The sequence below is a fragment of the Ciconia boyciana genome, chromosome 10 (assembly GCF_034638445.1).
Source record: "Ciconia boyciana chromosome 10, ASM3463844v1, whole genome shotgun sequence".
Lineage (NCBI taxonomy): Eukaryota > Metazoa > Chordata > Aves > Ciconiiformes > Ciconiidae > Ciconia > Ciconia boyciana.
The window spans coordinates 25,286,838-25,358,926 of record NC_132943.1 but is presented as its reverse complement, the minus strand read 5'-3'; the positions used below and the strand labels follow the sequence as shown (position 1 = coordinate 25,358,926).

At 37.5% G+C, this 72,089-nt stretch overlaps 2 protein-coding genes across 8 annotated transcripts; both read left to right on the top strand.

Moving 5' to 3' along the window:
* Window positions 1-7,489: 7,489 nt before the first annotated feature.
* On the top strand, window positions 7,490-11,046 carry ATP5MC3 (ATP synthase membrane subunit c locus 3). The gene is made up of 5 exons (XM_072873933.1): window positions 7,490-7,637; window positions 7,716-7,793; window positions 8,784-8,861; window positions 9,233-9,426; window positions 10,800-11,046. The coding sequence occupies exons 2-5, from the start codon at window positions 7,755-7,757 to the stop codon at window positions 10,912-10,914; spliced, it is 426 nt and encodes a 141-aa protein (XP_072730034.1). The 5' UTR covers window positions 7,490-7,637; window positions 7,716-7,754; the 3' UTR covers window positions 10,915-11,046.
* A 4,186-nt stretch (window positions 11,047-15,232) lies between these two features.
* ATF2 (activating transcription factor 2) lies at window positions 15,233-66,592 on the top strand. 7 transcript variants are annotated; one of them, XM_072873929.1, is made up of 15 exons: window positions 15,244-15,335; window positions 19,019-19,054; window positions 22,803-22,912; window positions 24,920-24,988; window positions 25,632-25,701; window positions 28,106-28,202; window positions 29,988-30,106; window positions 32,198-32,326; window positions 38,373-38,551; window positions 38,877-38,991; window positions 39,170-39,256; window positions 48,792-48,941; window positions 51,012-51,218; window positions 57,004-57,109; window positions 63,905-66,591. In XM_072873929.1, the coding sequence occupies exons 5-15, from the start codon at window positions 25,654-25,656 to the stop codon at window positions 64,129-64,131; spliced, it is 1,464 nt and encodes a 487-aa protein (XP_072730030.1). In that variant the 5' UTR covers window positions 15,244-15,335; window positions 19,019-19,054; window positions 22,803-22,912; window positions 24,920-24,988; window positions 25,632-25,653; the 3' UTR covers window positions 64,132-66,591. The 7 variants fall into 7 exon arrangements, with proteins under 7 accessions (XP_072730033.1, XP_072730032.1, XP_072730026.1 ...); XM_072873927.1 differs by lacking the exon at window positions 22,803-22,912 and adding an exon at window positions 18,446-18,485 and having other exon boundaries at window positions 15,306-15,335; XM_072873930.1 differs by lacking the exon at window positions 15,244-15,335 and adding an exon at window positions 15,446-15,611.
* The last annotated feature ends 5,497 nt before the right edge of the window (window positions 66,593-72,089 follow it).

Below are 72,089 nucleotides of genomic sequence, written 5' to 3'. Positions count from 1 at the left end.
TCTTTCCTAAACCATTTCCACCCTTACACAGTACAGAGTAATTCTGCTAACACAAGTAATCTGTTCAGTGGGGCAAAACAGGAGTCAAGTGCAGCTATAATATATTAATACGATACTAATGCTATACGTATAATATATTATTATAATATTTATGTATCTTATATAGAGCATTGTATAGAATACTAAGTTTAATAAGCAGTATTAATTTTGTTGTACATATATGCCACTTTACAACTGGGTGGGGGCAGAATATGCCTTATACACAAACCTGTTCAGAATCTGGAAAGGCAGAAGCTGTGGTGCAAGAAGGCAATGCTCTGTCATTCTCTCCTCAGAATATACCATAGACACAAAGCAATCAAGGGCCACCTGAAAAAGCAGTGCAGCTCTGGTAAACTTCTGCAGTTTGTTGCCCCAGCTTTGATGCAGAAACCTGTTAAGACTGCTCGGAGCATATAACAGCCTACGGCTCTCTCCTGTTAACAAGGTGCAGAGCATTCATTCTCCACATGCAAAATTCCAAGTACTGAGCCAAACTGAAAGAGAAATACAGTAGACATTTGTTGATTTTTTTTATCATGCCCACAAGCATCTACAGATGTGATCCCATGTAATGAAGCATGTGGCCTTAAGCTGGAATTATTTGCAAACAGCAGGATCTCCTGGCAAAAGAGATGGCACTTGCTGTGTTATGAAAGCTGTCCCTCTAAAACCATGTTTGGTTAGCACCTATGCCCTGTTGAAATTGGCATAGATAATTCCGAGTGGGAACAACGCCAGCACGACAGATGGGAGTGAATGCAGGCATGCCAGAGAACCGGTATGTTCATCAAGTCTGACTATTAGGGACAGAGTCCTTTCCAAGAATTTAGAAACGGCAGGCTGTCCGGAGTTTCTGTACTTTAGGTACGGAATATAGGAATATACAATCTCTTTTGTAACTATGAGTAAAATTAATTATAGTAATTTAAAAATAGCTCATCTGAGCCACGCAAAGCATGACAGTAGTCAGCTGAATTAGAACAACTGTTTCTCTGGATGCAGAGTGGCACCAGGTCCTAGAGGGCAGAACCTGTGCACCGGAGTCAAAATGATTCCACAGGTTTTCTGCTAAGTGGCTCAGACTGAAGAGCTTTCAGATGATAATGAATATTCTTCATTTATACAGTGCCTTTCAGGCAGTGATCCCAAAGCAATTTGCAAGTGTATGAGAATTTAAACTCATAGTTGGAAGGTATGTCATTTACAATTAAGCAAATGAATCTTGCACGTATTAATGGGCTATAGTCCCATCCCCCCTCCCACCAGGGATTATAAATGGGAACTATACTCTCTGCGGAGAGGGTGGAGGAAGAAAAAAAATCCTTCTGCCACAATCCTGGCAGATACATGTGTAGCCGGCTTTTGCTCTTTACATGGCACAAACAGCCATAACAGATCATTTATCCAAAACACTAATTTAATCTCCAAACAGGAATTAGTAATTCCTATGGTTTTTGAGCACTTGACAGCTACCTTTCCTATTTCTCATTTCAGATTGTGAACAGCCAAAATATATTGCCCAAAAAGACTTGCCTAGGATCATTTACATGATTCTGAGAAACAGGAAGAACAAAAAAACTAACAAAAATAGCTTAGGTACTATTGTTTAAAGCTAAGAATCTGGTGTTGCAATTCCCCCTGCACAAAAAGCCTGTACTTTCAGAAGAGCCCGCTAACAAAATATCCCTCCATTTTCGGTTTCTTCAACTTCAGCAACCAAAATTTATGGATACTTTTGGAAACACGGGCTCTAATATGGCCAAAGTCTTGGCTGTCTGTGCTGTTCTCTGCATCTGTGTTTTATCAGAAAGTATGTAACATATGAAGGGTGTTATAATTGGGTTGCCGACGTTGTGTTCTAACCAGTGCAGCTAATAGTGTCAACTCACAGCTGAATTTTGTTTTCTGTTAAAAAGTTGTTTAATACTATTAGTAGGAATAAAAAGCATTGCTGAATTGATTTTCATTTAATCCAGTGATATTCTGTAAACTAGAAATCTGTGTGTGTGTTATCCAGTCAACTGACTGGCCATTTCAGGTATCAGCTGTTTTTTGCAACATAGCAAAGAGGAAGCCTGAACCAGCCTTGGGAAATACGCGAGTCATCTGAGCCAGACACCTTAGTTAAGGGAGTTTATGTTCTAAAGTAATACATGAAGAGGTACTTTCATCCCAAAGGTTCTGAATTTTCTGTATACTTATAATAATTACTTTGATTAACATCAGTGTATTGTTTTATTACTGCTTTTTCTCAAAAATCAATTTCCAAAAAATACCAGGTAGATACATAATAATGATTTTTAAATACGTGAAAGCTCATCCTGAAGGTGGCGATCCTGACACACACGGTGTAACAGAAATGAAGCATAAAGTTAAACTGTTCATGAACATAACATTTCCTTTCACTTTGAGTTACACTGCAAATATAAATAAATATTACATTAAAATATGGAATCAGAATTTTTAGACAACTTATAATTTTTGCTGACATATAAAATGAATTTTAAAAATACAGGATCATCTTCCATCTTGTGACATGCTGGGTTTTACAAAAGGGTGGCTGTATTTTTACATATTTACACTGTTGTACAGCATCCTGAAGCTAACCAGCAGAACCTGAATGCTGAACAATAGGGCTTGTTGTCCAGAGTGAGAGCAGCTCTACCAGTCTTTTCTGGCTAGGCTGCCTTGGAGCCTTGGTCTCACTTTCCACCAGAATCCAGTAGCTAGGATGAAGATGAGAACACTTCTTTTCCATGCTGAATTTCTGCTGTAGCAGAATGGTTTTCCTCTTGACAACATCCCATTTAGACGTATAATGGCTATGGTAATAGTAGACCCTACATATATAATCATTGTGCCATTTAAAGCAGATCTTAGAGACCCAAAAATGACATGACAACGATTATCATGATTTTCGATTCAAATTGCATCAATGGTCTCAACAGTATTAGCATACTGTCAGAATCTCGCCAAGTAGGAACATGGTATGATGTTTGTGGCTAATGCCATCCGTTTCTAGGACTGAGGTGTTAAAATAATGAATGGACTGTTGAGCAGAATGCTCTACAGCCTAAATTAGCCCTACTTTGTCAATTGCCTTCAGCTCTCTACTAGAAGGAGCTGTTAAGACTAAAAGAAAACTAATTTTAGCAAAAAATAGCTTGGGTAAGTACTCTGGGGGACAAAGATCGCTCAAGAAACAGATTCTCCCTTTCCCCTGTAAAGGAGAAGTTTACAATGATGAGAAAAAACTTTTATCATCTGCTTTCCTATAAAACATCACTTCCAATCCAGACAACTCAGCAATTAAAACTCCCAGCATTACTTGTGTCAAGATTTGCCAACTACTAATAATCAGTAAGGTAAAGAGGTAGTAAGAGTGTGTTACCAAGAGAATTTCTACTTAAAGCAGAGCCATCTAATAATGGTTTCACTCCTTCTTCCCAGAGCTAGATTGGTTTAAATATTCTGAAGCGTATTACTTCTGCTCCATATACCTTCTTTCCACAAGCCATTGCTCCAGTTATCTGAGAGGACTTATGCAGTCCTGAATGGGAAGATTCAGCCACACAACTGTGAATGGAAGAGGCAGGAGTGCAAGACACTCTCCAGACTGAAACATGGCCCAGGCTTTGAAAAACACTGAAAAACTCTGACTTTGTAAATCAATATCAATCAATGCCCTGCAAAGTACACCATAAATCTGGAAGTTCCAGAGAGCTAACCCTGAGGTAATAACACCATTTCACTTTTTAAAACATTTCACAAACATTAGGACAATCTCAGGAGGCCTTTGATCTGATTTCATCCTTTGGGGCTCTTCCAACAATTAAGGGTTATTGCAATCTATTGGTTTTCCAGACACATCTCCTCTTCAAAACAGATTTTTAAAACACAGACTACTGTGAGTGTGTGACATGCTTTGAGGTAATAATCCTCTGCTGGGAGATAAAATTTAACCTGAAGGAATAGGTTTCGATCTAGAAGAACTTTTTATTTAGGCTTTGGACAATGGGATTTCTCCTGACTAGCCAAGATTTCTCCTTCAGCAAATACAGAACAAGTAAGTTATTAATAATAAATGTTGAATTCTGATGGACCCTTTGGTGCAAAGCACTCTGGACATACTAATTTATTCAACATTGTACAGTATTTTGCTTGTTCAGTTGAACCAATCTGCAATTGCCAAAATTCAACTCTACCTGGAGGAAAACCAGCCCATATATACCAGGCAGACATGCCAGTTTATGGGTACTGTGCCCAGTTCCCTTATCACCCAATTTCTGGATGGAAAACTGAACAGGTATAAAGGCTTGATAGATCTCTTTAAGTCGTCACCGGAACAGTGCCATTTGTACGCAATGTCTGTTCTGCCGATACTCATGTGTTGTAACAATCAGACTCCGGTATGTGTAGATACCAATTCGTTTCAGGGTTGCAAAGTGAAACTGCATGTCACTGTAGGACTGATCCATTAGACGATGTACCTAGGAAATGCGCTGCTCGGCAGTGAAGATGAAATAGACTGTTACTTTTCTAAAAATAAGGACAAAATGACTGGGAGAATTTTTATGGTTTCAGGGGAAGTCTTCAGAAGGCTCAGGAAATCTGGGATGATCTTTCTCTTTCCTTTCTGGGAAAGGAGAAGGCCACGCTAGTGAACCACAGCTAGTGGTTACTTGCTGTTCTTACTGCCCTGGCATAAACCTGGCTCAGCAGCAGGGAGCTGTGGGACAGAAGCGGAGCAGCTCTTGAGGCACCATGTACTCCTCAAACAGCTGCACTGTATCTTCTTTGCCAGAGGCAAAATGGGGAGGAAGCCTCTGGCAGCCTTGGCTACTGCCCACATGCATAACTGGTCCCGTCTGGGAGAGACAGTTGGAAAACTGGGAATCTCTTAGAAGAGATTTTCGGAGTTTAAGACAAAATCCCCAGTAGAATAGACCTTCAGAAATGTGGTGAGCAATTAGAAATTACACCGCCCTTTACTGCACTGATGCAATTCCTTGGGGACCTAGCAGCAGGTCGACCAGATAGGAAACAGCGTGAGATTAACAGAAGTCTTTTTTTATGAAGATCTGCTTGAATTAAACTGAACAAGGTCCCCAGAGAGCAATAACTGCTCTTCTAACTCCTCCTGAAAGCAACAGCTTAGTTGCATGTAAAATGCAACATCAGCTGCTATGCTTTAAAAGCAACAATAAACAAGTGTTTAATGGTGGTTTTGACGTTGTTCAGATCAAACAGCTTGTGAATGCATTTTTTGCAAAACATTCCAGGGTGGGAATCATGACAGAAGAGGATGCTTTCTTCATGAAAGAAGAGGGTTTCCATTTAACACTTTTTTGAATCCATGTGACTTCGCGCTGTGCGTACACAGGAGCGTAACGTCCACTTTCTTCTCCATTCAGGAGAGCTGTGGGAAGATCCGTTTCATGCCTGGAGGTCCACACCACTAGGTTCCCAAGAAGAAAACATCTCTAACTGCTGTGCTTCCTTCCATGAACAAGCAAATTTCTTTGTTGCAAATGGCCTGCTCGCTGCTACACTTCTTAAGGGAAGTACGCTCCTTCATAAATGGTGTACTTTGTATGTTAGTGTACAGCAACATGTTACATTTCAGTCATTCCACCAGTACAGCATCCACATTTGCTTTATGGTTTTATTCATAGTGCTAGAAGTATTTGTTACCACAACAGCACATAGATTGAAAATTTTTTTAAAGTGAAAAGTTCTGCCTAAACATTACAGGTTTTTGCCATTGGTACTTATTCCTTACTTAGCATTTGTGTATGGAAGAACCACTCGACAGGCACTGCAGATCTGCCCCTTCACCTCAGTTCCCAAACAATGGGTGTAAGATGTGAAAAGAAAAAAAGAAAATTAAAAAATTGGCAAGTTATAACCTCTTTTGCTGGCCTTCATAGACTCCCTTCTTGCTGTTCTATTACCAAGACCCTGGAAGGACCCTGGAACCAAACCAAGCTTGCTGTTGGGATCGAGGCAGAGAGGAGAAAGCTGGGAAATTCAAACCATGCCGTTGTCTCTCACCTTAGGACCTACAATTGAGTACAACTCCCCTGTACCTAAGGATCAGAAGACACTGCACTGTAGGTTATAAGAGCAACATTATCATTAACATTAGTACACAGCTGTTGAAAGTGCCTATTGATCATGTTTGTTGGTGGGTGCTCAAGTTGCTGATATGGACTACGTCTCAGCTGCATGCCACCTGTGGTTTAATCGGTGACAGCAACATCCATAGCCCACCTAAGTTTGCAGGAGGCCAGCAGCTAACTCCTAAGACACTATGCTATGTTCCCATCCCTAAACGTAATGTACATATCCTCTTCCTCGTCCCTTTGGAGACAGTTTGTAGCACAGAGACTATTTTAGAATTTAAATGTATTGTTATGGCACAGATTGTATCAACATAAAAACTTTGCAACAATATATGTGTTTTAAGTGTTTTACTTAAATAAGTGTTTTACCCAAAATGTGGATTGTTCTGCATTTTTCCTAGTTGGGACCAATACTACTAACAGTGGTAAATGACCGTTAAAATAACGATCCCCCATATGAAGTGAAAAACATGAAAGAACATGTAAGTGGTTAAAGCGGGAATCTCGGGAACACATGCTCAGCTCAGTAATGATAGTCTTATTTTGATTAAACCTGACTAAAAAGGATTTTTTCTTTACTTGGGTATGATCCCGCTCATCATGCAAAAACGACTAATTGAATAGCAGGGACTTTATGACACTTCAGGGGTTCTCGCACGCGCCCTCTTTTTCTGTCCGTGCATCTTGCCCCGGTGGGACCCGAGGCGTCCCGGGTACGTTTCTGCAGTTTGTGACCGTCCCTCACGCTGACAGAAGCGGCAGTTCCAGTCTGGCACTAACGCTCCCGACACCGGGCTTTGCTCTGCCTTTCTTCTGCAGGCCGGGGCGGCCTCCCCGCGCCGGCTGCTCCCCGCCAATTACACGCTGCGGCGGCGCCACGCCTCCTTCCCCTCAGCGGAAGACGCCGCAGCTCTCTAATGCTCTCCCCATTAACGGGCCTTCTGCACACCGCGAATCGCTGCCCCGCCGGGGCGAAGCGCCCTCACCCACCCCGCTCCCCTTCCGCAGGCCCGCAGGCTGCCAGCCCGCGCCGCCTCCAAACGCGGGGCTACAGCGGCAGCGAGGCCGCCGGGCTGGGTCTACTGTGTGGTGCGCAGCCCTGCCTAACGGCCCTAACTGTCACATCAACGGCCCTAACTGCCAGGCTCGCGGCCTCGCTCCCGGCCGGCGCCGCCACCGCGTCACCACCGCCGCGTCACCGCCGAGGCCTGCAGCGCTCGCCCCGCCTCCCGGCTGCGTCGCCGCGGCGAGGCGGGTCCAGCGCGATTACGGCTGCGCAGGGGCGGGGCGGAGCGAGGCGCCGCGCGCTGTGCGCCGCCCGCCGCTGCCAATAGAGTCGGTACAAAGTGACCTTGGCGCCGCGCCCCGCCCCCTTCCGCCGCGCTGCATCCGGGCGCTCGCCGCCCGCCCCGCCGCGCCTGCGCAGAGACGCCCCAGCCCGTCGGCTCTGAGGTGCGGCAGCCGGAGCGGGTGAGTGGCGGCGCCGCGCCATCCGCCCCCATCGCCGCCCCCGCCCGCCGCCCCCTCACCCTCTCCCTCTCTCCACAGAGACACGGGATTGTGGCCCCCGGGACGCCGCCCGCTAAGATGTTCGCCTGCGCCAAGCTCGCCACCTCGCCCTCCCTGGTGAGTGGGGGCGCCCGGGCCCGCGGGGGGCGCCTGGGCCTCCTCGCCGGCCGCGTGCCGGGCTGCAGCGGGGGCGGCGGCGGTCGCGGGGCGCCTGGGGGTCGGGCGGGCCTCTGAGCCCCGGACAGGCCCCTAGGACGAGCCCGTGCGTAGGGCTGTCCGCCCGAGTGGGAAGGGTGAGGAGGGGGGGCGAGCTGCGGCAGGGCCGGGTTCTCCTTCCCGCCTCCTTGGCGGAGGCCAGGGCCCTTTGCCAAGGCGAGGGGCCTTCCCATACGAGCGGTGAAGGGGGAGGGCAGCGCAGCGCAGCGAAAAGCTCTTGGGCCTGGTGCGCTCAGCTCCTTGCTGTAGGTCAAACTCCAGCCTGTTGCTTGTCCTATGCAAGGCCGGGATTTTTTGCCCTTGCAAGAGACAAGGCACTGTCCTCCTTCAGAATGTCCTTTCTAGCCTGCAGAACGTCTCGTTTTGCATGGTGCAGGCACAGGTTTCCCCTGCAGGAAGAGCTTTGTGCAAGAGCTGATATGACCTTAGACTGCTGGAAGCCCAAGGACACATGCAGGCCGCTTGTGGAAGAGGATTCATTCATTTATGCCTCGCTAGATTTAAAAGTCTAGGTTATGTCTGTGCATGTAACAACTTTGGAATTCATTTTGATCGGTTTCATTTTTTCATTTCAAAATGCATCTCACTGCCTGCTGGTCTATCTGGCTTTTTTTGTTGCTGTTTTGCTACGTTTTCTGTCAGTATAACCCATGTGCAGGTTCATTGAATGATGTACCTATTCGCAATAACATCTCCTGAAAACAGTGCTATCAAATTGCATGGCAGTGTTTGCTTATGTATCGTTTACTGTATATGCAGCTATGCAAAGATTGCTGTCTTTCAAGACAAATGGCTTAGTAGATAATAGCCTTACAATCTTACAGACTATTGTACGGGAACAGCTGTGATCAAATGTTTCTTTTTTTAATAGCTTTTTTCCTCCTCTTTCAGATCCGTGCTGGATCAAGAGTCTTGTACAGACCAATTTCGGCATCTGTGTTGTCTAGGCCAGAGGTCAAGACTGGAGAGGTACCTTATAAACAAAATTCTGTATCTTCCTAAATTACCTGGTGAGCCTAAATGTCCTCAACCTAGAGTTCACTTGTACTAACTCAAATATCTATAGTGTGAAACTTGCTTTAAGTCAAACACCTAATAATACTTGTTGCTGTCTTGCTGTTTCCCCTGAGAAGTCTTTTACATTTAAAGTTAATTGCTTTCAGGTGGAACAGCTAACATTCTGAAGTTTTTAACTCTTAGTTATAGTCTTATCACTTGTAAGAGAAACTAGATATTGGATCTAACACAGCTTTTAAAACTGCAGAATAACGCTATCAAAGTGGTCAGAGAAAATGGTCTGTGTCTGAATTATAATGCTTTTTCATGTTTTGTTTTCTTAGGGCAACTCAACACTTAATGGGGCCCAAAATACTGTCTCCCGACTAGCACTTAGAGAATTCCAGACTAGTGCTATCAGCAGGGACATTGACACTGCTGCCAAATTTATTGGTGCTGGTGCTGCCACAGTAGGTGTGGCTGGTTCTGGTGCTGGTATTGGAACAGTCTTCGGTAGTCTAATCATTGGTTATGCCAGGTAATCAATCTCTCTTACAAAACTCTCGAATTGCATGCAAATGTATTTTGAGACAGCATCCCCAGATAAGCCAAGTTGTAGTAAGGATGATGGCACTGTAATAAATTCTGTTAATGATTACTATTAATCATAAACATGGCTAAATAGAATGATATGAAACTGTAGTATATTCATCAGGATGGCTGTATTGTTAAATTCAGAACTTTGTACACTCTACCTGGAGAAGAGACATGAAAGAAATAAGATCATTAGACTTGGTCAGTGTTTCGGTCACTGAAGTCCAATGTTTTGGCATTCAGTTCCAGAACTGAATTAAAAATCTAGCCTGGCTCTTTTCCCATGTGAGAGGGGAGAAGTCCTAAAGAGAAAGTACATGAAAATGGATAATAAGTAATGTGAGCTTGTATGCTTTAGACTTAGTAGTTAGGGTTGTTCTTTAGAACTGGATGCTTAATGCATTTTTCTAACATGTTCAGCTTTGCATCTCAGAATATGTAATTATCGAATGAGTAATCATTCCTTGTAGAAATCTGAAGGGGGTGAGGGTGGGGATTTTGTAGTAGGGATGAACTTCTTCCAGATAAGTTTACAATGTTCCTGTAGTGGGAATAGTTCACATGGTATCATGGAAGAGCAGAACTGATACAGGCATAAAAAAGCTTTACTGAAGGTTTCATGTTCTTTGTTACTCTTTCAGCCAGTTAAGACTTAATTTTTTAAGCCCTGTTGAAGACAAGGAAGTTCACTTTCCACTTGAAGAAACATAAGTGTTTTCACTACAAAACTAATGTCTCCTTTTTTGAATTTGGCATGATCATGCCAATAGAGATTGTAGAACATTAATTCATAGTGTTATGTTGAAGATTTTTTTTTCTCTCCCACACACTTCTTGGAGGGATAATTCCTTGCATTTTTGCAACAAACTGCTCTGTATTTCTTTTTTTGCTCTAGGTGGTTTCAGTTCCTGTATTTGTCTGAGAGCTACTTATGTTATACATAAACTTTCTTGGAATATAGTTATAATGTCACAGGTGTGAAGTAAACTTATGAAGCATAGTAGTGATAGTTCCTGCATGGGAGGATGTAGAGAAGCCAAATTCAAAAGCATATATGAATGTAGTCACAAAAAACTCTGCTCATTTGGAAAAGCCATATACAATCTGCAGAACCTGAATCTAGTCTTAATTGCCAAGTCGTTTGTCTTCAGTGAAATCCCTACTAAAAATTACTTCTGCTTGGATTTATTGGATTTTCCTGTCATGGAATCTATAGCATGGAAGTATGAGGTTCTGAATCTGTCAGATGCATTAAACTGTATGAAAAACATCTTAATTGTAAAGATACAAAGGTCTTACACCTTTGCTTTCTTTTAGAAATCCTTCTCTGAAGCAGCAGCTGTTCTCATATGCTATCCTGGGATTCGCCCTGTCTGAAGCTATGGGTCTCTTCTGTCTGATGGTTGCTTTCTTGATCCTATTTGCCATGTGAAAGGAGATCTGCCTGTAATACTGGCATTGGAATGTAACTCTGCATTTTATGGGACTCCCAAAATGTTGGTGTCATGGAAATTGATGCTATTTCCAAAGTCATTTCATTAAAGATAACACCTTTAACTGTCAACCTGTTGCCTGCATTTATTATCTTTCTCACTAGGATATCTGGAAGACAGCATCTTGTCATTCAGTCACCATGCATTTCTCCTGATAATTACATATCATGTAGGACCCTTCAAACAAGGACTTCAAGTCAAACATTTTATTTATTAATCTATACAGGAGTGTCACTTGTTTGTTAAAATTAATGTGGCATATCTCTGAGAGATCAAAGGATACACAGATTAAATGTGGAAGGCTATATGGCTGGCCTTGTTCCTTCACTTGTGTCAAACTTACCCAGAGCTGTTTCTGTGCACAGTTTGGTTTTTTTTTTCCCTCAGTCTAGCTGGCACATAAGGTGTTCTGGCACCTCTTGACAGAAGGAGCTAAACACAAAGCCATGAACGGTGATAGGAAAGTTATCTTTGCATCAGTTTTCAGCTATACTATAAATTTTGATCACTGTGGTAAAAATTTTCCACTTGGTTCTGAGCAGTGTCCCAGCTGAACTAAACTAACTACTGCTTTAGATTGGTCCAAGGCATTTAATTGTGGCACATTGGTATTATACACTTAGTTACTGCATTCTTGGCATCACCTAATTAAAAGGGAGGGCTTCCAGCTTCCTAATTATATAAAGTCAGCCTTGCATTATCTCCCAAATTCTTTTAAGAGCAGTAGGATCAAAGCATTTTTAATAACAAAATATCTGCAGTATCAAGCTTTGCTTCTCACAGTATCTGTCTTTTAACAATCTAAATGCATTTACAGTGTTGTCAACACTTACAGCAGCATACTCTGTGCTACTATATACTAATCTGGTGGGGGGGTTGATAGCATCTCAAACTTTATTCAGCATTTTAAGTAATAGATCTGATCATTCAACAAATATAAGCTGAACTTTGGAAAAAGGTGAGCAAGGTTGTTACAAGCTCTGTCATCTTGCTGTTAAATGGGTAATTAACTGAATTAAATCTAGAAACTTTACTGTAAGCTGCCTATCCCTAGGGAAATGGAGAAATGACTAGTGGCTCTCAGATCAGTGCAAGGTGCAGGTAAGACACTGCTTTTGTCTGAATTCAAATACTGAATCAGTGTTTATGTAGTCTAACTTGGACCTAGCATGAGAGGCTACTTTCCCCATATGGTCTTAGAAGAAAATGGTCATCTTCCTAAAAGGATTAAAAGTTGCCATGTAAACCCTTTTATATATCTGAGGTTTAGGAGTGTAGAATATGCAGCATCTTTAAATATTTATCTCTAACACAGTATTAGTGCCTTATATGACTAGGTCTGGAAGTGGAGTTTTTGGGGGGTGAGGGAGGGGTAGGAGGTGAAGCATGTTGCAGCAATCTTCCGTGTAGTCTATGCTCACACTGGGTTTTTCTATGAACTTGGTACTGTCCATTCTCGTAAGCTATTCTGTTAGAGAGTTGACATACAATGCATTAGCCCTGGATGACAGCAGAAAATGATTACTAGAATTCTAGGCTAAAGCTTATCTGTGTACTGCTGTCCTTCTGGTGGGTGATGAACTTTGTTCTGTTCTTTCAGTACTGTACAGATCTGTGCAGGCATCCAAGGTGGCAATCCATATTTCCTAATATTGTGGACTAGTCTAGTGGACTAGCTTAATTCAAGCTTCAGATTTCCATTCCACTGGGATTTGGCTAAACAAGGATCTTCAAACTTGTCTTAGTCAAGCCTGGCTCGAGCTCCGTTAATCATACTTACCAATTTGTTCACGTATAAAATGGTTTTGCTGAGTTATAATTGTGTGTTTGGTGTAGAGAGAAGTTCTGGCTAAGCTATTGCTCTCTAACCTCAATAAGAAAGCCACCCAAGTCGCCATGAGCTACTTGAATCAGCTTTGAATAACGATTTCTGGATTTACATCCCATCTTTTCCGATGTCATTCACCCTGTCAACATGTACCCTTTTCCCTATGATCAGCCTTGTCTGAAGGGCAGCAGACATCTCAGGTGACCTGTATATAGATGTAAAGCCTGCCTATTTTAGTAGTAGCATCTCCCCAAGCTTGTTACCTTTCGACTCGCTCTTAGACTGGTGAACATGGGCCAAACCCAAGCAAAATTGCTATTAGGTTATGCCAGTCTTGAAAGAATTGGATCTCAGTGTTACAGGTAAAGACTAATCAAGGTCTTTCAAAACATGGCAACAAAGCTTCACGAAGGGGATTATCCTCCTAGACAGTAAGGGGCTTATGAGTGATGGGCAGATTTTCACATCTGAATGATCACAGGGCACATTGACTCGCTTTCTCTGTTGCTCTGTTTTTGATGCTCTTGAGAAATGGAGCTTGGTTTCAGTGGTTACTTGAGCACTTCAACAGCTCAGTCAATTTGAGTGGTCTTACAAAAAATTCAGTTTTCCTAAAATGCCAACAAAAGAAACAACTGTAGTTGTGTAAAAGATGAAACGTTGGGATTTTTTTAAATAATTCTTTGCAGTGATAGGGCGGCAGCAAGCTATCTAAAAGGACTCTTGATCTTCTGTATAAGAGTTTACATCAAGAAATCTTTTTCATAGGTCAGAGAAACCAGATACAAAGTTCCATGAGGTGATACTGTAGGCTTCGCTTTCCTGAAACCTCTGTCAGTTTTTCTGACATGGACTGTGCTGACCATAGAGACTGTCAACTCGGGAAGATTAATGTTGTAGATTTCTCCAGACCCAAAGACTGTGTTCATGTTTCAGTGTTGAAGATGGAGCCAACTGGAGCAGAGATCTCCCAACATCATTCCACCTGTGACGGTGAGGTACACAACTGTGTTGTCCTCGTGTATAATGAAGGAAATGTTTATGTTACCAATTATGCTCTTAAATTATTGCTGCAGGTAAAAATGATTCATCTTTTCCATCCTGCTGCTTCCCCCGTTTATGTTTTTTTGCACCAGTTTCAGACTAAGGAAAGGCAAAGAATTTGCAGTTCAGTTCTCTGTTCAGGACTGATGCTGCCATGTGATGGTAGATCTAAACCACTGAAAAATGCTTGTTTCCGATAGAGTGCTTAGTTGCTCTGTAAAGAAGGAAGTAAAATCTCTGTTCCTCTCCTCTCTTTGTACTATCTCACATTTGAGCCCTTCGCAACGTGCTTAAAGAATAATTCCACCTCTAAGTAAATTGTACTTCTATGAAGTGTGTTTTATCCCACCTTATCTCAAAGAACTGTGCAAAAGTGCTGTGCAGTGCCCACCCAAACAATTTACAAGAAATGAAACAGACCATATTGTCTTTTGCGAGTTCAGGGAAACAGACGTAACGTAATTTACTGGAACTAATACTTCTTTTTTAGAAGTATTCTTTTGGTATTCATAGTCTCATACTCTCAGGTCAGTCTCAGAACAAGACAAATGATACACAGGCACAGAATTAAGACTTCATCTGTGATTTAGAGCACATACTAGCTAAACTGCGTTGCCGTATATGATTAGGATATTTTTTAACTCATCCAAAATTGTAATTACTTCTGTGTTAAATTTAGGTAAAGATACAGTGCCGCAGCATTTTTGATACAATGTTAAATAGGGTGAACGTTGAGCAGAAGTATGACTTCAGGCGCGCACCCGGTTCCCGCCATAAGGGATGTGGTGCGTCGGCAGACTGGGAAGCCGAAGGAATGCGGCCCGTACGCCGTTTTGGAGGGCCGATGATTCCAAAACTTCGATGCGACAAGCTCGTCGAGCGCTGTCACTGAGCAAGGCCTTGCAGTGGTTTAGTCTCTGCCCGCTTTCTGCTGCCTTCCCCCCTGCAGACCCATCAGCAGCGTCTTCGGCCCCCCGCGGCACGGCTCCGCGCCACCGGCAGCAGCTTTTCCCAGCACGCGGGGTCGCGCACGGACACCGTCAGGCTGGGCTGCCGTGGCAGGCGTGCTGCCCAGGTGCGGTCCCCGGCAGGAGCAGGCGGGGGCTTTACTGCTCGGAGCGTCGCGTAGCCCTTTAGCGCGACTGGCGGAGCCCCGAGGCGCGAGCGCTGCCCTTGGCGCCGTACGCGGGCCACTCGGGAACCGGCGCCTCGGTCGCCCCTCCGGGCGGCGGCCCGAGCGGCCCCTGCTTAGCCACAGCCGTGTCGCGGCCCCGCTCCGCCACACCCAGGCACTTGGCGCTTCCGGCCGCCGCCGCCCCGCCGACGTCGCCCAATCAGCGGCGCGCGCCGGCCGCCGCCCCGCCCCTCTCCGCCACGTGACCGCGCCTCCCCGCTGCCCGCGGAGATGTCAGCGGAGCTATCGCGAGAAGTGACGGAAGCCTGTAGGGGACTCGGCCTTTAATGTGCGGTCCGGCCCGCGTTCCCGGGGTGAGTTTGTAAACACGAGCGCGGCGCGGCGCGGCCCGGCGGCGGCTCCTCCCTCCGCGCTGCGGCGGCGCCCGGGCGGGCGAGCGCACCGGGGGCGGAGGGGAGGGAGCGGCCCCGCTCGGCAGTAGGCGGGGGATACCCGGGAGGCAGTAACATGGCGCCGCCGCTCCTCTCCACGGCAGCCCCCTCCCCCACCGCGGCCTGCGGCTCCCGCCGCCCCTAGAGCCGGGGCGGGGCGGCCCGGCCGGCGCCGCGGAGACCGTTACCCGCCCGGAGGTAGGGGTCCCGGCGGGCGCCCCGAGGGAGCGGGGCGGGGCGGGGAGGCCAGTGGGTGAAGGGGGCTGCAGCTGCCCGCGCCCCGCATCCGGAAGCCGGCTGCCCCGCGGGGGCATCGCTGGTACCTTGCCCCGGGCCCGGCCCGCGGCGGGGGGTGAAAGGCAGGGGGGAGGGCGGGAGAGGGGGCAGCCGGGCCCGGCCTTTCCGCCTCAGCTCAGCTCCAAGGAGGCCTCTCCCTGCATCCATCTTCTGCTCCGAGGGGAGGTCTTGGTCCGTACCCGGTGCTGGTGGGGAGGGTGCCGAGATGGGTACGGCGGGGGGGGGGATGTTGGGGGGAGGGTAAGATCAGCTTTCCTGCACTACAGGGAGGTGTTGGCCTGCCTGGGATCTGGCCATGGACGTGGATCTTCTGGACCAGCTGCCCCATTGACTTTGCTTGTTACTGTGCATTATGCCTCTCGAGTTGTCTTAATAAAAGGTCTCTGAAGCTTTCAAGTGAAAAAACCCATCACAGCCCCTTAAGCAATGATGGCTGTACGATGTTTTAGGCACAAATGTTTTACGCCACAGTGCAACTTGATGTTTGGAGTCGGGGATGTGTGTGCTGCCATGTTGCTTCTGCAGTCTCATTCATTCTACAGGCTTTTTGCATCCCTGTTCTTGGAGTGAGATCCATGAGTGTGTTTCCATGTCCCATCCATGCGCTCTGTGTCACTCATTTGCTTTTCATTATGTTGCTTTCTCCCAGAGATGTTTACCTTCAAATACTGATAGTCACCTGTTTCCTTGCACTAGAATGACAAATTCTAATAAAGCTGGAAATTCTGAATCATCTGCCTCTTTCCAAATAGTGACCCTGAATATGGCCAAGGTGTATTTTCTTTTCCACCTTTTAAAATAACGTTTTTGTTTTCTTCTTGTCATATTTTACTCATGGCAGTGAATGTCATGTTCCAAGCTCTTGCTGAGTGTAAAGCTAGATAGAGTTAATAAAACCAAATGTTCCTGAAGTTAAGGTCATAATACTGCTAGGTCTGTGTAGATGCTAAATTCAGCTCTAGCTGATAGGATGAGGAGGACCCTTCCTTGGGGTCCTAGTCTTCCGTAAGTGTTCTAGATGTGATTTCTTCAGCCTTCCACTGAAACATAAGTTACTGTCTATTAATGGACATCCAGTTGCAGACATAATTTCAGAGGGACAAACTATAATCAAGTTAGGCGTTCACTTGAATTCTTTTAGTGTTTATAGTTCTGCATTCCAGAATCAAAATCGGAAAATTGTCATACTAAAAAACAAAATTATAACTTTGTCAGGGACTGCTTGTTATGTAGTGCATCAAAAGAAATGTGAAATAATAAAAAAAGTTAACTTGTACATGGAGTGAAGCAGCATCTAACGTAAGATGCTTTCAGGTCTAATGATCATACATAATTTTATAAATAATTTTGGTTTTTGTGCTACTTCTGTTTTGTGACAATGTGTTGAGCAGCCTGAACTATGGTATTCTTTTGAATCTTGTTTAATTAAATTTTGGGTGTATCTAGTGCCTAAAATTCCTTTTCTGGCATCAGCTATTCTTTTTTTTCCTTCCACTATTAATTAGTTCAAACTTAAAAATGCACGTTTTTAGCTCTGAGAAGCTTTACTAACTTTAAAAGTTTCTATGCTATTTCTAACCTCAAACTTTTTTTTAAGGTTTCATGAAATAATTTTGAATTTCTGTGTAAAAATAATGCATTAACCGTTTTCAAAGGAACAAACATGACCCAATACTGTTAACTTATTTTTTGGAATAATGAATAGATTTCAAATTATCATTGTCCTCCGGCATAACTTAACTGCGTTTGTTTCATATCAATAATGTGCACTCTAAGGAGGCATTGGATATAGTTAGTGATAGAATTATGGTCAATATTTAATAATTATGCGATAATTTTTTTTTTTTCAAGTTTATGCTATACTGTTTCCAACTTTGCTCTGTGTCAGTTTCAGTTCAGCCTGAGAATGTTTCCATTAGCTTCAGTTCAGATAGGAGCTTCTCTTCAGTAACTTATTCCAAGCAATGTAATACGTTTCCCTTTCTAGGTAAATGCCAATGGTCTTTCATATTATTGCTTACAGGAAAGAAAAAGATAATTCTGTTTTAATGAGCAGTGGGAGTCCTATAGTGGGGTATTTATGATATATTTAATTTTTTTTTTTTTAATTCTTAATTATCGTATTCAATTTTATACTTCGGGGATGCAATCTGGAAAAATGTAAAAATGAAGTAACTTTTTGTTAAGCTTTTTTTTTTTTAATTCGTTGAAAGTAATGTAGCAAAAGGAGATTGGATTTCTAATGTTTGTTAGGTTGATGAGCAATATTAAGACCTTTAAGCCTAGATAAATGAGCTGGGGAAGGTAAGTCTTGATATCTCTCTAAGCAAATTGTGAAAAGATCCATGGAATATCAACAGCTGTATATTTCTTCTCTGAGGTACACTGGCCTTTCACTTATCTACAAGAGCTGTATTCACACAGCATGAATTTCCAGTAAGTCAAAGAAAGATCAAGGCGCCTCTGAAAAATACTTAAGCCAGGGGGTTGTCTTGGGAGCTGCCATATTCAGCCAACAGGAAGCGTTAGGCCTAAGGACCTTTCTTTATTCCATTAGTGCTCTCCGTTTACCAGAAGTGTACCTTCATATGCGAAAAGTCTGCTCCTTCAGCAAAACTGAAGTAACTTAATTGCTTTGTTTCTGTACATGTGACTGTCTGTCCAACTGGCTTTCTTGTTCTTATTCGAACTTAAGTCAATTGTCCTCACTTCTTGCATCTTTTCTTCTTGTCCAGATGCTCTCCCCTTTATGGAATCTTAGACAAACCATGGAAGGTATGGAATTAACTTTAGACATCAGTTACAAGCAGTTAACTAATAACATCAGCAAAAAGTGCCCAACATTTGACTTTTTTAAAGAAAAAATCTGAGCATTATGCTACAGGCGTTACATTCTTCCTAATTCTTCCTCATTCTTCCTCAGAACTCTCTGAAACAGATCATGTGTCTTCTAGGAAATAGCACAACTATTCTGTTAAGCAGAGAAGTGTGAAGAAGGAGCTCCTGTTTTCCTGTTTGCCAGTTTTTGAGGTTTACAACCTTTAAATATTCTGGACTATGGCTTATAGTTTTCTTGCAGAATCTACTGAGCTACTTTCTGGTGATCCCACTTCCTTTATGAGGAGGAATGTTTTTATTTTTCAAATTTTTTCTCCTCCATTCTCTTTATTGTTCAGGTTTTTTTTTTAGGAATGCTAAATTCTACGGCATTACACAAATACAGTCAGTCAGAACACTTGAAAGTGGACTGTAATGGTCAAGTATTAATTACACCACTTTTGCTTCATCTTTCTTCTTTTGCTTTATAGGAAACTGAAAAAAACCAGCTGTTCCAGTCCCTCCAGGTAAGTGGAACAATGATTTTTTTTCCTTTAAAATACAAATTTTGATTTTATTTATTTATGTTACTTCTTATTAAGTGGTGTATTCTACATACTAACTTCTGATTTTTACTGAAAGCAAAACTTGCAAGTATAGAAAATTGTGGAAATAAAGATAGGCTCAAATGTGGGAGGTGATTAAAATTTATGCTGTGCAATGCTGTATGCAAGTATTGAAGGTATAAAAGGTGCCCTTTTCATTTTGATTTGCATTGATTGGTTTGGTTGCATGAGAAACCCATCTCTTTTAATTTTGAAGTGTTTAAATTTGGAGAACAAAAATAGCTACTTTTTTTTTCTCATCTAAAGAAACATGTCTGTTAAAATGCTTGTATGGAGCCAAGCAAAACAATAAATTCAGCTCTTCAGGTAACCATTAAGAGAATGTTATTCTTTACTGTGGCAAATATATTCAGTCCACTTTACTTTGAAAAAGTATTCACCTCAAGTAGAACTCTTAAAGTTGATAAAGACTTTGAGAAATTTTGACCTTGCCCTTTTATGCTTCAGTTTCCTATTGTAAAATGAAGCTTTAAAGTAAAATCTTAAAAATCTTATACTACCTAAAGCAATTACACACTATGATGAGATCTACAAGAAAAGCTTACTAAGAGTTAATAATTCTGTATACAGCAAGGGTTTGTATCTTGCAGTAAAAAGGAGCACAATCCCAGATCAAATGTAAAGAATAAAAGGAAATGTTGAATAGGCATGATCGGTCTTGAGGAAATGCAAACATCTGTAGGAAAATACATCACTGATACTGTAACTTAAGTACTTTGTAATGTATAAACCCAGGGGAGACTTGATGCTGACGGACTACTATAATTCTGATTTGTCTCAGTGGCCTAATACAGTTTTTGTCCAACTTTTTTTTTTTTTTCAAACCAGAATATACAGATGTTTCTTGCGCTGGAGCCACATGTGAGTGGTCAGTCTAGCTGCAAAACTTGGGTTTACATCACATCTAAGCAGTAGTAGATAAGTCAGCTACTACTGTAGCTAGCAGACTGTCAGATTGTCCTCTATGGACTGTCCAGTTTAGGGGGGTGACACACTTGTGAGAATGTGCATCTCTTCTTGCTTGCTGGCCAGTAAAGGAATGCTGACATTGAAAAGTTTTAAGGTTTCCTTTTTTTTTTTTTTGTATGTTTATAGTTGTCTGTCTTTTCTGTGTTCAGTTCAGGCTGTTTTCTTCCATGCTGTTTGTGTCAGGAGGGCAGTCTCTGTATTGCTGCAGTGCTTAGAATAAGTAATTACACTGTAAGACTGCACAGCCCCTGAGCAGGTTGGTGCCTAGAGGTCTTTTGGCATACAGCATGCTTTATACAGATAAAGTGTTCAGGGGCTTTAGCTACAAGTCTGATGAATCTTTACTAGGTATGTGTGGAGAATTATTTTTCTCAGCAAATTTGGAGAGGTTTTTGCAAGGATTGTCAGCATGTGTACATTTTTAAACAGCTATTTAAATGTTTAATACAAAAAAAATTTGAAGCTAGGTGTCAGTTGTGTTTACCATACTCCTGTATGTAGGGAATTAAGAGAAAAGAGAAGAACCTTTACCAGTAAAATAAGCCAACAAGACATTGCTTAAGTCAGTGTATGATTCTATTGTTTTACAAATTGTCTACAGGAAGGTATTTTAGAAGCAAGCCTCAGAGTATGTAGTAATAGTTTCCAGAAAGTGTACCTAAGATGTTTAATTAAACTCTTATAAAAATACACAAATAATTGTTGAAGCTATTTTTGTAGCACCTTTAGATAAACAATAGTGTGACGTTTTATAGAAACATCTTTATTTTTAAAATAAGCATACTGTCCTAAATATTAGTAAATTGCTTGCAATTTTATTTCTCTGTATTATATATATTTTAAATGTGTATATATACTTACTTATATATTTTGCTGTACTGTTTGCTTTCCAAAAGTGATAAAAGAGGCTTATGACATTTTAAATAGGCATGATGTGGAAGTATTTTACCTTTGCATAGAAAGTATGGAACAAACACCAAAAAAATGAGATTACTTTCTGATTTAAGTACCAAAATTGATTATACTGCCCAGATTATTTCATGGTTTTCCCATGTTCAGCTCTGATCCTATTTCTCAGTGTAACTCAAAGAATTCTATGTATGGGTTCCTTCATGCTACTGAAAGGAATTTATGGTTGGAAGGCTTACAGAAGAAAGTTGCAGTTCAGTGGACTGTAGTAAGAATCATTTCACTGAACTGTTCAGTTTATCTGAAGAGATAAGTTAAGGCTGGAGTTTCACATTCAGATTGGATTGCCTCAGGAACCATCTTTTTTCTATGGGACAAGGTGTTTGCTGTTGCCTGGGTAGCAATCCAAGGTGGCTATAATTCATCTCTAGTGATTGGGTTACCAATTTACATACTTTATTTCTCATTTGGTCGGGTGAGTAACATTTTTGTCAAGATGGTGTTTAAGTTGATATTTTGGTTGTTAGGGGAAGAGTATTTTCTGAACTCTTCTTTCTTACTGTGGTATTCTCTCTTAGAGCAGTCAGACTTTTGAAATCAAAGTGGCAATCACAAACTTCTTTTCTGAAAATTTGCCTTCTCTGTGTTAGTCTTGTTATTCCTGTCAGGCAACAAACAATGCAGAAGGAAAAGAGGAGGCAAAGGATGGGGTTGGTTTGTTTGTTTTCCATAGCAGCAAGAGTTTTAGTTGTTGGGCTGTAAAATTAACCACGCTAAGTCTTCTAAAGCTGTCAGAACATTACCCAAGTTTGGATTGTCTTTTGCTGTTGTTCATCTCTGTTTCTAGCTATGACGTCTTTATGGTATACTTCAAATTTCAGAGTTATCTTGGATTGCTCAGGATTTCATCCACTCAGATGTTGAATATCTCCAAGGATGGAGATTCCACAGCCTCACCGGGCAACCTCAGTGTTCAGCTGCCCTCATTGTGTGATTTCTTTCTTCTTATTTTTTTTTTTCCCCCCCTCCCCTTATACTTGCTCTTAACTTTCTTGGTGTGGCTTGTGAATGGTGCATCTCATCCTTTTGTTGTACACTACCCAGAGTCTGGATCAGTCTTCTCTATAACACTACATTAGGTAGTGTAAGACAGCAAGTAGATCCTTCCTTAGCCTTCCTTCTCCATGCTGAACAAACTTTGCTTCCTGATATTCCTATGTAATAGTCCAGCCTCCTAACTATTTTGGTGGGGCCCCTGCTGGTTCCTCTCCAGTTTGTCATCTGTCTTGAGGGGCTCAAAACTGGACACAGCACTCCAGCTGTAGCCTCATGAGTGCCAGATAAAGGAGAATAATCACTTCCCTTTATCTGGTTGCTATGCTCTTGCTAATTCAGCCCAGTAGGCTGTTAGCTTTCAATGCTGCGAAGTGACATGATGCTGAATTGTGTTCAGTTTGTTGTCCACCAAGAGTTACAGGTTCTTCCCCAAAGCTGCTTGACAGCCACTTGGCCCTCAGCCTGCACTGTTGCATGGAGTTATTTCGTTCTAGGTGCAAGCTTTGCATTTGTCTTTATAATTGGTAAATACAATCTTACCGATTTGGCTACACTAAGGAACGTGTGCCCTTTGTTTTCCCATCCTGTCAGATCCAGTTTCTGTTTAGATTTATAATGTCCGAGGTCTTGCTGGAATGCATGAGTGAACTTCTTTTCTCTTTTAAGTGCAAAAATTTCAGTGCTTCAAGGTACTTTTTTTTTTTTTTTTCTTCAGATGTTAGCTGGAATCCCTTTACAAGGCATTACGTCACAAAATTCCTTGCGGCCTGCAGTCAAATAATATTACAAAGATCAGGAAATGAATTTATCTCCAACTTTTTTCCAGTAAGTTTGCCAGGAGGACGATGCTTCTTTTCTTTTTCACAAGGATTGATTTTTAGTTTATAAATCAGGCATTCAAAATTCACAGGCTTCACAAACCAAAACATGGAACCAGCTAACAACTTCATATGCAAATACTTGTTTTGGTAATATTCCTTTAAAAGAGAAAATTAGCAGACTTGAAAAATTATCTTTACAGCTTATGACTTAAGAAAAACATTAACAGTGTGGATGGAGTAGATTTTATGGCTGATACTATGCACTTGTCAAAGACTGACAACACACTATACTAACAGAGTGGAAAAAATGCCCTACGTGCACTTTTGTTAATCAAAATCTTCATTCTTTGGATAAAAGAAACGCAGAATTGTTTCTTACACCTTCAGGCATTTCTGATACAGATATAACTCTTCTGTTCATAATATATATCCATATGTGCATATTGTAGCCATATATAACTATATGGTGCCCCATGATCAAGATTTAACAATGCAAATTCCTTGTGAGATCTAAAGGAGACTGACTCTCTTAGTTTTGACCCTGCATTTAAAAAAACCTGACTGTTGCATAGCAAGGGTAACAAGCTCATGGTGTCAGCTTTTAGTGTCTGTTGAAGTTCCAGATAGGATAAGGACATAATCCTAAAGCTTAATTGATAAAGGCCTTATTTTTTACCTGGAAGCCTTAGTCATGAGTATTCAAACTTGCCCATAACCTTGTTAATACTCTTTATTCGTGACAGTACCAAGTTCGTAGTTTGAACGGTTCAAGAAATATTTCACCCCTTCAGAAACTTGAGACAGGTTATGAACTCTTTGCAAAGAACAGCAGAACAATCTCCATCCCCGATTTGCTTTGGCAGCCTTTCTTTGGGACATAAATGTTTCCCTGAGTTGTCAGTGCCAAAGACTCTAAAGTTTCTGGCAGCCATTCATCTCTTCTTGGCTTGTGATCTCAGCTCAGTATCCTCATTCTATTGAACGTATATATTTAGAAGTGACACTTTGGAATCTCCCCCACTCCATGTTTTGCTTCTTTGCTATTCGCTGCCTATGACCAAGGATGCCGGGATCTCTTTCTCCTTGAAGTAATATCCTAAAAGTCTATACAGTATTTTTTTACTGTACAGGCGCAGGCAAAAGGATCAGGTAATATGTTCCCTGCAGATCTCTGAGGTATTAAGTCCTAAATGATTTGCTTACGTTTACTTGATCTGTCTTGTGCCTGGTGCTAAATGGTGTACCAGAAGTACACATTCTTAGGATGGTTAGACAGTTTCAGAAGCCCTGTAACTTTTCATGACCAGCCTGTTGGAGGAGAGATGGATTTATTCAGCTTGTGATCTTTAATCATAAAGACATCTTTATTCATCTTTATTTGTTTCATCAAGCTAAGCAGTGTTCAGAACTCACATTGTTAGATCTCCATACAAATACTCATATTTAAAGATGAATGTATTTCCTCCGGGGTAAAGCCACAGATGGGTTGAGAGTGCTTGTCATCTCCTGGCTAATTAACTAATTTGGTACTTTCATTGCCCTCTGCCCACCCTGTTACTTGACCTTAAAATGAGGTAACTTTAGTGTTGAGATTACTCACTCATCACTGTTGGGTTTAGTAATGTGACAACAATGTCTTGATTTTATATGTTCATTGTACCAGAACTTTATTATTTTTTGTCATTGATGTCACAGCATCCACATACTAGTTTTATGCATTGTCCAGCACAGGTTGGCTCAATCCCATCTGTGTCCCTCTTTCTCTTCTGGAAGTGGAGTGATGCTACCTTGTGATGTTTGTTCTGTGCTTGCGGGATGAAAGAGTAGAAGCATCTCTTTCCGTCTGAGAGAAGGCATAACTAATTAGAGGATGTGTTGAAGTAAACCATTTCTTTGAAAAACCGTCGTGTTTCATGGGTGAATAGTGGGCATTATATAATTTATCTTTACAAAATCATGTATTATTACATGTTTAACATGCATAGTAATTAATATCTTCTTTCAATTACAGTTCATTGCCATGAAAAGGAGGATATGATAGTTTGCCCTATGAAACAGGTTTATATGTGAAATCTGGCAGGTATGTGTATTAGTATGTGTGGTGACTACGCAAAACAGCACAAAATATAATCAATATCTATTACTTCTTTCTTAAATATTTTTTAGCCTGTTGGTAATTTAGTTGTATAGCTGAAACATTACTGAAGTACATGTTTTTGTAGTTAAATTTGTAACAGTTTACATAAAGGGCTATCTGCTAACTTATCTTTAAAGAGGAGCTTCAAAGTTTATACAAAGACTAAGGAACAACCACTTTTTCACATCTGTTGGCACTGTATCATTGACTACTCGATATTATCTGCTGCTTTGTTCTTTTTTTAATTGTGGGAATTGGATCATTATTACAATATATTTTTATTTCAATAACAAGTTGCCTTACTGTGTTTTCAGATACTTTTGCAATTAGTCGTGTTATGTAGGAATACTTACCTTTCCACTTGAGATGTATGTTCAAAATCTACTATGTCTGTATTGGGTTTTGTGTACCTTCCTGACAGAGCTTGGAATCCAGATTCTACTTGAATCCTGAGTATTTTGATTCTCAGTGTAGCCAGAAGGCAGAAATTCTTGCCCATGAAATATTAAAATATCCTGTGGATGTTGATGTATTGATAATTTGTTGCAATATTTGTAAAATTTGTTCCGTTCTCATTTTAATACAGGTAGCACAACGACCTGTGGAATATGAGTGATGACAAACCCTTTTTATGCACTGCCCCTGGATGTGGCCAGGTAATGGTCTGACTTGAAGTTATTAACATTGATCAAATAAAAGTAAAACAGTGAAACACATTTCTAGGGATCAAAGAAAAGGGGATTTATGATAATTGGTAGAAAGTATCTATGTTTTGCTGAGAAGTAGGTGACAGCAAGAATTTATAGCATTTCATGTGTTTATTCAGAAGATGCTATCCATAGAAGAAAAAAACCTAATTAATTACCATTTCTGAGCTGAAAACAATTTCATTTGTTAGCCCTGCTTTATTTGCTTTCATTAAAAAAATAAATAAATCAAGAAGCATCCTAGTTTGTGTCAGGTAACCTGTATTTTTCAGAATATTTCAATGTTAGTGGGGAGCTCATTGTGAAGCTTGCTTGTCACTAACCTTCACAACTATGGTGACTGCAAATATTTGATGGCATAATTTTTATTTATGTATATGTTGTATATAGGAGGATGCTAACAGTATGCATGCCACAAAATGTATTTCAATTCCTATTGTAGTTTTAACGTATTCTGTTAAATAGCATTAGTAGATATAGAGCTGAATGTGAGCAGAAAAGTAAAAATATTATTGAGTGTTTTAGCAGATGGTTGCTTAAAAGGAAGCTGTCTTAACACTTTAATTTAGTAACCTGAAAATAAATGAATTTGCTTTGTCTGCTGCATGAGATGGACATCCCTGCATCCTTTATATAAAATTAATTTCTTAAACGAGCTGAATTTTTTCATTATATTAGTGCCCTTGGATTTATTTGGATTTTTACTTCAAAATAGTTTCATTTTTATTCTGAAAACTTAGTTTTTATGATGAATGACAGCATTAATGTTATATTAATGGAGCCTTCTGTATTTAAAGCGGGAAAGGACTAAGATTTCTTATTATGTCTAATATGTTCAGAGACATCAAAAGTAATAGAAGAGGACTGCCTTCTCCTAAGCAACATGTTTGTCCCCATCCTATTTGAATCTCGTTTCGGTGTAAGCTCTGTTAGAAGTGTTTTGGCAACTAAATCTCATAGAAGACACATCATGGGGCTACATCAATTCTTGATTCCAGTGAAGGAGAAGAGAAGTTCATGTCCCTGAAAATGGGCAAGGCTTCTCTAGATGCCAGCTCATACTATAGAACAGAGAGAGGGAGTCAGGATCTGGAGGTCCTGTTCCCTCTAAAGGAGCCTGTCCATCACATAGTGGGGACAGAAGATGTACTTAAGTCTCTTAGTGCGATAGAGCACCAGTTTCTGGCTTATGCTGTCTCTAGAGATAAGGCACAGGAGGTATGGAGAGCTGAGCATTTGGAACCCTTGGCAACAGAGTTCTAAGAAAAAAAGTGCCTGGCCTGTATCACCCTGTCTTTCAGTGATCCTGCATTTTTAATTTCCCTCTCAGCTCCACACATACATGTCCTTTCTCACAGAAATATTCTGGATGACTGTACTCTAAGGTCAACTAAGCTTTCTGTATTGTTTTCTGAGAGATGACACTTTGGTGTGTATCTGTTACAAGATATATGTGAAGTGACTTAAATTATTGAGGAATAATCAGAAACATAATTTGGGACTCAAATGTTCACAAAGAAAAGTAAGAATTTGCGTATTTTTTAAAATGTGTTCTTTTTAGAAACCTGCATCTTGGGAAACGTTTTCTTAGATTATCTCAATTGAAACACTAACTTTACCCACAATTACAGATGCATAGCAAATTTCAAGTTAGTAAAAATAAGAATATCTATTTTACAGCACCTAGTTTGTCTGCTTACTGCTTTTTTTATAGAATGTACCCCAAATTTGGGGGGAAGTATGCACAAAACTGGCATACTTCTGAAAACTTGAGAGATTTTCAAAATGCTGGTAAGTTCAGTCCATTCACAGCTTTTCCATTGTCTGACATTGTTCCAGTGTTTCCTATTCTATCTGCCTCTTATTTTATATAGTAAATGGTCAGGGACAGGAGCTATACTTTATTTTTATGCTATTAAATACGGTGAAGTCTGTGTTTGGGATTACAGGTCAGTTCTCATTATTGTGAGAATACACACAATACAGAAATCAAACAGCGGTCATGAATTACTAAATATTGTCAAGATCCATTAGTATAGCAAATAGCTGTTTGCTAACAGTTTATGAAATCCACAACACTCTGGAATTTTGTCTTGGACGTTTGATGAATGCAGGTACTTATACTACCATTTCCCTGATATTGTTACTATTTAGTTATTATGAACATCATTTGAGTTTTATAATATTTCTGCTTGCTACTGTTGACCAAGGAGCAAGATATATCTGCCTGAGAGGGTTGTCTGTTAACCTAGTAGTGGTAGTTTTACATGTTGTAATAATTACTTTCTGTAGAATTGCATTTACTTTGTTCACACTCAAAATTACAACTATTTCTTGAAACTTTCTGCTGCAGCGTTTTACCAATGAGGATCATTTGGCTGTCCATAAACATAAACATGAGATGACACTGAAATTTGGTCCGGCTCGTAATGATAGCGTCATTGTGGCTGGTTAGTATATACTTTTATAACTAATTTATTCACTTTTCTGCTGGAATGGGCATACATTTTATGTATTTTCTGTACATAATGCATAGACTTATGTTAAGAGGATTTGAAACATTTTCTTCGCTATAGTTGTCTGCAGTGTGTGCTTAGGCAATATTTTTATACATAATTAGCTTTTGTCAGAATTTGAAGCCAATATTGTTCTCCATAAGTAACTTTTATTTGGATCTGATATATAATCTAAATATTTTTCAATTATCACTACTTTAATAATTGATTAAATTATGTAATAAGTATTCAGTAAGAACACACACTAATAAAAGCTGTGCCTAGCAGGATCTGTAACTAGATTAAACTGTATTTAAGTTTTAATTATTGATTGATATTACTTGTCTCTTAAATTTTAACATATGTAGTGTTTTTTACATGCTATGCTGACATTAGAAGAATGAATCGGTAGTTATTATTCTTTAAAAGGGATAGTAGAAGAAAGATAAACATTTTTTGTTTAAATTTTAGCTGAAATTCAAAATACTTTTACTGTATTTCCACCTCTGAATTCATGGTATACCCTTGGTCAGTTGTAACTAACTTTTTTGTTTGTCCAGGATCAGAAGTAATCTCCAATGGATGATTGATTGCATTATAAATTTTAAAGTTCTTGAATGAAGACAGCACGTGCTAATTACTCTAAAGTTATAGTCAGACTTTTTTCAGTGGTGGAACAGCCTAAATGAACTTCAAAAACTTTCAGACATTTTCTGAATTATTTTTTTCCTTGTGAGTGGCTAATTTGTTAGGATGAGCAGACAAAAAAAATTGTTACTCTTAAACCAGCAGTTATACATTTTAAAATTCTAAATGTGATCCTCGGCAATTATACCGTAAGAAAGGGGACCTGTCAAATAATCAGGTGTTTGAGAATGAAACCATGGCAGTGTCTGTCTCTTCGCAGCCACATTCCAGTGTATGAACTGTTAGTTCTAACAGTTCCAGTGTATGAACTGTTAGCTAACGTAAATGCCAGCTTACGTTAGTAAGGTGAGCATAATACTACTCTACAGCATTTTAAATGCAGGTAACTTTGTGGCAAATGTGGTTAATTTTGGCCTGATAATACTAGTGAAAGAAGGGGAATTTACATAGTAACAAAAACTTTATAGAAAGACTTTTTGGAAATTGCTTCATGCAGTAATCAGCCAGATACCAGAAGTCGTATGATTCCAGCTTGACTATACAGGCATTGTAGGAGTCAATACGGTCTTGTGTACAATTATCACACTTTACTTCCTTTTAGAAGTTCCATGCACTTGAAAGTAATCACTACTGTTTTCAGTAGTGAAGAAGAGAAGAAAGAAACAAGCTGTCTGTGAGCTGTGCACTTTTCTCTCATTTTTTTTTTAATTAAAACCTTCATGTAGGCCTTATCGTTATTTGAAAATAGAGCCTGCTTGCTCTCTGAAGTGATCTGCTGTGCTAGACTAGGCACTTGAGAATAGCTCCCTCTGGTTTCTGGACACAGGCAGAAGAAATGCTTTGCTACCCTCCCAAAACGGTAAGGGGCTTAGTGGTTTCCAAACTTCAGTTGCGTGCCTCCAGCAGGTGGAGTATGCCTTCTGGTTGGCCTCTCTGCGAGGCAGAAAGGAGCCTGCCTGCTTGCAAGGCATCAAGAGAGTGCTTAACCACGTCATCTCTTTCTGTTTGCTTTTATTCTGAAAAATATTTACGGTAAGTAGGTTCATAAATGGTATTGTAAAATAAAATTAAAAATAAAATTGTTCATTTCAGATCAGACACCAACACCAACTCGATTCTTGAAGAACTGTGAAGAAGTGGGCTTATTCAATGAATTAGCAAGTCCTTTTGAAAATGAGTTTAAAAAGGCATCTGAAGATGACATTAAGAAAGTATGTTCCAAAACTTTTTCTTCTCAGAGCTTCTACTTTTTTCATATCAGAAATTCCATTAACAAAGCAAACTTTGGATTTATATATTGCCTTCTAAACTATACCAATAATAATTTGCCAGCTGCTTATATAAGTTGTGTGGAGAGAATACAAATCTAAGATTACTCTTCTGAAGATTAGTCTACCTGATTGATTTTACATAGTTAGCATGGGTAATGGGACACATTGACTTTGTCTTAATTCTTTAAGTATCTAGTCTATATATGTTGAAGTTAATCATTACCTTTGATAGACATTTCATTAGGCCCTGAATAAGCAAAAAATAAGTCTGAAAAGTAAAGAGTTTTTGCAGAAAGAAAAACATTTGCAAGAAACCCGTGTGAAAAGAATAGTCTGTGAACACTGATTATTTTGATTAGTTTTAAAATACCAATGTTATTCTAAGAATCAATAGTAATGATAACAAGAGTTAAATACTGAGTAAATTTAAAGAAGTGTCAGTAATTTGGTTATAATTATATTCACTATGTGGTGAAATCACTTTTGCCTAGAAATTATTGATCACAACCTAAACATCTGCTTTTTTTAATGTACAGGTTGAAATATAAGAAAAATTTGGACTGTATCTGTTTAGCAACTTCACGTTTTTATGAGGAACTTCCCATACATTTAAATGCCATTTCTTCTATTTATTTTAGTACTTCCCAGTTATAACTGGTTAGGGGCCCAAAAATTTAAACACTTCTGCAAATGAAAAATTTTGTTCAATGTCCCCTTTGAATAATTTTGCCTTTGGTTGATTACCTGGTTGACTTTCATAGGCAGTGATAAAAAATATCTTTTTATACTCTTATATACAGATTTTGCAGAATCAGTGTCTGTGTTTTCTTTGTTTCAGTTTTTTAAGATTTTAATAGGTACTTGTGAATAGCATGGATTATTATCCATTCCTGACAAAACCTCACCCTTGCTTTATTACCACAACTATACCAAATCATAATTTTTTAATTTTTCGTTTTTAGTTGGTGTATGCTAACTGTTCTTAAAACACTACATATGGTAATACCGATTCTGGATTTACTAATGCCACATTTTCTGTGTAATTCACCACTACCTTGGAGGAAGTTATAGGTATTGCAAAATATTTTAAACATTTTAACAATTTCTTTAATTGACATTAATTTTCCAAGCTGCCCTCTGTGTAATGAGAAGAAACACAGTCCTGCCATATCTCTGGTTGATTAATATACATAAATAATCATGGCAAGGGGTAGAAAATTTTACCATAATAGCACACTTTCTACGGGGTTGATAGTTTAGATTTTTTTTCTGTAGTATTTCATATTCGGATGTGGTATGAAAAGAGATTCCACTTTTAACAGTCTTCCCTGCCCATGAGTAATATATTCCATAGGAAAACTAGGAATTGAATTGAAAAAAAGCATCTGGAAGAACATAAATAGAAGATGAGCTATGGGGGAAGTTTCTTCCAAAAGTATTTAGATAGCAGACTAGACAGGAGTATAGGCTTTCAAATCTATAGTATTGCTTTCAGTATTTTTGTAACTTAATTTCTTTGGGGCATTTCAGATGTCCTGGTGGTTATATCTGTGTAGTGATATAAAACTTGCTTTTTCAATATTTATTTGCTGCAATAAGTTTGAAATTCATTGTCCACAGTAGCTTTATTAATTTGGAAATGTAGTTAGGATTTTGTGCTTTGTGGCATGTGATATAATAAATTTATGGAAGGATAATACCTTCCTTTAACTGTAATTTTTAAATGTAGCACAGTCCTTCCTCAGCTATAATTTTCCTGTGACTCTTGGGAAAGGAAAACTTTGTTAATTCTCAAGAGGAACATACTTAGTGTGACATTGGTGTTGAAAGACAAAGTGTTACTGAAGATTGGTATTCATGCAGATGCAGGAAAAATAGCCTTGACTGGTAATGCATCTGTATCAAGATCTTCCAAACATCAGCACCTCCCTGTTGTTATAAGACTGATATTTCTCTTTAGTTGTTTACGTTTTCTTGCATATTTTAATGTTTTAGGGATCAAGTAATTTTGTTTTATATTGTTGCTCTTAGATGCCCCTAGATCTGTCTCCTCTTGCAACACCAATTATAAGAAATAAAATTGAAGAACCTTCTGTTGTAGAGACAACTCATCAAGATAGTCCTTTACCTCATCCAGAGTCCACTACCAATGATGAAAAGGTCAGAACCCCCCTGCTTTTTTTTTTTTTTTTCTTTTTGGAATTCATTTTTTGAATCTTCTGGTGATCTGGAAGTTCGTTGTACATGATGATAGCCACACTACTTAGCTGGTTGAAAGGAAAATAATTTTTGTTTGCCATATTCCTGTGGATATATACTTAATTTGTTTGATTTTTTAGTTAGCTTTGCTCACTGCAATTATTCCTTTGCCTCACACTGGCCATCCAGTAAAGCCAGAAAGGAAATCAAATTTAATATTCATGCTATGTTAGAAAAGGCTAAAGGGGCTTTTTATTCTGTTTGATGCATCATCATTGATGAAAAAGCAAAGAAAGTTCAGTTTCTTTGATTTTTTTTTTTTTTTTTTAAATAATGTCAACAGGTTGAGACTCTTCATGCGTACATTTTTATGTTTATCCTATGTTTTACCATAAATTGTTTTGTAGAACTGTAGGGGATGTTCTACAAAAATGTACAGGGCTGAATGGTCTGTCTTTCAAAGCTAAGCACCAGATAATTTTGTTTCAAATTTTATGCTCTTTAGCCTATAGCACTGTTTAAAAGTGGTGATCTCAGGCATTTGCTTTTTTAGTGTTTACCTGAATACTCATAGAAGACTAATGTATTGTCTGTCACTAGAGGATGTTGCAGTCAAATCAGTTTTAGACCTATTGCTCTAAAGAAGAAATAAATGTAGTTTATGTACATTTATGTACTACAATTAGTAGTAATGGTAACTTCAATATGTGACTTGCAGTGTTTTCATCATGTGGAGTTCTCTTGAAGAACACAAAACGAAGCAAAATCAGTGCAATGAATTAATTATTTCTATTCCTACTTCAATAAATAAAAATATTAGGAGCAGAACATAATAAAGCAACATGGTTGCTCTAGTCAGTCTTTTTGTGCATCTTCAGTGGGCAGTCTGCATTTGAGGGTCTTAGCTACGTTATTCCCAAAAATCAGCAGGACTTTTTAGGATCACAGGGTGATTCAGGTTGGAAGGGACCTCAGGAAGTTCCTGGTCCAACTTCCTCGTCAAGGCAGGGCTTAGCTCTGAGATCAGACCAAGTTACTCAGGGCTTTATGAAGTCTGGTCTTGAAACCTCTGAGGAGGGAGGCTGCACAACCTCTCAGTGCAACCTGTTCCAGTGCCAGGCTGTCCTTGTGGTGAAAGTGTTCTTCTTTGGATCCAGTCTGAACCTCTCTGGTTTCAACTTGAACCCCTTCTCTTATCCTGCCAACAGGCACCAGTGTGAGAAGAGCCTTAAGTGTGTGACAGAAATTTAAAGGAGTTTTAATTCAGATTTGTCTTTACAAAGCTTTGCTGAGTTTTATTAGTTAGCAAGGATGAGTAATCATAGGTAATCAAGGCAATCATGTAGTCTCAAAAACAGTAAAAGTAGTTTAAAGGAATACATGTAAAGAGCTGCTTAGATTAAGCAAATCATAGTCCAAATCTTAAGTCTTCTTTATTTCATTTCTTCTTTAATTCAGAGGTTAGTTTGTTTTTTTGGTGTGAATACTCATTCTAAGTACTCTAATTTTGGCAGGAGATAATATTAATATCTTTATACAGTAGTGGTTCAGTATCTCATTAGCATCATTACAAGTGAAATTATATCTCAATGCTTGGCAGTACTTATAAATTTGTCTCATTCATGATGTAATTTCAGTGTTGTCACTGTAACAGTGCTGAAGTGAAAAGCTGCTGCTACTCAATGCTGTTCTGATGTCTGATTGTAGAGACAAGCTGAGCAAGGATGAGGGTGCTGCTTGGAGTGTGCTGCTGCTGAATGTGGCCTGCAGAAGTTGAGAAATGTGAGCAGAGTGTTGCTGTTTTCTCAGTTAGATTTTTATATTCTCCTTCTATAGATATATTGAAGGAGGGAAGGTGTTCTTTTCAGGGCATAGCTGGTTTTAAAATATATATGCCACCATAACCATTTCACTGGCTGAATATATTTTAGTAGCCTTAAATGATTGCAGCCTGTTAATGTATGTGCAAGACAGTTCTAATTTTCCTTGTAATTGTCAAAGGAATTTCTTAGAGACTCTTAAAAATTATGCTTAATTATTTTCCTAGCTTTCCGAGAGTTCCCTGAGTTCTATTAGGCTTCAGTAAGAGTTGATATTCTGCTTTGAATAGACCAAGATATCATTAGAAATATATAAGGACTTTTAGCCTTAAAATATAAGCAAATGAAACCTAATTTATTCTTTGAGAGCTTTCAAACTCATTATAGTTGCTTATTAACAGTACTTTAAAGGGTGACCCTCAACAGAGTTTCACAAGTTGCTTGGTTGTTGTCACACAGCTAATTGCCTAACTTAATTATTTTAAAACCAATTGTTTTCTTACAGTAAAAATCAATTACGGTATTCGTTCTGGCCATCTGCATTTCTGTATAAAGAATTCTATGTATTCATTGATAGTATTAGGAAGTCATTGCATGATATTTGCTTTTAGATACAAAATACTTGTAAATACGTGTCTGAAGACACTTCTTAAATAAAGTAACTATCCTCTTCTGTAAAATATTTTCCAATTCAGTGGTTTTTAGTTTCAAGAATAAAAGGGTTGGAGAGGTCCTTTCAGTAAGTCTCCAATATCTTTGAATAGGCTTAAACTTCTTTCTTATAAAGGTGGGTAAAGGTAAGATCACTTCGGCTTAATCTCATGATTGCAAATTCATCTCTATTTTTCTTGTTCTTTAGCAGAATATATTTACAAACTATTTTATTTCAGACAAAATTTGTACTTCATTAGTGCAATGCTTTGATGACCAATTAATATCTTCTATCAGACTGGTGTGCCTATGGTTTTGGTTTTATATGCTAATAAATTGACGGTTTCCTTTAGATCCATACTTCTTGAATCTGCAGCTTGTGTTATTGCCACATTGTTGCAGTAACTAGCACATGCATGCATTTTTAGAGTGGAGCACAGAGCAAGTTAGTGTAAGAAGTAAAGAGGAAGTTGAAAATACTTTGTTTTCAACTGTATAAACACACTTGTCAGTAAATGTGTTATTCCTTTAATGGTTGAGGATTGTTTCTGATCTTTTCAACAAAGCACAAATACTGTCTTTAATAACACACAGAAATAATTGTGTGCATGTGAGGTTTTTGTTTCCAGAATTTTATAGATTTATTTCAGAATTGTATACATTAATCTTCTGACCATTGCTGAAATGTGGTTTCCATAGAGCACTTTGTCTAAAAGTTGCAAATCGCCTTTTTCCTAGTAGGGGATCAAGCCAGGGAGAGACCCAGTTTTACAGTCAGTATTTATTAGAATACGCATTAGTTAAGCTGTTGTTATTAATAGCCAATAAGTATTCACAGAGTGCCGTAACTTACTCGCTCACTCGTACATATTTACCTGGTTGCAGCAACAGTTGGGAGGCCAATCCTAGCTGCTTGATCAGAGGTGGAAGGTTGTACTGACATGCTGGTGACTTCTAGGTAGGTGTTCAGAAAGTGTTCAAGGTCAGGTTGGATGGGGCTCTGAGCAACCTGATCTAGTGAAAGATGTCCCTGCCCATGGCAGAAGGGTTGGACTAGATGATCTTTAAAGGTCGCTTCCAACTCCAACCATTCTATGATTCTATGAAAGTCCTTCAAGGGGTCCATTCTTTCATCAGGTGTATATATAATCCTGTAGTCTTTGTTTGCATATAGCAGCCACCGTGGTTTTGGATGTTGTCTGAATTGTACAACATGTTCATGCTAGCGTAGAGATTCAGCTGGTGTTCTGAGTTTATGAGTTGTTACAAATTCAACAGAGCCGGTTTTCTCTGGAGCTTATCCATTCTTGGGAGACTTTCACACGTTGCATCTCAGCACTTCTTTTCTTGGCCTTCTGTATTTTGGTAGTTATTTCCCCATCTACACACACAGGTACTTAGAGAAGCCACTCGCACAAACCCGTACAGAAGGGGCTGTTACAACATTACTGTTGTTGAGAATGTGTGAATATCTGATTAGTTTACATTTTTGTATTAAAGCTATATACATGGCTCCATGGCTGCTGTTAGCCGAGTGTCTTTTTCCCCTTTTTTATGGAAATTAGAATTACTTTGCCATAGCTATTTATTCTGTGGCGTTTATATATCTAAATTTATATTTATACATATACTTTTATATATATGTGGTTGCCATGTATGAAGATGTTTTGAGTGAAAGGAAGAACAAGAAAAAGAGCTCTTACACCTCTGTTGGCTGTTAAGGGGCAAACATGCATGTTCCTGTGTCAGATCGCTAACATGGGAATGGGCTTTCCAGGGGCTCCTTGCTCACAGTAACAAGACAGGTAATAGTGGCAAACAGCAGGCAGAAAGGGTGAAGCTGAAATCAGTGAAGAATGACACAGTATTCATTTCTGAATTGACCATTGCCAAAAGATTATCAGGGCAAGTATTCTTCCCTTATGCCTTCCTCTAATTTCCCACAATCAAGCAGTTCAGTCTCCTTTATATTTTCCCTGTGGCTCTTTCACTGAATAAGATCTGTATAGCTGTTGTACCAATTTCCTTATTTGCAAAGGAGCATTTAATCCTGTCCTAAAAATATGCATTAGTCAAGTCTTCCCAATTTTTTTTCTGTTTCTGCAATTCCGTATTGGATGTTTTCTTCATTTGACTGAATGCTCATCTGTAATTCTAGGTACTGTGTTCAAATATTATAACATTTATTAATAGACCAGATTGATCCTAAAGAAAAAATTCTTGCTTTCCTCAATACAGCTCACTGTTATTCTCCAAAAACTCTCATTCACTGTAAATAGCCTTTTAGGTCCCTTGGGGAAAAGCCTGAACAAAATAATGAACCCTGATGACAAATCTAGCCTCTGAGCTTTTGAAGGGAGAAAATTTCATCATCTGAAGTTCTTTCTTTTTTAAAGCCCACAGTTTGCGAGCCCACTTACTGTTCTATGAAGTGCTCAGAGGAGCACACACATTTTGCAATGGATGTATGAAAAGAAAAACAATCTGTAAGACAGCTAAGACCTTACTACATAAAGCTTTGTGGATGAAATTTAAAAACTTAAGCTTAATTCAGAGCAAATGGTAATCAATGTAGCCTATATGACACAGGTATGAGATGTTCTCTTTGAATTACAGTTTAACAATGGAGCAACTAAAGTCTGCTGGTCTTAAAGAGTGTCATTTTATGTGCCATTGATTGCAGTAGCTAGTGTCAAAAGAATAAATAACTTGGAAAAATCCTGTCTGAAGGTAAATCTGAAGTCTGACAATATTAAGGGTTTCCTGAGAAGAAAGGCATTGGTTACAATAAGGCATTTCTAGGTTTTGAAACAGCAAACGCAGGTACTACATTGTAATTGATAATGTACTTTACCTGATTGCTAAGATAAGAACTATAGTCAATTCTGTCTACTATTTACTTGCAACTAAGAAAATTTAATTTCTGTGCTCAAATAATTTCTTCTGCATCAGGATATGCATATATTTTGCAAAGCTATGAATGTAAAACTCCAAGTATTTTTAACTTAGTAGCACTCTAGTTAAGAGAAGTACATGGGTAAGGAATAAAGGCTTAAAAAAAAAGACAGAGGGGTTTGGGGGGTTTTTTTCCTTTTTAATGAACCATAAAACTCTTGTTTCTCTTGTTTAAATCCGGAACAATGGACTGAAACTGAAATATACATAAGGACACCACAAAATATTTGCCTTATTCAGAGCGTGGGTAGACATGATGGTGCTGATAGTGCCATGGATTTCTTGGCAAAAAAACCTTGATACCTGATCAAAACTGAATTGTAAGTAATAGTAGCCTTAGCATAAATTGAGCCAGGGTTTATCATAAAACTAAAATCACTGTCATTGGAACAATGTCACTTTGATGGTTTAAATGGTTCATCCAAAGGGGTTTTTTCAAATGTTTTTAATTGTATAACTGATTCTACTTGCATAATGTTATAGAAATTCTGATTTGTTCCATCAAACTATGTTCATTTATCAGTCAGAATTAATGGTCTATAATTGTATTTTACAAACTGATTAGTCTTTGTTTTCCTCAGGAAGTGTCACTGCAGCAGACCGCACAGCCTACATCAACAATAGTTCGTCCAGCATCGCTACAGGTTCCTAACGTACTACTTACGAGTTCTGACTCAAGTGTTATTATTCAGCAGGCAATACCATCACCAACATCAAGTACTGTTATTACCCAGGCTCCATCCTCTAACAGACCAATAGTGTAAGTTACGTAAATCTTAGTAAAATGTTTTCTTAAAGAATTTGAAAATATTTTGTCTTGTTTACTTTCAGTTACTGTTTCTGCAGTTTAATGTACAAATCTGAGATGCTTTTGTGTAATGTGGTGCTTTACTACATATGAAACATACAACTTTCACTACATGTGAAATATAATTCCATGTTCTCCACATCACTAAGTTCATATTTTTGATCTCCAAATAAATATTACATTACAACTGTAAACAAACAAACCAATTTAAAATTATGTATAAACTTGTTCTCTTCTTTGGATAAGTTTTCTTTTATATAGTTCATTCCTTTTTCAGTCCAGTTCCAGGTCCTTTTCCTCTGCTGTTACATCTTCCTAATGGACAAACCATGCCTGTTGCTATTCCTGCATCTATCACAAATTCTAATGTGCATGTCCCTGCTGCAGTTCCAGTAAGTAAGCATGATGCTATATTAATTTGAAAGTGGAACAGATTTGCATAAGTGCAGCATAGAACATAGTTTTAAGCAGCTTGATAGCTCTTTTGGCTTCAGAGGGTAGTGCTGTCATATGCTCTCTATTATGATAACATACTCAGGTTTTCTTCATTTTTATACTTTATCTGGTCAGCTTGTTAGACCTGTCACCATGGTGCCTAGTATCCCAGGAATCCCAGGGCCTTCCTCCCCACAGCCAGTGCAGTCTGAGGCTAAATTGGTAAGTGAAAAACTCCATTATTCCTCAAGAAGAATAACTTGAGAAATTAATTAAATTCTATTGCTTTTTAAAACAGCTTTAGTTTTCTTTTGTTAGTCTAAATTCTGCAAGTACAAATTTAATAAAAACAGAAAAATAACATCTGCGTTTATTTTACAGTTATTTCAAATTCCAGCCTATGTTAATGGTCATTTTAATCTTATTTTCAATAATTCTTTTAAATGGACTGTTTTTTTAACTAAACTCCTTCTTGCTCCTTGTATTGGAGGAAAGGAAATGTTAGTTGGAAGAAAGACAAGATTAGTAGCCTGTTAACAGTGAACATCACCTTCAGAGAAGCAGAATATGTTTCCTCCCAAAGTATATGATATTTCTTAAAAAAACTAGGAAAAGAAAAAGTTTTTTTAACAACGTTTTCAGAATCTCAACTGAATATAGTCCATTTGGCAAGAGTTTTGTAATTAGATATGTATTACTGACATACTTAGGAAATTGTTTTGTGTGGAGGTTGTTTCTGTTGTGTCGGGGCAGTTTTTGGGGTTTGGGGATTATTTGGGAAAATCATGAGTAAAACAAGCAGAAGAAATGAAGAGATTTTTAAAAATATTAGTGATCCAGTTATGGTGATAGTTTGAATTAATCAATTTCTTGAAAAATTTTCTGCAACATTAGGTAGTTGCTTCTCTGTTTTTGCTGTCTTGTTCATTTGTTCCAACTGTTATAAAGCAATAGAAAATCTATTATTAAACAATAATTAACCCATTGATGTATTTACAAGATGCCTCTGTAAGCAGTAGCTGTGTTGTGAAGTAGCGTTCCTCTTCTGACTCCTTGTGCTAAAAAAGAATCGGGAACACCTGCTAGATAAAATGTATTTTTGTACATCAATACTGATAAGTGGGAGGATGCCCTTAACATCCTTTGATATCTCATTTCTCTCGATCTAAACCTGTGAGCTTTCTTTCCTCACCCAGTTTCTCCCCTCAGACTACAATATGAAAAACAGTGAGTCTGGGAACACTAATTATTCTGCTGTCTTGAGTAATGGAATTTCAGTATAGTGGGCACACTAGACCACGTTCACCAAATACTGAAACTATTGTGGAGAGCTGGTCACCAGTGCACTGAGTTTTCCTAATGCTGTCAGGTCTTCCTTCATTTTCCTCCTCTGTTGAACACAATGACTTTTAAAATAGTATAGAGAGGGACAGAAAGGAAGGTCTGTTTCTGTGCATCCTTGTCCCCCTAGGAATAGGAAAAGGAATATTTTAATACCTGCAGAACTGTTTAAATGTAACCAGCTCTGATGAGATGAATTTATCTTAAATCCAGGAGAGAAGAATGCAAGAAAGTGAAAACAAGAACTGTTTTCTCAGAAATTGCACACTCCTTAGAGTCAGGAGACTCATGCATTGAATTCTGCTTTGTGAAATCCAGGAGGAATTGGTTCCAAATAATTTTTTAGATGGGCAAGAAATTAGGTTTTTAAGCATATTACTGAGTGATTTGCTCTTACAAAGCTTTAAAGGGAGGAAGGAAATACATGTATGCAGTGAAGACTTTGATCTCACATTGGAAGAAGCAATCACTCAGATGCAAAGAAAAACAAAGATCATTAGACTTAAAATTTAACAGTCTCATTAGTCTTCTCGTTAGAATTTAGCTAATATATGCACTTCAGTGATTGCTTATCTTTTTTTTAAGTGAGACTGTAAAAAGGATATTTGCAGTATTTCTTCTTTCTTGTCGCTTAATATAAAGCACGAGCATAATTCAAGAATATCAGAATTATGTATATTTCTTATGCTCATTTACTTTTATATAGTGCCTATTCACAAAAATAAAAAACTTAATTTCTTATCATTCCTAAAGTAAAAGCAATTTAATGAGAAACTTAATGTTTATGTAGAAAAGCTTCCAACAGGAAGACTAACTCACTATGCCATGTGATGCATTGTTGGCAGCTATGTGATGGTTTATTAACTGTAAAGTTCCATTTAATTTTTAAAATTTAAGTCTTTGTGATGCCAAATCCTTTCTTTTTCATGTATCTCTTGAAAATAATTTTGCTTGCTACAAACGAAATTCTGCAAAGGTATGGTAATCAGGTTTATTTTTCACTTGTGTTCCTGGTTAAGCCAACAGAAGACTTAGTATTTAGTTTCACAGCTACTTGTTTGCTTTTTATTTCACTAATAGTTCACATTTAAAGTTGAAATATAAGCTATTACACTGAATTAAATTTAATAAGTGAACAGTGTATGTTTCATCACAGTATACATTTCATCTATTAACAGTATACTACAATTTGTGGGTTTATGGGTATGTTTAAGTTAGCAGGACACTGGGAACACTTCCTGTGTCCTTTCTACCATAGCCACATCTCTGCTTCATGTTGAGGTGAAATCTATCAGCCTAATATTCTTAGTGTCTTTTGGACAGAAAGCTGGATGAAGGAAAGCTGGATGATGGAAGAAAGCAGGAGTCAGGATTTTTATAGATCTTTGGAATTTTGTTGGCTGTTGCTTTATTTTATTTGTTATTTATTATTTTGAGACTTTTTTGTTGTTGTTCTTTATAGACAGACCTTGTGGTCTCTCAGATTTTTTTCGTATTGCATTATAAAATGTAGAAATAGAATATGTAGCAAATATTAAAAAAATGCTTGAATAGTTTCCTAACATTGCAGTTATTCCTCAGATATTAAAGTAAGTTTGGTCATGTATGTGATGCAAAATTTGGAAAGTTAACATATTTTTTTGTATCTCCAAAGGGTTTTGTCACATATGCTTTTGGCCATTGTTGTTTGAATCTTTCTTTTATTCAAAGACTGTACTTTCCTAATATGGTATTCTGCATTTTCTACTATCATATGTATGACAATACTATTTCAAGGTATTTTTAATTGACACAGATCTACCTACTTCAGAGATTGAGTAAAATTCTTGAAGATCTATTTGCAGTAACTTTGTCACTTTAAGATGCAATATCCCCAAATTGCTGAATTGTTATCAGACATAGATCTGTCCTGTGTAGAAGGCACAACTCCTTATGTTTTGAATGAAATACCTGGCACAAACCAAGGCAGGCACCAGGCACTTCCCTTCATTTGTGGTTTGTGCCTTTCTTTACAGAGGCTGTTTCTGCAGTTCATTTCTTGCATGACGTTTCAAGGAACTAACGTATTTTAGACTTTTGTAATAAGAGAAGCACTTTGTGCTCTGATTTCATTCCTCATCTCAATCATTCATTTCTCTTACCTGTTTACAAAAGGCTACTGTTGTGTAGACTTCCTTTTTTTTTTTTTTAAAGTGAAGGCGAGAACTAATTTGATAAAAATCAAATTAGAGATTGTAGTGCCATTATTTCCTAATGCTATGGAGTTTAATTATTTAAATATGGATTTGGGGAACTTAATTTCTATATTTTTCTTAACGTGAAAACAACACACTTCTATTTTGATGAATACCTGTTGTTTCCTCATAAGTTGCATATACCAAATTGTACATAGAGCATCATATATTTGTTTATATAGAAATCATGAATGAACTTTAGTAAAACAAATTGACAGTTTGATTTCTAAAAGCTAAAGCTTGAAATAACTGGCAGAAGACATCTTTGGTAATGGGCATAGGATGTCTTCCTATAACACAATTAACATTTTTCTTCAGCTATCCTAGAAATCTTAAAACCCTTTAAAGACAAGGGAACTAATATACTTGCTGGGTATTTTTTTCCCCACTATGGACAGCTTTTGGAGACTTTTTTCAGTTCATAAATGGGCTCTCTTACGACATTTGAAAGTGATTTTAGATTAGAGTGTCCAAGCTTAATGCATAGTAATCAGAACTGTATATTTATTTCTATATTTGATAAAGTTTTCAGTCTGAAGTGTCAAAACTCCTTGAGCATGGCAGTTTTGGTTATTAATATGAGGCGAGTTACTGAGATGTCACTTCTAGAACTCTATTCTTTCTTTGCTGAAATGCTCTTTTCTCTGGTTACCATTAAAGTTGCCTGACACTAAATGATCACATGAATTCCATAGAGGGACAGTTGCATGTGAGAACAGGTTCACCGAGTGAAATAGCAGCTAGGAAAATGTTTACCAACTGCAAGGAATGATGACTGGGAAGGAAAAAAAAAGTCGTAACAAAAAAAAGAAATAAAAATAAAAGCCATGAGAGACAAAAATTTAAAAATTGGCTATGTAGTGAGCCAAATCCTTATGATTGATGACGTTATTGCAAGAAGCTTTCAACTGAAATAGCTGAAATTCAGTGGAAGAGTGTGTTAAGCACAATCATATGTGTCTACTTCAGCACTGAAACATATACAGTGCTATATGTGTTTCAGTGCTCTGGGATAATTATGTGAAATTAGATTGCATTTTAATTTTATTGCCCAATACTGAAGTTATTGTAGTGAGCATAGCTGTTCCATTCACACCTGTGGAAGGCACTGTTACTATAGTTTTGAACATTCTTGGATGCTTTTTCTCCTATTGCTTGTAGAACTGAAGTGAAATATGACCAGAGATTTTATTCAGACACAAGCTGTCTTTTACTGCTATTCTTTTGAAAATATCCTTGTATCTTGTACTGAGAATGACATTCAACAGGAGTGAAAATGAGTTTCAGATTTCTGTGGCACGCTTAATATAAATTGTTAGTTTTTCTGACGTGACTCCATATTTGTTGTTATGCTAAAGAAACTAAGTTCCACATACTTAAGTAAAATCAAATGCATAAGTCAATTTTGTGGTATTTTAGAGAGGCTTCGAAGTAGATGCAATAGCTTAAAAAACAAACCAAAACAAAAATACTTCCTTACTAAGATAAGGATGCATGATTCTAAATTTTACAGAATTGCTTCTGATCTCTTTGTGAGAAGACCTGTAATTGCATGCTTTCTGTATATGAAATGTGAGCCATGAGCTACTCCTAGTTGTAAAACATCCTTTTTTGAGTGACAGCTTGTGGATGCAAACTTAACGTTTAGACCTTTCTGCATGGATTGCAGAAGTTTCCAAAGAACTTAAAAATTGCTTTAACACTGAATGTCTCCCTCCGTCTTCTCCTACCCATATAAAACCTTTTGTCACAATCTGAGAAATACCTTGCACACAGTGGGCAACCAGTAGGCTTTCTGCAGGAGGTTTCTACTGAGAAGTGACAGAGGGCAGCTTGGCAAATGTTCAGAAACCGACATTAACTTGCTGGAGCCCGGCATGGGACCTTGTGTTCAGCAGAATTCTTCTGACCTGTCTCTCTGCATGCCGAGCTAATCAGCAAACACCTAATGAGCCTACTCTAAAGAAACAGACCCTCTCACAACCTACTTCATTTTCATATGTTCTCTGGGGGTGGAGAGACAAGACTTCATAAGGACTGATGATGCTGCAAAGACCACAATAATGATAATTAACTTGCTGAATTTAGAAGATTATGCTGTTAATTAGTTGCAAAATAAAGATAAGTAATAGAGCAGCAGATGGTAGGATAACACCCAGGAGAAGGAGGGTTATTACTCTGATGAGCTTTTGTGGCAGATATGAAATATGGATCTGAGTTTTTCACAAATTGTTTCTGGAGAATATTATCTTGTTTCTGTGAGCTCTTGATGGAATGATCTAGTCCTACCAAATTTTGACAGGTACGGTGAGGATTTGTTTTCAAGGATATACATGAACAATAAAACCTTGCTAATAAAGACTTTAAAAGCTATAAAACTATTTGAAAATACCACTTCTAGTTTGCCTCTAATAACCAAATAATATCAAACAAACCTTGGTTGTCATCAGGTTTCCCCACATAATAATGTTTATATACATTTATTCTAATATTTGTTTCAATATACTTGATTTTTAAAACTGAGGTTCTCATCATGTTTGGGGTAAGTATCTCACTACTCACAGGAGGCACAACATCCATATAGTATTTTACCCAGCATTACCTTCTAAAATATGAGACCTTTAAATACATGAGCTGTGTATCTCCTTGTGAAAATCTGTAGATATTCCTCAGATTTTCACAATATTTCTGCATTTGTGGATAATTTTAATATAATTACTTGAATTTCAACTTTTAAACTCTGTAATATAAAATGAAAACCAATTATTTTCTATTTCTGTTTCCATAATACATTACATTTAACGATTTAATTTTCAAAAGGAGTTTACTTATAAATTTACAATATTATGTTTAAATGTTAGCATTACAGTAGCAAAGTTAAGTCCTACTTTGACTGTTCGCACTTCCATTGTGCCTGATGACAGATCTTTTATAATGTAGATGGCATTGTGCTATTTCCTTCACTTTCTACTGCCATTTTCAAATTAAATGTAAAATATACAAATTTAATAGCATGAACTTCCTTTCTTTTTAGGTTAACTTTGCAAATATTTATTAACACAGAAACGCAGAAGTAGAAAGAATGGACCTAGACAATAATAACAGTTACTTGCTTTATGTGCACATTAAAAAAACAAAACAAACACTAATTAGTTTTGTTTTATCTCCCAAATCTGCTGAACTTGGGCTCTCTTTCACTAAGGAAATGGATACCTTTTTCTTTAGGTAACCAACTTTAAGCGAACACTACAAAGCATGTCTAGGAGTTCATAGACTCTGTTGTTTTGGGGTATTTTTGTGGAGGATGCTTACGTCAAGATCTGCTCATGCAGTCACAAGCAGAGCAGATCAGACACTCTGGCCATACACATACTAACTGTATAAATGTTTTTGCTCCACTGCCATGAAAATCAGAATTTAGCATGTTACCACTGAATTTGCCTATTCAGACACTTGAATTGGATGAAATCTAATCATTTTTACTTCTCATGGCAGTGGAAGAGGCGTATGCATATGGTAAGTTGGTATGTCTTGGTTGAGTATTTTTTGAGATGGTAGCTTTTAAAAACCTCCTAGTATGATGGCTTGAAATAAAAGAGAGCATAGCCTTAAAAAGAGAACACACCTTTTAAAACCTCAGCAGAAATTAAAATAGACAAATTGTAACTAATTTGTTACAACTAATTTGTCCTGTCACTACTGTCTTGTTTTTGACTCCTGGAAGTTTGTCACATCCTGCTAAACAGCACGTTATCATACAAGAAATACTTCTAAAGTAATTCAGATAATAAATGAAAATACATTGTGAAAAATCAGATGTTAATAACTTATGAAAAGGATATTGGATAAAATTGTCATATTAACATTAAATACTTGCTAATTTCTTTAAAAAATATTTTTTTTAAAGTGATTTGGAAGTGATGTGTCTCCCTGGTAGTCCTGGTGATAGCTTAGAAAATTTTACCATTTAATGATCCAGATTGGTTAGAATTTAAAGGGGAGGCGGTGTGGAAGTCATCTTATCAACCTTTCAGTTGTAATTAGATCATAAAGTTTGGTTTTAGTAATTTTAGTTAGACAATTAGAAAACACTTAGGTCCTTCTGCGCTTGTCTAGCTGGAGACAGGGATTGAAATTTTTTTGTTAGCTTGTTTTTCCAAGGTGAATTAGGAAGGTACAAGTTGATTCTTGAGTTTGTTTTAATGCTGTAAAGAAAGAGTTAAAACAACTACTGGAGGGCTTAGGATTTTCAGAGTACTGTGCATATACTAAGAATTATAGGCAAGTTATCTTAAAAATTTTTGTCATCCAGCGCTAATGCCTGCAGCTATCCTCAATTCTAGTTGTTAGAGCTGAGGACTGGGGAAATTACTGTAAATTTGTCTTGTGTACTTTTCTGAAAGCATCTTCTTCATTCCGGGAAACTTGCAAAGTTGATGCAAAAATGAGGTGGGGAACAGAACTTCGTTAACACTGAATTTTTATGTACACTTTAATGCTCCCTATTTGGGGTAACGTGTGCTGTTACATTAAATCTACATCAGTCACTATGGAAGAGACTTACTACAGAAGTCACTGGCTAAATATTCTGTAAGAGCAAGCCAGCAGAGGAATGTTGGAGTTTCTCAGTTCTCTTTGTAGTCCTCAAATGGGATATCTGCTGGTGGTGGTTAGATGCTACAGCCAACTATATGGATTTGATAGTTGATGTAACTTGCCATATTGCAGACCTGAAGATTTTTTGCAGTTCTGACGGAGGTAACCTGCAATCTGTTGTTCTAATTGTAAAATAGGATCCAGGAAAGCCTCTCATCATGCAAGGTAGGAGAGAGCTGTCCCTGTATTCCAATGACTTAATTATCGAGAGACATTGGATACTACAGTTTATAGAGAATATCTACATACATGGGTGCAGTCTTCTGCTTATTTTGAGCTGGCCAAATGCAGCCTAGCTGCACCATTTTTAAGACATTCATTAGTACTTTGACAATACTTTGTTCATATTCCAAAATATGACGATACAAGTTATCAGCATTTTCATAAACTGTCATGTGTTAAGACATTAATCTTTTCTTAAACTTGTATTAGATTCTTTAAAAATCCGGTGCTCGGTAGAAAAACATTCTTTAATACCATCTGTCTAGTAAGGTAAATTCTTAAGTAACACAGAAAATTTCATGATAAATTACACAATATTAATGAAATTCTAAGAAAGAATCTGGAATTACAAGCAGTTGTATCTACTGGAAGTTAGTATGACCTTTTATCTCTTAAGACTAAGAATTTGTTGTAAATAGAATACATTATCTGTTATAGTTTTAATAGATTCCACCAAAAGTTGAGTGAAATAGTTTTCAAAAGGTAGTCAATAAAGTGCTTTAAACTACTCTATCAAGTTGTCAGTAACTCCTGAATGTGTTACATACCGCTGAAATTTGAAGTTACTGTTCTTTGTAGTGGCTGTTTGCAATAAAGGAAGAACTTCAAACATTGTGGCAATTTTTTAATACAAGATAGCATGCCATAACAATTACCTTGCATATTTCTATACAAATAAAAGCTAATCTTTACATACAACCTGAAGCTTGTTATTGTTTTGTGCATTACTGAGATGTTTCAGCAAAGACCTTGGCTTTTATCTAATAATTACTCATAGGAAGGATTGTAGAGGTATTTGTAAAGACCGTGAAAAAGTAGAGTCATAACAAACTATTTAAAAATGGTTAGAGAGCACCAGCATTTTTAAAATAGAAAGAAGTTTGTGTTCTGGTTTTTACTTATTTTCCCTGATGTGTGGTTGTTTTCTTCTGATCTGTGCTTTTTGTAACACCAGCCTCAGCAACTGTTGGTTCATGGCCTTCCAGTCATCCGTTTGTGGGCACAGTTTATCACAAAGGAGGCTTTCTGTTTACTTCTCCATACAGCTTACCATCTTTCTCTTTCTGAGAGCCTCTGTAAAGCCTCATTGCTGTTGTCATGCTTGCAACAAGTTGTCACCTATTAGTAGGTATATGCCTAGATCACTGTTGAAAGCCTATAAAAAGAAACAGCTATTTTAGAGTTGGAGCTCCTGTTTCCAAAATGGAAGCAACTACTAATATAAATCGTTAATAACTCGTCAAGGTAGCATGATAGAATATTTCCTTTTTTTTTTTTCCTCTTTTTTTCTTTTCTGCTTGCAGAGATTGAAAGCAGCCTTGACCCAGCAGCACCCTCAGGTAACAAATGGAGATACTGCCAAGGGACATCCAAGTGGGTTGGTTAGGACTCAGTCGGAGGAACCACGACCACAATCACTACAACAGCCTGCAACTTCAACAACTGAAACACCGGTATGACAACAGAGTGGGCATGTACTTCCTGCCCCCTTCATTGTTATGCAAAAAAACCCTTTTTTTCTTTACTCTGGATTTGTAAAATAGAGATTAACATGAGCTACAGACTCCTCTTGGAGTAGATAGTTCTGTAGCAGTAAAATGTTTATAGTTCTTACATGTTCTTAAGTGCCTCTAAAATGTATTATCTAAGATGATAATTTCAAAATAGGTATTATCTACCTACTCAAATTTAGAACTAAGTCCTCCTGATTACTGGAGTGCATTAACAGGAAATTCTGTGGTAACTGAAACTTGTACAACTGCTTAATATATATTTGAAAAAATAAGTGCTTTATTTTTTATTTATATTGCATGTTTAGTATTTTAGATCATAAACACTTGAGAATTTTTTTCACTGCATTGGGTATCATGGTTATGTTAATTTGGTTGAAGGGTCTCTACTGGGCTGCCACGAGAAGAGTCTCAGCTGTGTGATTAAGTGTAGTGTGTAATGCCGGGTACTGAAAGGGGGGCTCTGAGTTTAGGGATGGTCTGCTGTCCCTTTGGGATGATAGATGAGAACAGGGGAATAAAGGACAAGAACTCTTGAGTCAGACTGGAAGTGGGAGTGCTACTGGAGCCATGGGTGAATCCTGGAGGATTGCTGCTGTTCTACTTCAAAAAACTTGTTGGAATGTGTTTTCAAAATGCTTTTAAAAATCTGTAAGAGTATTTGCAGAACTCACAGCATAATACTAATTTTATAAAAGCTACATACTTGGCCCAGAACCGGAGGGACCTGCATCTGCAGTGAAAGCCCTCAGATTCTTAGACTGGCCAGTGAAATCAAATAATGCATCAAAACAAATATGTTTGGAGCAAAAAGAGGAAAAAAGTTACCCATTGTAAAATTATCTCCTTCTTAAGGCTGCTGTTTTCCCATATTACCTTAAGTTTTTTAAAATAGTATTTTTATAATACCACATAGCAGAATTTTCAAGATGAAAGGCTTGCTGTTTGGTTATTTTGTGGTTACTTTATAATCAGGATTTTAAAAATAAAATTTGCAAGTGTTTCATTCCTAAAAGGCTGATTTGGGTTCCCAGGGGTTTTTTATTATTAGCTATCTAGAATTTATGTCAAATCAATATGCCAACTGATACGTGTTTGCAGTTTTTAATTTAAAAAGAAAATTTTCTTACTGTGCTAGACCAAATGTGCGGGTGCACCAGTGAGCATGTCATGGAGATAGTTATATTCTGTCTATCCTATCACTTGAAAGGATTTTAAGATCCATTATATTGTTATCATAATTAATTAGATCTTTGCCTAGGGTCTGTATACAACTATGAAAGGAGTATAATGTAGAATTTAAAATACTCAAATATTTTGACTCTATTTTGTCATTATATGTGGGTGGATATAAGGGAAACTGGTATGCAGTGGTGGGGAACACATCAACAAGTAGGAAAATGCTGTGTGGAGATCCAGGGATCAGTGAGTATCAGCACTGACAGCATTTGTCAAAACAGCTTCTATATATTGGGCATAAACAATTGTGTAGTATTTCAGTTGTGACAAGGTTTGTGGGAAGGGTCAAAAGTGGAAAATGTATTTCCTGCTAAATGTAACTTTTAAAAGCTATTTTGGGTGAAAGAGTTTTTTAAAGGTTACCTTTTGTGAATACTTGTGTCATCAGAATCAGTAAAAAAATGTCTGAGAATCCATCTAAAGAAGTATTGCTTCCAGGCTTTATTCAGTTGCCAAAAGTAAATGTCATCTAAATTTAACTCTTTGAAGTGAGTGGCTTCTTTTAGTGCCATTTTAAACCAAAGCTAGAGCCATGATTAAAATGTTACATGTTAATGTAACATGGTAAGGAGTGTAAATACAGTCAAATATGTTAAAACATAGCTGTAGAGTTAAATGACACAGTTTTCCACAAAAGAAATGTGTATAGCCTGAATGTATTTAGAAATGTTGTGAATGCTCTTCTCAAGATGTGACGTGTACTTATACTAGTGCTGTAGCTTAAGTCATTAATAGTATTATACTGATAACTTTAATACTTTTCACTGTTTTCAGGCATCACCAGCCCAGCCTACACCACAAACACCAAATACAGGTGGTCGGCGAAGAAGAGCTGCCAATGAAGACCCTGATGAGAAAAGAAGAAAGTTCCTGGAGCGAAACCGGGCTGCTGCTTCCAGATGCCGACAGAAACGGAAAGTCTGGGTGCAGTCACTGGAGAAAAAAGCTGAGGACCTGAGCTCGCTAAATGGCCAGTTACAGGTATACTTTTTATTTCAAGTAAAAATGTATAAGTTTTTCGATTCTTAGACAGTGATCCTGGATCAATGGAACTTAAACTTTGCATGAAATCTGAAATAGAAATGGTTTTGTAACTGGTGGCATAGGTCGGAATTGAAAATTCAGCATTAATTGCATATACCAGTAAAATAAGAATATAACAGAATACTCAGATTTCAAGATGTGTAAATTTTAGGATCATGCCCTTTTGTCCTTTGTCCCTTTTAAATAACTTTCAGACTGTGATACTAAACAAGGATGACAAGATGTGTTCGAGTGAAGGCTTATTAGCAAAGTAATAGCCTTACCTTAAAAACATCTTGCTCCTAATAATTTGTATCACAGCCTGCGTTATTTAAATAAGATTTGGTTTTATTTCCTGTGGTTCTTTTTAACTTCACTTTTTTTCCTTTAAAGTGAATGTAGTGCTCGTGAAAGGTGCCAGATTGACATCACTGGAAACTGAAGGCCTCTTTTGTCCACAGAACAGGTACAGCACAGGCAGTGGCAGTGCAAATTTCACCACACTGCCCTCCCAGTGTGCATAAATCCTGTAGTGAGGGAAGTATACTGTAAGAGGGTAGTCTAACATATGTTGCCAGTCATTTCTCCACCTCATTTGAGATTGGCCGTTGTTGGAAAGTTGTCATGTGGACACACTTTTCCCCCTGTAGAACAATCCATGACCCTTTTGTTTAAACTGCTATTAAATGTTAAAGCATACTTTCTTAATGTTTTCCAGCAGCACATGAGAATTGGCACAAAGTATTGTTTCAAAACAAAAAGTCTAAAAGCTTTATTTTGAGAATTACAGAAAGGAAAAATGATGTCATTTCCTAAACGAAGCATTCATTTAGAAAATGCAATGGAAAATATTTTGATATTTTAAAGTTTCACTTCTTGTTCTTTCATCAGAGCTGTTCACCGAGTCAGATTCACAGATCTTTTCCTTCCTATTAAAACTTCTCTTTCATGCTGTTTGATAAAGAAAATGTCCCAGCTTGACCAACAGGAAAGTAGGGCGTGTTGAGATTACTTTTTATCATGTAATCGAAATTACAGTGTATCAGTCGTCTTCATGTTCATGTCTTTGAAAATACTCAACATCTCAGACTGTAAAATGCAAGAAATTCCTACCTAAGCACACAACGTGAAGTCATTTCCTGTGTTCCAAGAATTATAACACTGTGCACCAGCATTAGTTAAATTTCTTGCAAATATATAGTCTTCTCATACCTGTTCACAGTCTTTAGACACGTTCCTTTAATGCAGTCACAGTCCTCACTGTAAATCCATTAATTACAAAAAGGTTTGTAGCAATATAGCTTAAATAATCTAAGAAACAAGTGAAAGTAGATCTACAGGAAGAAAAAGAACAAAAAAGATTGGCTATATTTCAGCTTTCTTAGGGAAAGTAATTATTGGTATTACGTGAACTGCCTTTAACTTATACATACCAATTTTTATAACCAAAAATGATGTAAGTACCATAACCAAAAGATTTCCAGATTTCCAAGAGTTAACTCGGTAATAGTGAATTCAAGAAAAAGAATTTTCTTACGGTCTGCCAAAAGCAAAACCGTTAACTGTGAAGAACAGAATGACTTGTAAAGAAAATTGAATGTCAGAGAAATAATTAAACTGTACTTTATGTGAAAACATTAATCAATCCTATATTTCCATAATAATTCTTCACTTGACAGGCTAACACAGCTGATCAGCATAGTGGGCAGTAATGACCCATGATTACTTACTTTATATTTAATAGTAAATTTAATACGTTTGGAGTTTTGCCTTAGTACAGTTTTATAGACTGAGTGTTAGGGTTTAGTAGTTCATATTTTGTTTAATATCTAAATGACCTGCTCAGCTGAATTTACTGAGATGTCACATTTCCAAAAGTAGCTTAATACCAAAATGACTACATTGCATTGCTTCACGTAACAATTCTGACTTCTTTCTTGTAATGTCTATGTGAAAGCTTCTAATGTCAATGTCAAGGTTTTTAAGACTGGAACTCTGTAACAGTACATACAGACTTTGAGGAGGTTTACTTGGTTGATGTATATTTTGTTCCGTAGTGTTCAGCTTTCTGTAGATTAACTTCTGCGTACTTTCTTCTTTTAAATGTTTGAATGTAATTTCCTTTTTAAGCATTATTTTTCCAATTTTTGCTCAAGGGAAGACTTCCATCTATTACATCACGCCAGTAACATATTTAGGTTAGACTGACTGTCTCTATTATAGGCTCTGCTATGTAAGGTTTTTTCATGCTTCCAACCTTTTAAGGTTTATTTACTGTTTGCTTTTTGTGGACTGTGTTTTCTACTAATATGTTGACTTGTTTATTGATCTTAAATTTTTATACCACATTGTGTTGCCTCTGTGCCTTGCACAATACTGCAGGGTGTGGTATGCTATATAATGTGTTAAGGAAGTATTGACAGCGTGTCTCCAGTGACTACTCAATCGTATTGCAGGATCAGATGCCAAAGTTCATTCTATAGTCTCTATTTGGTCCCTGTTGCTTTAATAATCTTAGAGGGCAAAGCAGAATGGCCTGTCTTCCTCACAAGGTCATTGTAGGTTTTAAAGGATCGGCAATCAGTGGTAGTTTGTACTAATGCTGCAGAAGCTGCTTTAGGAAGGCTAAATTATGAAAGAAATGCCCGTAAGTAAAGGTCCTTATCCATACAGGCATATCTTGTTGAAGTTATCCAAAAAGAAGCAGGAAGAGTGGTGTTTAACTCAGCTACAGACAATCCCCTATCCCTATGAGTCACACCTACCTGTCTCTGATGATAGTTTTGTTAAATAATACCTCCCAAACATTGTCCCACACCTTGCTGAGTAAGGATTTATCTGGTCCCACTGTCACACATGCATTTTGGATCCCGGGAGAAATAGGCAGATACAGAAGAACATATTGTACACTGCGTGGTATATCTTCGTAAGAATCCAGAAGCCCAAAGTATCTTTTGGAAAATGGAGTGCAGGTAAAAATATATATGCTTTACTCCAGAAACCTGCTTTCTAATGTTAGCACATTCTGAAATGTGGGAACATGGAAATTCTTCTAGACAGCATGTGAGGTGTATTTCATGCTTATTTAAAGAAATGTTGATGCCTACACTTGACTTGATATCTCATTAATGAGGAGGACCTTTCCAGTGCAAAAACTGGAAATAATCTTTCTTCACACCAGTGGCTGAAGTGTTTATTCCATGTGTTTCTTCTTGTTAGCCTGTTTTCCTTAAAGACCACCACGTTAACATATTTAGAATGAGGTGGAAAGACTTGCTATTGTCGCATACATGATAAGAAAACTACAACGTGTATAGGAGCTGGTTCTAACAACCTGACCTTTATTACCAGTCAGAAGTGGTTCTTACTGGTGATACGTAAATGGCAACCATGGATTGCCTTTCTGTGACATTCCACGTACCATGTGTCTAGCAGACGTACTCTGTTCTACTTTCAGGAATGATTTGTGCATTGCATATAGCACTATTGGCAAACATTGTTTATGTTGTTAACAATGCTAGCTATGCATTCAATGAGAATACCTCAACTTTTTTAGTATAGGAATGCTGTTCCATTTTCTTCAGATCTGCTTTAATGTAAGATAATATATTTGCTTTTTCTATTTGTTAGCAAAATTCTTAGTATTTATAATACAACCGACATTAATCTATAAACTGCCTTTTCAAAAATTTTTCATAAACATTTGTTTTACTTACACTGATAAAGAGTGACTTCGTACTTATATGTGCTGTTTATGTGTAAAATTGTTGCTTAAAATGTGAAAGGTGAAGGTAGAAGATTTCTGAAAACCTTCTCCCAATTTGATCACTTATTTTGCCAACCTTCCTTTAAACTAACAGAAGTATGTTTCATATTCTTGGACATTGCTGCTCCTGTAGATTATCAAGAAGTGTCTCATAACTACATCAGCACTTTCTTTTTTCCCCCCAACTATGTCGATTCTGTGCAGCTGCCTGCTCGGCATCCAGATTTGTGGCTCCTCGGTAAATAACATGGTGAATTAAGAGGAGACTGAGAGCTGGAGGCAGAAGTAGTGTGATTTCTTAACAGCCCAAGATTTCAGGACATGTAATGCCAGCTGGTAGAGATTTTGTGGGGGTTTGGGTTTTTTTTCATTACAACCTTTTTTTTTGTTTGCCATCACATTTTTCTTCCATTAGAAATGTCCATGAATCAGATTTTGGCTTTGTTTCAGCTCTTGTTTTTGTTTTAAATATAAAGTTTCTAAAAGGGATATTTGACACAATAAAATGACTGAATAGAAAAGTAGTCCTTAATAGTTTAAGAGGATTTTGCAAGTATAAAGGCTTGAAATTTTTTGTCTCTTAAATGGAGAGAGGGGACACAGAGGAGCTTTTCTTGTAAAAATCTAGTATTTTAGTTACAGTATTTATAAACTATGTTACTTAGTGTAATTCAGCCTAATAAATTCTGTTCTTAAAAATTGTTTTCCTTATTTTGGAATCCTTTTAATTATAATTCATCTCTTCTCTGACTGCGTTCCCTTATTTCTAGCTTGCAAGTAACTAGATTGACTTTCTCATGGTTTTTTTCCACATAATTTTATTTGCAATCCAATTTTCCTGTGTTTGTTTTTTCTTTAACTTGCTCTCAAATGTATAAACATATGCATTTACCAAACAATTATGTCATGTGTGCGGTATATTATGCTAATATGCCAATGTTCTTACAGTTTAAGTAACTTCAAGTATCAATGGAAAGGATTTATGTTTAAAAGAAATTAACCCATGAAAAGCATATATCATGGCAAGATATGGGTATCACAAAGCATTACAGATAATTTGATTCTGTAGTTACATAAACATTTTTCTACTATTTTAAGTGAAAATGAATCTATCAAAATGCCATGCCATTCTTAATTGGGATTGTCACATGTAATGCACTTATGTAGCGCTTCTCATCTGTAGATATCAAACTGCTTTACAGGGAAGGTAAGTATCACTGTCCTCCATTTTACAAATGGGGAAGTTGAAGCACAAAGAAGTAAAATGACCTTGCTCAAGGTCACCCAATAGTGGAAAGCCACAGCCTGGAAATGAACCCAGTCACTAGATCCTGCAAGTGCTGTCTCCTAGGTTACACTCCACTTTATTTCAGGATTTTGTCATTATTATCAATTATTCCTTCATGCAACACTTTTATGTATGGTTGCCAAAGAGAAAATTAATATGGAATCAACAGACATTTACTAAATTATTTTCCATTACATGACATTTTATTTTTCCAAGTCCAAGTACAAATATAGTCACCAAAAATCATTCTGCATCTGCTGATTATTTTTTTACCTTTTTTTTTAATGTTGGCTGTGGCATCTGTTAAAATCTGGGTAGTTAAATGTAGGTTTACTCTGATTAGAATTCATCACAAAACCTTGCAGAAGTGTCTTACAGTAGCTGGATCATGTGAATGAGACTATATGTAGACTCTGCATCTACAGACTGAAAAACATATGTTGTATTTTCCAAAAAAGCATTTCCTAGTTTAAGACAATCATAAAATAAAGTTAGCCAAGTTTCAGCTAATATTTAAGTATTCTGAGATAAAAGAAATGTATATATTTTTGCATTATATACCAAATGGAAACTTCTTGTATTTTATCTACCCCTAAATGAACAACTGAAAATCCTATAAAACTTAATACTTACCTTCAAAATGTGTGTAGTTTGAGCCTGGTAAAGTACATAACTTTCTTCTCCTTTAGAATGAAGTCACCCTGCTGAGAAATGAAGTGGCACAGCTGAAACAGCTTCTTCTGGCTCATAAAGATTGCCCTGTAACCGCCATGCAGAAGAAATCTGGCTATCATAGTGAGTAATGTTCCATTACCTATAGCCTTAGGCTGCATCAATGAAATATTGCCAAAGTGAACTGAATGAACATTAAAATTGAGAAGTGCAGTTCTAAAATTACATTAAAGATTTAAAAAAAAAAAAAAATCTCAAAGGTTATTGGAAGACAGGAATGAATATGTGATATTTAGAAATATATTTTTAAGTCCGTTCAGTTGAAGTGTTGCATAACATTGAAGGTTTTATGTTGGTTTAATAAATGCATGTGATAATTAGCATTTAAGGACTATCGGTTACTACACCTGCTTTGGAAAATATAATTAAAGTATTAAAAGCACACGATAAACCATTTTTTATACTTTATCTTAGCCTAGTACGGTGAAAGGTCCTTGTGGGTTTTTTTTTCTTCATCGTAATGAGATTTCAGTAGAGGTAATATAACAGCTGTCCTCATTTACCATAACATCCAGGATCAGTCAAGCCGTTAAAATAATCAGATGCAGGTTCATGGCTCCTACTGTACAATGTCTTCTAGATTGTTTTGATTTCCACATTAAGCAACTACTTTTCTATAAACAGGGTATTTTAAAAAGTAGTTCTAATACTGATGGGAATACTGAGATTTTCAGTAGCTTTTTTTTTCTAATACATATTTTTACTTAAAGGCGCTCATTTGGTTTTCATCCTTCCAGCATTTTAAAGGTTAATTACGCTTTCCTGACTTGTAACTTCATTTTTGGATATGATACACAGTGCCAGAACCAGCTGCTGCTGCTGTAGAATAAATGGCCAATTTTGTCCATTGTACACAAATTTGTTACAAATAACTGAGCTGGGAATGCATTAGGCAACATTCATAATATATAACCCACAGCTTTCGTTTTTATGATTTAGTGATATTTCAGGATATTTGTAAATGTGAAGATTGTTTCTGCCATATGTAGCCACTTCATTTTAATTTGCCAGTGTCAGTAATTCAGGAGAATAAAGGAACATTTTGTATTGCATGCAAAGAGATCCTCAGGTGCTTGCGATAAAACTTAATGGCCACCATCTTTACTTGTAGTCATTGTAAGCAATTTCATCAGAATGGGCAATATTTTTTAATTTAAAAGATTCAGGAGATTTAGCAACTCTCCATTGCCATATATATTTAGAATACTGATTTTGTCAGTTTTGAGCTTATAAATCTTGGTCCTTTGATCTCCAGTCATTTTGACAAGACGGAAGATAGCATCTTGGAGTAAATTGGAACAGTATAGAAATATGTTTGGGATTTATATTAACAATGATTGCTGCAGGGATGAGGCCATTATGGCTCCCATCTGACAGAACCACATAATTTCATACAGAAGCTACTAGGGGATAACATTATGCATGCAAGGGTTTTTTTAAAAAACAAACAAACAAACAACAAAAAACTGTAGGTTTCTTGAATTTTGATGTTTTGAGGATGCATGTTCCTGGATTGGCATGAAAAATATTTAAGCATAAGTCTTAAACTGGTAAACTAATTACACGCTAGGGAGTTCTTAGTTGAAGGATTAACAAATGGCCTCTTTAGTAATGCTTATTTTTCTGCCCTCAGAAAAGGACTATAATGTTCCTAATTCACTAAAGAATGCAAAATGAATTAAGAACTAAAATACTAGTGAGGGGAAAAAGCCTACACTTTAGAAAAACATAAAACAATAGTACACAAGGAGATTGGAAGCATAGCTCTCCTAGTCTCTTGAAAAGTCTCTTGAAAGTCAAAGTTCAGCATGAATGATAGTTGTAATGCCATCCCTCTGAAAGGATTTTGTCACATTATCTCCATGTGAATATTGTTAGGAGAGCATGTTGGCTAAGTTACTTACCCGCAGTACAATTTATGAGAGGAAAAACTGGTTTCAGTTAATACATTCATGAAAATGGTGTCATAGAAAGTATTTTTAAATAAACATATTATGTTCATCAAGTAATCTAAGTTGAATTGCCTCAAAAATATATTGAGTGGTTTAACAGTCTGTCTCTATGGAAGAAATTGAAGACACCAGATTACAGAGCTCCTGCAGTGCTGAGTATTGTGCACCGCTGAGACAGTGCTATTTTATACCATGCAGACTGTGTTTTAACCGCTGAGACAGTGCTATTTTATACCATGCAGACTGTGTTTTAACAGCTAAGTCCACTATTTAATGGGGTTTCATGTATGATGCACTTAAATAGGCACAAATAATCTATTGCTTTTCAGGATATTTTTGGCACTTACTTTTACATATCTTTTAAGACCTTTTGGATTTCCCAGGCACATTTTTGTCTTGGGCCAAGTGAAAAGCACAACAGTGCAGATATCCCTTTCTTCTTCTAAGATTGTTCTTGGGATCATATTTTCCGTATTTAAAAAGTCTTGTGCCTGCTTCAAAAGAGGGTGTCATCAGGACAGAGAAACCAGGAAAATGGTTATTGCGCTTTGAGGCAGCATGGATGAATTTCTGTTGCAATGTTTGAGTTTTCAGCCAGTTTAAACTTTTTTATTTCCCAAAGAAAGATGCTATTGGTTCTGAATGCATCTTTAAACATTAGGGGGAAGAAAAAAAGTGCTGTGTATAGGAGAAATCTAAACGCTGTTCATTTATTTTTCATTTTAGCTCTTCTATACCAGGTTATTTCTAAAAGTCTTCTGCAGTACTCCTATATTTTCTCAAGCTTTTTCTGGACTTGGAGCAAGAAAAAGGTGAAAGCTTCTGAGAAGAAAATGTGTTGTGAAAAGTAGAGCTGAAAAAAAAAATTGAAAAAGGTGTTTTAGGTATTTTTCAAAAGGACATTATGATATTCAAGAACATTTGTACCAAACTGAATATAAGGCAAGATAAATAGAGGCTGCAATGTAGGTGGTATTAAATGGGGGGTTTTGTGTTCTTTCTCTAGTTAGTTTTAAAGAAATGGTAGAAGGCGACTAACCAGATTCAGACCTGGAATAATTTGAACCATGCAAACCACTATGTTCCTGCTGCCTGTTCTGGACAGGCGACAGTCCTTCAGTGACTGCAGGGGATACTCTTTCCAGTGACTGCACAAAGGCCGGCTCACTGGAAATGAGCATTTCTAGGCTCGAGTCCCTCTATAGTCTGTGGATGGCCTGATGAGAATTACCATGAGGCTTCCTGTCTAGTGATTATCAGGGGACGGAAAGGAGTTCTGGATCACATGTCAGTGATTGCATACTCGCTCCCATTTTGGTTTTGGTGGGGTTTTTTCTTCTGAAGACTGAAATCCCTCTTTATTTGCTTACCTTACTGAAAGCTATTGGTAAGCAATGCTAAGAAGCAAATCATAGTAATGTTCGACAACTCTAAAAGGGTACTTTTTAGTACATCCTCAAAAGTCTTCTCTGTGCTTTGTTTGGTATTTTTAAAATCTTTTCTATAGCTCAGTCTAGCCCACGTTGTGTTCCGTTACCAAAACGGCTCGCTCCTTCTCATGACGCAGCCTGTCTAGGAACTATGTAGCCTTCAGGAAAGTTCATGTGATGTAGGTCTGTAAATTTTCAGCCTTCTAATGTGCACCACACATTGCTTCTGTAGATTCATTTCTAATTTGGATTGTGCATTTTCCTTGGTTTGAGGCAAAGCTGGGGGAGCCATTAAAAAGCTAAAATGCCTAGGCTTTTTTCTACATTGTTAGCTACATTATGATTCTGGTATGTATCAGTTGCACTCTTGAAACCACAGTCCTGTGCCTGGCAATTCTCTGGTCAACTAAGAAAAAATAAAAAAATCTGTTGGAATTTAAATATGACTTTCCTGTGTTCTTCTAAAAGCCTTTGTTCTTTATTCCCAGTCTTCAGGCTTAAGAAAACAAGTCACCTTTGTAATGAGGTGACTTTAAGTATCTTCTATATTCATTGAGTAGATTTTCTTGTTTGGTTTTAATTGTTCAAATGGAGTTCTGTATCCAGTTTTTGGCCACTATTCCTGTAAAGTTAGGGCTACATAAGGATTGATTTTGAAGGAAATCTACATAGCTATTCTTTAGGGTGGTACCTCATTTCTAAATATTACTTTGTAGTTATTGCAAGGATTTATGCTTCCAGTCAAATTTATTACCATAAACTAGTGTTAGGTCTGTATCTTATATAATCACCTGTCTGCTGTACACTCCCCCCTTCTAGCCCCTGGCATCTGAAAATACCTGAATCATGGGCTTCTGTCTCTTCAGCACAGTATGTTTGTTCATCTGCTCAATGGTATGAAAACTTCTGTTGTACGTTGGTGATCTTAAGTATTCCCATAACTGTTTCTCCCATGGCATATATGGTCTTCCTGAGCCCATCAAAATCAGAAAATCAAGCCTTTCTCCTGTTCTTTACCACTGTGATATTATTACAGAGATTTCTTTTGAGTTAAGTGAACAACATATATGTTAAGGGATACAGGACAATGGAAGACCTTCCTTCTCTGGCTGAAAGATAATGATCTACTTTACTTCCTCTCTGTCTCTGTCTTGTAGCATTTAAAACTAACCCTTTTGCTTGAGAATAAGGAGGATTTGGCCGACAAGGAAATCAGGGATCAGCAAAAGCAGCATAATAGGAAGACTGAGATTCATAGGAGAGTAACAACAGCTCTGAAGAGGAGGAGCAGGTGTTATAGCAGGGAGACTGTATTTGATACATGTTGTCCCACTTGCTGCTGTTTCATTCTGTCTGAGGGGAAGAATATGCTACTCATAATTAGTAATTCAGTGTTTTTTCAGAAAGTGGCAGTAGAGTTTCTGTTTTTAACAAAGTTTGCATGTGTTCCTTCTTACTTGTTTTTACATGAGATCTTGTAGGTCTTGATAGAGGTGTAGCAAAGATGAAATTCTGTTGAATAGTGTTAACTGAATTGGCACTCATTCATGTTCTTTCTCTTTTTGAATGGGCAAATCCTACTAAGGATCACAAACATCTTTCGGAAGTATTTTAATTTTCTTCCTCTTGCTGTATACAGTTACCATGTAACCTTAGGATATGTGGTAATGTCAGCAGACCTAACTCAATATCATCTGTCTCTGTCTCCTTTAATGCTTGAAAGATCTGTTTTTGAAAAAATGCAGTATTTGTGAAATAGTTGGCCTCATGGATAAGAACATTATGATACTTTCAAACAATTATGACCATGCTCTTGTAGTAGAGGTATAAGAGAAATTGCTACCTTGTTCGTGTAGGCAGTATTTCTTAGAAAGAAACGTAGCAGTTTTGCTTGCTTATCCATCCTTTTTGACCTTACCGTTCTTTTCCAGAAGCAGCTGATAATAGAACTGTTGTTTTCAGGCTTTGAAGGGCAGTGTGTTCTTAGTATGCATGGGGTTGCTCAAAGATCTTTATGTTGGGGACTCGACTTGCTAATTTAGTGAATTTTCTTACCCGTAGCTAGTATGTCGTATAAACCTCAGTACATCATAAACTTCATTTCATCATTGTTTGTTCATGCTTAGTGTTCCTTTTAGTTGCTGCTGTTAGCCCGGTTTTCTGTGGAAACAAGGCTATGATACCACAGTGTTGTTCATCTTTTAGTGTTACCATCATCTTTTCCCATCCCTTCTCTTCCCCTGGGTAACTTGTGAATTTGTAGGCCAATCTCAAGCAAATCTGAAAGGGATTGCAAAGACAAGTCTAGAGAAAATCAAGCTTTGTTCCATTGCTATGTCACAAGCAATAGTTCATGCTTCTTCTGGCTATGTGTGTGTGTCTATATTGTTATGTTATACAATAGTCAGTAGTGTTTTAAAAGGGACTTCCAGTATTCCATCTGTATACTGGGTTTAAGTCAATATATAAAACTCTTGTGAAAAATACTTGAAAACACTAAGTAGCGCAAAGTGATACAAAAAAGTTACAATTAAATTCTGTGTTCATAGTTTTGAGTGAAAAACAGTAGGCTTATTTTCTTTTTTGGTTTTTTAGTCTTTAACTCAGCTTTTTGCTTGACAGCGTTTGCATGGTGCCTTGGCTAACTTTTGCAACTCTCGGGGAAAAAAGGATTATTTTAGCATGACTAAGATGTCTGTGCAAGAAAGACATTTTAAATCATGCTCATTTTGTAAATTCTAGTTTTGCACAATGAGAATTTTTTTAATCTGTTTACCCTCTGTCATGAGAAAAAATGATGCAACTGCGTGGCTAATTCATTTCAGTTTTGTGGAGAACACCTGAAGTATTCTTGAAGATATTTTTAAAATCAGTTTTAACAATTTTAAATCTTATTGAGAGGCATGTATACTAAAGAAGTTACTGAACTTCACTCTATTAAAAGAATGTGGGTTGAAAACTTGGAAGTATTGCCCAGTTCTTATAGTGGTGTAAATAATATTTTTTCAGATATCATATTCATGATCACAAGTATTAATTACTGAACGTAGAATTATTCTCATTTTATTACTAAGCAAACGCAGCAAATAGCATATGTTAAAAATCTAAAGACAATTCATATAGCACCAAGAGATCTCGTAGCATTTTTAATCTATAAATACTGCTTATTGACATGAGCATTCATCATTAGAATTAGGCGTGGTACCCACCAGCTGATTTACTAGGCAGGAAATCAGACTATTTTAGTCATGACTTTGAAGATGTGAAAATGTTCTTGTTTCCTGAATATTCCATACTGCAGTCCATATTTTTTGCTGACTAAGTAGTATTTTCTTTTTAAAAATGAAAATAAGGTTGTTTTGCAATTTGGGCTGCGTTACACCATGAATTTTAATTATTTAGGGGATGATTGCCATTACCTGGGACGTGGTGGTGTGCATTCCGGAGAAAAAAATAACTTAAGTTCTCTTCTTCAGCTGCAGATAAAGATGACAGTTCGGAAGACATATCAGTGCCAAGCAGTCCACACACAGAAGCTATTCAGCACAGTTCTGTCAGCACTTCCAATGGCGTAAGCTCAACTTCCAAGGCAGAAGCGGTGGCCACCTCCGTTCTCACCCAGATGGCGGACCAGAGCACAGAGCCGGTGCTTTCCCAGATGGTCATGGCACCTCCCTCCCAGTCGCAGCCTTCAGGAAGTTGATTAAAAACTTGCATTGCATCGGTTTCTTAGGTATACATTTGTGACTTTAAAGGGAAATCGACAAAAGACCAATCTCCATCTAGGAGAAATTGTAGCTTAAAATTACTCATTTTTAAAAATCCAACTTAAATTTGGCTTTAATGATTGGCAGGTGAAGATGAGACAGAACACCAGTTCTAGTCTCTTTGCAAAAGACTTTTTTTTTTTTTAACTATTAGTTTTACTAGTTATTTTTTGTGCTTAATGTGTAAAGTGTGTGTACAGTACAATGTGGTTTATTTCATTTTTAATTTGGTATTATTTCAACAAACATTGGGGTGAAATACTAAAGGTCATCCCCAAGACTGTGATCATAATATTATGTGACATTTTTATACCAAAGTTCTGCATAGTCCCTATTGACTTTGTAACATTGGCAAGGTCATAAAGCACTAGGCAAGAGAAAGACAGTAACAGTAAATTTGCTTTTAGTCTTTTTGCCTTTTTGTTGTTTTGCACATTATGAGAGGAAGAACATTGGGAGAAAAACGTTTGGGTTGATTTATGTATAGCATTTTGGTTGGCTTTTTAACTGTTGGGGTTTTTAATTTCTTTAATAGGGCCAGTACAGTATATGAGATACAGTACTCTTATGCACATACCTATCCTAGATGAGGATCATTACTAAATAGATTTGATTTTTTTTTTTAATCTTAAATTGATGTCAGGTGGTTTTTTTTCCCCCCTCCAACACTTTCATTCTGGGGGGAGGAGAGCTTTTTTTCTCCAGTCAGAATAGATATCTATAACTACCCTTTGTTGCTAGGCTGAAACCAGTAAGCATATTGTAAAATACAGGGTTATCAAATATGGAATACTTAGTATTCCAAAGTAGGTTGATATTTTGTGGATTTTTGAGTCGCAGACTAAGGAGTTTACTCATGGTTTTGGATGCCAGAAAAGCCTAAAATCCTTCTTCAGACAACTCAAGACTTTTTTTTGTCATTGTCTTGTATTTGCAAGCTAACTTGTACTTAATTCTTGTGTAAGCACTGTCATCTTTTAGTAGCAAAAATTTTGATACCTTTCTTGTGGGGGAAAAAAAAAAAATCAGTATCTACCGTATCTTGGAAACAATGTAATTATAATGTGGTGTGTGTGGTGTGTGCGTGAGAATGGTTCAGTAGTTAATGCCAGCAGTCTTTTCTTGAATGTTTAAAGATGCCTTCAATGTGATGCTGGCTGATAGGTGATTGCAGTTTTAAAATGTTATTTACTGTGCGAACTTGGATAACTAACATTCCATGATGTAGTTTGTTTCTGATGAGATGATTGTAGGTACAGTTTTTCTCATTATCCAATCATCTGTAGGATATTGAGTTTTTTAAATGTGCCATTATCTATTTTGATTCTGTACTCATGTTCAAAATACAGTACAATATTTTACAATAGATTAAGTTGTTTTAAAAAGTAGATGTGTGCTTTCAGGTCGGAAAACTTTGTATAATAGCAAAAACAGATGCATAGTAGCAACTGGCAGTAAAGCAGGATTCCATTATGTATATAACAAAGATTTAATGCATTTATAATGGGTTGTGTAGTTCATTTGCTCTTCCTTCTCCACACTATACTATGTGTTTTTAAGTGTCAGTGCCATCAAGTTTCTATTTGATTCAGTTTTAAATCTAAAAATGTAATTGATCCATGGGAAAATCATCATTTCTACAATATATATATACAACCATGCTATAATGAAAACTGAACAAAGAAGTATCTAAGTCATATATGTATCATTGCAGGGCTTTACGCATGAAAATAATAGGGATTCTAAATATTTTGTATTTTAAAACTAAGAAAGTTGAGTTGATAACCTCATGTGTTCAAAAGTCTTACTTTCCCAATTTCAAGATAAAAAGCTGTAACAGTTATTGAACATTTCCAGGATGGTGAAATACAATGGACCTCTTGTGAGAAGGAAATTAACTGCAAAGGCACAAAATGTGAATTCTGCAAGAAAGCTATACAGTCACTTTTCATTGTAGTTTTGGTGGACTAGATAAGGCCTCATTGATTATACTATAATTTGCTCTCCTAAACACAAAGGCTTTTTAAATCATATTTATATAAGTGGAGTTTTTTTGTAACAAAACTGTCACGCTTGTAAAATAAGTCTACATAAGTGTATAGGAGACGTGTAAACAGTTAATGAATTTAACAGTGGGGCTGGAAGAGGAACCATTAAAATCTGTGTTCAGCAAATAGAGAAAAGTTATTAGTCGTACTACCATGGATTCTGTTTTGAGACGTATGTCACACTACTTCTGTACTTAGCGTTTTGGGTCTTTACATTTGACATGTTTCACAAACTGTACTGTTTTCTTTTATGTGCAGTTTGCATGAGTAAATCATCAAAGAGAATAAAATCTATCTTTAAGTTATGTTCCTATTTTAATGAAATTATAATTGTTCTAAAAGGCAGCACTGTCTTCAGACTTATTTCTTCATCCTTGCAATTATCAGCATTTTTCTGGAAGTCATTACTATAATGGCAAAGTAATGTTATGTAAATAAGAACACATACGTTTCCTTAGAAAACAAGCCAAATCCCATTGCTCTGCAGTTGAGTTCCAGCAGCTTCTGAGGAATCAGCCTTGTATCGTTAGTTGGAGGAGCCCAAGGTAATGCGCAGATAAAGGAGTTCATAAACATCGCTTGGTGATCCCAGGTGTTGCTCAGCCATTTCTGCTTGCCGTGAGTTCCACAGCAAAAGCGTTGTGTGTAATCAGAATTTCCAGCTAACTTTCAGATATCTTAATCTTATCTTAATATACATGAAGCTAGGAAATGACAGCTATACTCAGATGAACTGCTCACAATTTTGTTGTGAAAGGTTGAGAAAAGATCATGCCCTCATGTTTGTTTTTTAGAATATTAAAAATTGTTTGGGCTTATTTATGAATATTGGAAACATGATATATGGTGTGGCACAGCCTGTTACGTCATCGTTTGGAAAGCTCTTGACAGAACTCTGATACGGAGGCTTTGGAGGGGAAAAAAAAAAAGGTAAAGTTGCTGTGTACTTGCATTTATTGCATGTGTTGACCAAAGGAAATTAAATTCAAACTGCACATAACTTTGAGTCCAAGATGCGAGTAATGCCCAAGGCCTCTGTTGCTTCATTGTGTTCTTTTTCTGGCTATACGAGTTACGCTTGTCACTCCAAGGAAAAAAACACGGAGGCTGTATAACAGGGCAACCAGGGGGGGAACCAACCCACTTTTTATTGTCTACACTGTAAAAAGACCCGGTTTTATACCTAACTATCCAATCTAAGTAAGCTTTTTCTCTTTAAAATGCTAATAGAGGCTGGGCAAAGAAAGATATTACACTGATGGAATGAGATGACAGAAGTGTTGGATGAGTGGTGATTTCAGCTACCAGAATTACAAAAGTAATTTGCTTAGAGACAGACACAAACATTTTAATTGGTCATCATAAATGATAATGAGGAGAAAACATAGTGAAATTAAGTGCATCCTAATAAAGTAAGGTATGTTAAATTGCACTGAAGGAAACTTCAGCAATGCTTCTTGACACGATTAATATACTCATGACAGTGTGTCTAATGAAGGTTGTTTGCATTTATATGCTGCCTGTTGCTTCCCTCAGTAGAGAAATAATTTGAACTGCGCTCATTTGCATTGCAGAACAGTGAGTGTAAGGTTGGCTTACAGTAGTCTTCCTTTACATTTATTTTTACCCATCGTATCAACAGTAATACAGGTATGATTTATTTGACCTCTGTCTTGTATAACACTGTGTAGAGTAGGTCCAGATGGCACTATCATAAAATAATTTGGGTTTTCAAAGTTTTATATTGTTTAATGGTAAGTCTCCTGACCTTTTAATTTTAATTTCAGGTTTTAATATGACCTTTTTTCTTTTTTTTTTTTCCCTTCATGTAATTTAAGATTAATCTTTCTCGTTCTTCACTTTCTTCCTCTTCAAAATATTTTTTCTTTCTGTGTGATGAGCCCCTGAAGGTGCTTATATAGTTAGTGTGGAATTTCTTCTTTTTGCATATTGCTTCCTCCTTGGTTGTGTTAACTCTGTATAGCAAACTTTCATCTCAGGAAGTTAGTAGTCAGGAAAGGAGTTTCTGCATGCTGTATATGTTGTCTTCTTCAGCTAAAATAGATAGGAGAAGCTTATGAAATCTTGACATTGACATCTTCCTAGAACAAGATATATTACAGAATACATACTTAGTTCTGGAAGGACGTCCTGAATCCTCAGTATGGAATTCTTAGTGTTGCAAAAAATTTCATTACAGATGCTCTGCACAACTAATGACAGCAGGTTGTATGCTGATGGCTTCAGAATTGTGCAAAGTGCAACTATCTTTAAAAAGAGTTTCTAACTTCCTAGGTGTGGGGTTAGTTATAATCTAATTACATGGCTGTCAGTAGAATAACAAGACACATAAACTTGATCCAATTTGTGTAATTATTTTATTTAAAAGCTCGCTCAAAGTCTCTACCCCTCTTCTGTTACCATTTTTATGATGATGATATATGTTGTTCCAAGCACTTTTTTCCTATTCATTTTGGGGGAAGAGGAGAGAGGGGAGAGAAGGTTCTTAAATTTTTAAATAAACTACCTATAACAGAATTTAATCTGAGAATGAATACTTAATCTGAAAAGTGTTGTGAAATCATTATGCAAGTATATTTATTATTTTTAATCCATAGGTAGAGACAGTAGCTTGAGCTGCATAGACTGATTGGAAATGGTAACAAGCATAAAAGGTACTAAACAGCTTGAAGCAAAGGAAAGCAGCCGTGCTTCTAGGAACTTCTCTTTGTCTGTTTTTAATACCAATAGCAGAAACAGAGTAGAGTAGGGAGTGGGCAGTATCTGTAACCAGTTCAGACAGCAGGGCCTGGTGATGCTCCAGCTTACAATTAATGAGCTTGAAGGATAGTACCCTGTAGCTTAGGGAGATCTGCTAGTGCTAGACTGAGAAGATGAGCTTCAGGAATGAGCGTGCTGTCACACAGATACCTTCAGAGGAACAGAATTGCAGGGAACCAGGTTTTCCTCGCCTAACTCTCGCCCAGGGCTAGCTTAATACATCAAAGTACAAACATGAGCTATTACAATCCCATTTAATACTGTCTGTCCCCAGGTGTACTGAATGCAATGAATGCAAGTCTGATGGGTGTGTTTAGCTACCTGTAAGACAAAAGTTAAGGTCTTTTTTTTTTTTTCCCACTGCCTAAAAAGTCCCTGCTCTTGTTTCGCTGCAAGCTACTATTGGCGTGGTACCTAAATGGTATTTCCCTCCCTTTGGCTGAATTACTTGTCCTAGACCATTACAGAAGGCAAAAATACTGTCCTTGAGAAATCACTGGACTGATGCATTTTAGAAACTGAATGATTTCAAAAAGCCTACTAATTTGTTTATGTTTAAAAATAAAATGGGAAATTACATCCACATCCTACATCTAGGATTCTAATCAGGGGGAAAGGGAGACAAGCAAAGAGAGAACGAGCCCTCTGCTTTAGCAGCAAAATAAATTGCCTTTCTAAATAAATCAAGAAAATGAAATGGAGGGGAAAAAGTCCGCACCATTTGGCAACTATTCCCTCTGAACAAGAAGGTGCTGTGTTTCGCTGCTCCATTATGCCAGCCCTCTCCTCTGACACGCTTGCTGACATGAAGATGCATTCTGTGATGATCTATTTCTTAAAAATGTTTACAGTGCTGTTAGGAATGTTTTGATCTCACTTGAGGTAAGTAGTATAAACATCCTGTTATTCATGACCGCGTGTTGAGAAAGATACTCCTAAAGGCAATAGAACATATAGTTAGAGTCATTCCAGTTGTCTATAAAATGCCAACAAAGTTTATAGTCAGCATGGTTATGATTTCAAAACAAGCAGAAGGCTAATATTTCAGTTTTCTTGTTTTCTGTCCTCCCTTTCAGCAGAATTGCTTTAAAGGGCTAATGATTTTTGCTGAAAAAATAGATGATCCTTGTAAATGACAAACAGATGCTGTATATTTCACTGGATGAGAGGAACATTTTGAACACTTGATCATTTTGTTGAATATTTAATGAATCTCAAGCTAGTAAGTTTACGATTTATGACTTTCACATATGTGTGAATATATACAAGAGTCCTTTATGCTGCCTCTAACAGTTTACCCAAACTTTTTAGAGCTCTGATTCTAATAGGGCATAACTCTTTTTTCTTCTATAAATATGCAGCACTCTCTTGAATGCTGTGTAAGAAGGTTGCTGGCCATAGATCTTTGAGCTCTGTTTCCAGTCACCACACAACTGGAATGCCATTTCTGAGTCGTCAGCATAGTTGTATTTGTCGCTTCTGCCTACCACATGGCACAGCATTGGCTTCCATGGGCTGGAAACACGTTATACTGACTTGCACGCTTCCCTTCTGCGGTCTCTTTAAATTGTAAGTACCGTTTGTTATAAACTGGCCTTTTCCTTGTTCCAAAGGCCTGGCAAAGTCATTTTGTTTCGGGAAAGAAATGCATGATCTTTACCTGCTCTTGTAATTTCACGTCTCGTTTAGATTTTGTTGTTGTTGTTGTTTTCACCTACCAGATAAGGGCACCCACCCCCACTTAACGCAACTGCCCTTTATAACACGCCAGGCACCCAGACACGTTCATTAGGGTACATGAAATCCTGTGGGTCTTGTCTACCTAAGAAAATGTCACCGCTTTGGCAGAGTTAGATTGTTATAAACACAAACTTTTAGAGAGTGTAAAGTTTTGTTTTGACATGTCTATTGATTTATTTCAGTCCAGCTCATGTTGCTGGAGAATAGTATTAAGCTAAATTAAAAAAAAAAAAAAAAAGTGCATGTGTATACTTACTAAACCAATACAAAGCCATGTAAAATTTTGCAGTACGCCATTTTTTAGAATATTTGACTTAAACCAAAGCAGCTTTCCTACAATGACAATTTCAAAGAAACGTGTGCCTGTTTTATGAAGAGGTGAAGATTAATTTACCCTAGTGAAGTTAGATTCCTTCTATAATGAGGCTTTCCCAAGCAGGTAGGAGAGCAGGATCTGATTTAGCCAGCTGCTAATCACCATCAATGCTTCTGTCAGTAAACATAATTTCGTCAAAGAAAATCTGAGTGATGCACAGACTCTCTGTGCATCATGATCCAGCAATTATCTCTCTTTTTTTCTTCTAGCTCAATATTGCATTTCTTTCTAAGGCCCAAAGTTACTCCTCCAAAGTCACTGTCATACCTAGAGCCTTACAGTAGCTTAGTCTAAGCAGGGAAGCTTTTTTCCTGAATATTTTCTCAATTTCACTCTTCAAGTGCTCAGAAATCTATGATATTAATGTTTATGGGTTATTTGAATGCTGCCATAAGCCTCCACCGTGAAAGATTTTGAAAATTTGTCTAATCTACCAACAGCCATTCAGCCCCTTGCTGCGGCTAGCAGCAACTACCATTGCTGTTGCTGCTGGAGCTGAAGACCTTGCTGGAGCAAGAGACCTTGGTGTGAGACCTGTACTTTGGATACATTGAGTATATATTAAAAAATGCTTGAAACTGAAGTATTTCTGAAGCATGTTGGTATGCAGTTTCATACTACACAAAAAACGTAATTATTTTTCAAGGAGCATACTTGGAATATCTTTTGGGTTCTGTTCTGGGATTTTTTGTTTGTTTTTTTTTTCTTTCAGAATTTCAGTGGGAAATGAAGTTATGTCCATATTCTGATCGCTGCATTTTGCGGTGATGAACTGTTAAACAGGCTGCTATATGCTCAGAGCAGCAGTACTTAGGATGATCTAATGAAAAAACATCCTCATAACATTGTGTATATTTGCATACATGCAAAATTAATTAAGTACATCTATTGAAGGTGTTTTGACTTTCTGTAAGTAAGCATTAACTGTACTCTAGTCTCTTTTAAGGAA

Excerpts from the sequence above, each read along its gene's own strand:
- ATP5MC3 (XM_072873933.1), top strand. The coding sequence starts at position 7,755 with ATGTTCGCCTGCGCCAAGCTCGCCACCTCGCCCTCCCTG. Across the intron at positions 7,794-8,783 it reads TCGCCACCTCGCCCTCCCTG|ATCCGTGCTGGATCAAGAGT; the intron begins GTGAGTGGGGGC and ends CTCCTCTTTCAG. Across the intron at positions 9,427-10,799 it reads CTAATCATTGGTTATGCCAG|AAATCCTTCTCTGAAGCAGC; the intron begins GTAATCAATCTC and ends GCTTTCTTTTAG.
- ATF2 (XM_072873925.1), top strand. The coding sequence starts at position 25,654 with ATGAGTGATGACAAACCCTTTTTATGCACTGCCCCTGGATGTGGCCAG. Across the intron at positions 30,107-32,197 it reads CTGAAGATGACATTAAGAAA|ATGCCCCTAGATCTGTCTCC; the intron begins GTATGTTCCAAA and ends TGTTGCTCTTAG. Across the intron at positions 38,552-38,876 it reads TCCTCTAACAGACCAATAGT|TCCAGTTCCAGGTCCTTTTC; the intron begins GTAAGTTACGTA and ends TTCCTTTTTCAG.